At 39.5% G+C, this 72,089-nt stretch overlaps 1 protein-coding gene, 1 long non-coding RNA gene and 1 other non-coding gene across 4 annotated transcripts; all 3 read right to left on the bottom strand.

Annotated features, from left to right (window-relative positions):
- Nucleotides 1–582: 582 nt before the first annotated feature.
- LOC101092488 (histone H2B subacrosomal variant-like) lies at nt 583–1,107 on the bottom strand. Its single transcript, XM_003981056.5, has one exon. It carries the CDS (start codon nt 1,018–1,020, stop codon nt 652–654), a length of 369 nt encoding a protein of 122 aa, XP_003981105.2. The 5' UTR covers nt 1,021–1,107; the 3' UTR covers nt 583–651.
- A 34,052-nt stretch (nt 1,108–35,159) lies between these two features.
- LOC109501734 lies at nt 35,160–55,505 on the bottom strand. Of its 2 annotated transcripts, XR_006600789.1 has the most exons (4): nt 55,415–55,505; nt 40,553–40,669; nt 36,536–36,589; nt 35,160–35,630 (listed from the first exon to the last, which is right to left on the bottom strand). It is a non-coding gene; the product is annotated as an uncharacterized LOC109501734 (long non-coding RNA). The 2 variants fall into 2 exon arrangements; XR_002159996.3 differs by lacking the exon at nt 55,415–55,505 and having other exon boundaries at nt 40,553–41,097.
- A 10,921-nt stretch (nt 55,506–66,426) lies between these two features.
- On the bottom strand, nt 66,427–66,532 carry LOC111556754. Its single transcript, XR_002736487.2, has one exon. It is a non-coding gene; the product is annotated as a U6 spliceosomal RNA (small nuclear RNA).
- Nucleotides 66,533–72,089: the final 5,557 nt, after the last annotated feature.

Raw genomic sequence — 72,089 nt, 5'->3', positions numbered from 1 at the left:
GGTATTGTTCTTATTACAGCACAAATGTAGAACAGTAAATCCTAGAGAACCAAATCTGAATGTGAAGGTCAATTACACATAAAGATAAAATTTACACGGATGTGAACCGAACTTGTTGAAAGTCAAGAAGTAAGAATTAAAGCAAAGGAAATCGTTAACATGCTGTATAGAGACTTCATTAAGGAACTGAATTTGTTGTAGTTGGCTCTAGAAAATACTTTTTTGATGAAAATTTATCAATGCCGGTATACTTCTGAGTAAAATGTTTGTTTTCATAAATTGAGTCCATGTGAGCTGGGGAGGGGGGGTCAGAAGAACTAGTTTAAATCATCCCACACATAGTTAACGATACCTTAACAATACAATAAACGTTGAGTTTATATAATGAGATTTACAGAGTCACAGGAAAAATAAGAGTTCTGGGTGGGACTTGGGCAGGGAGCAGGTTTGGGGAAATCCTAAATAATCAAATTGTTCAAAGGTAAAATAGTGAGACAGTAATTCTTCTCTGGAGATAAGAGGGATGGGGGAAATAACCAGGAAATATTGCCATGTTATAAAAAAGAAGAGCGAATTCTATAGTGAAGTGATCATTTGGGGAGGAAGTTTGATTTACTTTCCCCAAGATTTAATTAAGCAGGCATGTAAAGTTTACGAGTGGACATATCTTTGGACAGCTTCACTTCCAAAAGTCACCGCATACTTAGCTAGCTTCTCGGGTAACAGCAAGTACACCGCCTTCTGGATATCTTCAAGGGTGAGGGTACAGCGATTTCGGAAACACATCACACTGCAGGCTTCCATAGAAATGCGCTCAAAGATGTCGTTGATCAGGGTGTTCATGATGTCCAAGGTGTGAGATGATATGCCCCTCTGGGGAATCACTTCCTTTAGGACCCTGTTTACGTAGAGTGAATAATTTCTATGGCCAAAGTCGGTGCTGGAATGTAATTTCTTTCTGGAGATTGGGCTTTGATGTCCTCTGGGGCACTTGTTCTTTTTGCTGGTGAATCTGGCCATTGCAGATGTTGGTCTCCTTATCAGTTACGAGTGGAGAGGAGAAGGGCCTAAGAGCTGGGGAGAGCTCTCCTATTTATATTGATATGCCACAATCACACTTTTGGGGCTGCTTTGTGATTGGAGGTTACTCTTCCTATGTCACAATCACCTAGCAACAGCCTGATTTGTTGTTAAGGGAAAATCTTGTTCTTGGCCAACCTAAAGCTTTCCTAAGAGGACAGAGCGTTGGAGAAGGATTGAGGTTGGCTTCAGGGCAGAAAAGAGTGCTCATTTTTCCTACGTTTTTTCTTGGCAGTTTACAAGCATAACACAATATTTTCAGAATTGGACAAATCTCATCACACCAGGGAGTTGGTAGCAGGGAAATAAAGGAAAAAGAACCGTGAGCCTTTTATGGGAGGATCTCTGTAAAAGTTTTCATTAAGTCATTTTATAAGCAAATGAACAATAAGCCATTAAAAACCTGGAAGTGATCATTGTATAATAAAAATATGTATAGCTAATCTGCTTTTAGAAATTAATTTAACAATGAATCCTAACTAAAATGTATCTGACTCCCAACTCCTTATGAGCCACTAAGTACAAAAGAATTAAACAAAAACGTCCCTGTTTTACGATTTAAATTATTATATGTGAAAACGTGCATTCAATTTTTATAATGATGTTAATAACATTCTTGAAAATTTCACACATTTAGGTACATGCTGTGGTCTTTACCTGATACTGTGGTTCTTCTGTCATTGTTAACCAAAAGTGTAGGGTCACTCTTGTTCATGTGTTCTGCTGATATTTGTGCTTAAAAAAAAAATCTCACCTTCTTAATCAAATTCATTCCTGGATAAAACAAAAAATAAACAGAAGCAACTATAAAAATTGCAACTCACAGGTATTTCAATAGTTCACAACTGCACAACTATTAATGCTACTATAAAAAATCCTCCACTATAAGCTTCCTCACATAAGATAGACTACGCTATGTGTAATTTCTGGAATGCTATCTGTAATTCCTCACCTTTTTCTGTCATTCAAGAAAGTAGATCTGAAATGAGGTGAGTGGGAATAACGTTATTATAGGCAAAATTAAAAAAAGAATTTAATGTTTATTTATTTTTGAGAGACAGAGACAGAGCACGAGCCGGGGAGGGGCAGAGAGAGAAGGAGACACAGAATCAGAAGCAGGCTCCAGGCTCTGAGCTGTGAGCGCAGAGCCCCACACGGGGCTCGAACTCATGGAGTGCCAGATCATGACCTGAGCTGAAGTCGGACGCTCGACCTACTGAGCCACCCAGGCATTTAGAGGGAACATTTTGAACAGGTTCTAATTTCTAAAAACAGTGTCATATCCGTACTTGATTTATTACCAGCAACACACCTCACGCTATGTGTCACACTGAGTAGGAGGCTGCTGCTTCCACGCATGCTTTGTGGTGATGGATCTCTCGTCAGCTCTTGCTCATTTTGCTTTCGGGATTTCCCTAGATATAATTACTTAGTTAGCTTAATGACAGCATAACCTACTTGCTAACATTTAGAAGAAGCTATCAGGTGGAGCGTGTTCACTCCCTATTCTTCACGAATCCGTGCTGAAGAGCTCTTACTAGCATAGTGCTCCTGGCCCCTCTGCCCCTCACTTCCTCCTCCCTGGGACAACCCTCCTTGGAATCATTGAGTGGGGGAGATGGCAGGCAAGCCTATCTCAGGCCCTTCTGGACTCTTGCTGGTTGTGACTGCGGGCAGCACTGCTCCTGGGGCCGGATCACTCGTACTAGCTGGCTGTAGCTGAAGAGGTCATTTTGCTGAATTCAGAGGTGCTATAAAAGAAAGCTTACTGTTGCCCCATTCAGAAGGGCTATCCTCCAGAAAAGTTCATCAGTAATAAAGGTGACACTTTAATCCCTAGGACCCTCACTCGGTTCTGCGCCTGCATGAAGAGAAGGAAGGGTGTATTACAGAAGCTAAAAGAAAAAGTCTTTCAAACCAAAACAGGAAGCTGTCTGCTAACATACTGGTCCATCAGAAAGTTCAGAAAATGGGGAATACTGATTCTATAAAATTTCTGGCTACTTTAGGGTTAACCCGAATTCCCTTTTAAAATTTAATGAATCATTCTAAAATATGTATGAGCTCACCACCGATGGGTGAGTTTTTCTTTTCCTTCTCCGTTCCTCCTCCTCCAGACAGTCTGGAACAAGGGACAGACACCTTTTTAGCATAATGACCTTCAGGAGATGCCTGTTGGATGATCAATTTGGACAATGGAGCAAATCTGATTATCTTGCATCTATCTCTGGGAACGAGCACTGGAAAATCCTCATTCTGTCGCCTTCTCCTCTGCCCTCACCCTCCAGGTCTGCACTCAGAACAAAGCCTGATGTCCTTTTGGCAGGAGACCTGGGAGAGTGAAAGGGGTGATGACCAACGTACTGGAGGTCCAGGGTCTGTGGTCTCTGAGCTGCTCAAGTGCAGCTGGAATCCAAAGTTAGGAACCATTTTGTGAATTTTTCCAGGCTCCTGTTTTGTGCTAGATCACAGGGTCTGTTTGGGGCATGGGCTGTATGTCTTCCATGAACGAGCCATGTGGACTTCTGGGGTTACAACTGCTTATTCTTTCACTTATGATTGATGGTCTAGTAATGACTCAAGGTCATCATCAAGACTTGCAGTGATTATTTCACAACAGCTGTGGCAGAGGTGACATTAATTCAAAACGGAAAACATGCAAGACAGGTGTGAGTGTATTCTGGAAACATTTTACATCCACTGTATTAGTTTCCTATTGCTGCTGTAACAAACCACCACAAATTTAGCAGCTTAAAATAACAACAAATTATCTTACTATTCTGGTGGTGGTATCAGTCTGAACAGGCCTCACTGGGCTACAGTCAAGGTATCAACAGGGTTGTGTTCCTTCTAAAAGCTCTAAGGGAAAAATCTGTTTTCTTGCCCTTTCCAGCTTCTGCAGACGTGTTTCTTGGCTTTTCCTCTAACTTCAAAGCCAGTAACAGATGGTCAAGTTATTCTCATGCTGTATCAGTGACACAGATAACTGAGACTCCTGACTCCCTCTTTCACTCATAAGGACCCTTGTGATTACATTGGGTCCACCTGGATAATCCAGGATATTCTCCACATCTCAAGACCCTTAATTTCATCTGCACATTCCATTCTGTTAGGTAAGGTAACATATTCAAAGGTTGGGGTTTGGGGATATGCACAGCTTTGAGAGGCATTATTAAGGCATTATTATGCCCACCATATAACCACCATAAACAGAATGAGAATGTCAAAGAAGATTTGGGTCACCAACTGCACAGAAATTGGGGATGAATGATAATGTCCTTAGTAGATCGCCAAAAATATATTTTAAAAATACTTTCCATATATGGGCTAGCTTTATGTAATTTACTTTTTTTCTAAAAATGGAAAGTTGTCTTCTATTTTTACTTTGTGTGCTTTGCCTCTACCTTATAGTCCCCAAAGTATGCTAAATAAAATCAATTTTATCCTTGGAAGCCGGAGGCTGACAGTACAGGGAGAGAGATTTTTCTTTCCACTGTCATTCTCAAATTCCCTTCTCAATCTCTTCCCTCCTGCCTGCTCTCTCACAAGGATCTCTGGATGACAACCACGTGCTAAGCACTGCATAAGTTACACTGTGGGGACACAGAGATGAAGAAGATACAGTTCCTACTCTTAAGGAATTCAGAGCTTATTGAGGTAGACAGACATGAAAGTAAGAAGTTACTATGACCAGGGACATAAAGGCTATGACAGAGCATACACAGGGCATAGTAGGAACATAGGGTGGTACCTAGATCACTAAGCCTCCCAGGGAAGCCTTCTTGGAGGAGGTGATGTTTTAGTTGAATCTTGATGGATAATAGAAGTTATTCAGGCAGATAAGGGTGGGGATAAAGGGGTGCAGAGGAGAATCCAGGTTTCAGTTAAGGCTGTTTATTCTCAAGCTTGGATGCACACTGAAGTCACCTAGGGAGATTATGACAAACATGCCAATCGTTCCAGGGCTAGACCCCAGACTGACTGAATCAGCCTCTGCAGTGGGTGAAGTTCAGGCATTTTTTTCTTTTAAGTTCTTTTAATGTGCAGCCAGGATTGAAAGTCATTGGTTGAGCTAAGATAGAGCAAAATATTTGAAGGTGTTGGGAAGTGTTTTGTAGACACTGGAATGGGAGTTATAAGGGAAAGGGTTAAGAGGGAGGGGAGAAAAAAGAAGGGGAGCTCAGTTTTCCCAATACCATTCATTGAAGAGACTATCTTTTCCCCATTGTATATTTTCATCTCCTTTCTCATAGGTTAATCGGCCATAATGGTTCATTTTTGGGCTTCCAAATCCATTTCATTGATTGGTGTACTCTTTTGTGTGCCAGTAACATACTGTTTTGATTACTACAGCTTTGGAGTATATTTTAGAATCTGGGATTGTGATACATCCAGCTTTGTTCTTCTTTCTCAAGCTCTGGCTGTTCAAGGTCTTTGTGGTTCCATACAGATTTTTTGATTTTTTTGTTCTAGTTCTGTGAAAGACACTATCAGTATTTTGATAGGGATTGCATTGAATCTGTAGATTGCTTTGGGAGTGTGGGCATTTTAACCATATTAATTCTTTCAACCCATGAACACTGGCCAGCTACAAGCAAAAGAAAGACATTGGACCACTATCTTATACCATGCACAAAAATAAAATCAAAATAGGTTAAAGATCTAAATGTAAGATCTGACAGAATAAAACTCCTAAACGAAAATAGACAGTAGTCTCTCAGAAATCAACCTTAGCAATATTTTTCTGGATAAGTGACCCAAGTCAAGGGAAACAAAAGCAACACAAAACAATTAGGACTACATCAAACTAAAAAGCTTTTGCGCAGTGAAAGGAAGTTGTCAATAAAATGAAAAGGAAACTTACTGAATGGGAGAAGATATTTGCAAGTGATGTATCTGATAGTACATCATATCCAAAATACATAAAGAACTCATACAACTCAATCTGATAATACATTCATATCCAAAATACATAAAGAACTCCTACAACTCAATACCCCAAAACACAAATCATCCCAATAAAAAAAGGGCAGAGAACCTAGAAAGACATTTTCCCAAAGAAGACATACGGAGGGCTAGCAGACACATAAAAAGGTGCTCATTATCACTGACTATCAGGGAAATGCTAATCAAAACCAAAATGAGGTACCACCTCACACCGGTCAGAATGGCTAGTATCAAAAAGACAAGAAACAACAAGTGTTGGTGAGGATGTGGAGACAAGTCAACCCTTGTGCCCTGTTGATGGGAATGTAAATTGGTACAGTCACTGTGGAAAACAATACAGAGGCTCCTCAAAAAACTAAAATAAAAGTACCATATGATCCAGCAATTCCACTTCTAAGTACTTACCTGAGGAAAACAAGAACACTAATTCAAAAATATATATGCATCCTGATTTTTATTGCAACAAGGCTTATAAGAGCCAACATATGGAAGCCACCTAAATGTCCTTTGGTAGAGGAACGGATAAAGATGAGGTGGTATGCATATACAATGGAATACTACTTAGCCATGAAAAGAAAGAGATCTTGTCATTTGAAACAACACGGTTGGACTGGAGTATATTATAAGTGAAATCAGTCAGAGAAAGACAAATATATGATTTGACTTATATGTGGAATCTAAAAAACAAAACCAAGAAATAAAAAACCAAAACAAAACAGAAACAGGCTCTTAAATACAGAGAACTGGTGGTCGCCAGAAGGGAGATGGGTGGGGGGGGGGTGGGTAAAACAGATGAAGAGGATTCAAAAGTACAAAGCTCCCATTCCATCTACAGAGATGAGTAGTACCTCATAGGGAATATAGTCAATACTACTGTAATACCATTGTATGGACACAGATGGTGACTATACTTATTGTGGTGAACATTTTGTAATGCGTAGAATTGTCAAATCACTATGTTGTATATACCTGAAACTAATACAACATCATGTAGTAACCATAAACAAGGGGGGACCAGTTTGGAGGAAGAGAGTAGAGAATACGGGTGAGTAGAGAGGTGAATGGAGGAACAGATGGGTGATGGAGAGTGTCTCTGAGGGTGACCCATGTTCTCTTGTCATGGGACTCCAGGTTCAGAGCCATGAAGACAGGCAGACTTTGAGGCAAACATGTTTCAGTGCATTTAAACTGAGGCTAACTTTGCCAAAAAGCTCTTTCAGTGCTCATAAGGAACTTATCAGGGAGAACAGAGCAGGGGAACGAGGCTGAGGCCCACTTTGTTGTGGTGTCTTACCCGTGTCACATTTCCATTCGAAGGGGAGTAAAGCAAACTTTCCATGTTCCCCTTGACTGATTTGTTGACAATTCTCTGGCCTAGGTCATTTCTCTTTGCTTTTATTCTACTTTTGCTTTTGCTGGTTTCCTGAGGCTGACACTCCTAACCTCACCGGTGCAGAGCCCTCGCCCTCCCAGAGCGGAGTCACCTGTGTCCTGCTTTGGCTAATCTGAAAGCTGGGTCATTGTTCTCAGGTGACCTGAGGAAGAGTAATTAGATTAGCTTTGTGCAGAGTAAGAGCATAAAGGAATTAGCCTTGAAAGTAAGTAGAAGAAGGTTGTCAATTCCTGATGAAGTTCCTGATGAGTCTGATGTTCTTTAGCAAAAAACAGAAAATGTATTGGGACAACAGAGATAAGAAAAACTTTAATTCTGTTTTGAGTTCTGGTTCGCACATTACAGTAAAACATCAATTAAGTAAAAAGTAATGAAACACCTCCTGAATCAATAGATTATCATTGTAAAATGGATTTTCCTCTAACGGTAGTAAGAGTGCTCTTGCCAAACACGCAGAATAGGAATAAAAGTTGCTCAAGGTCACCTGGCCAGGAACTTGGGGAGCCAGGAGAGGTCTGACAGACATCCAGGCTGGGGCTCTTAACCACCAAGCACATGGCCTCTCATTAGTTGGCCAAGGAGGGAGGCTGTTTCATGCAAGAGAAAAGGGATAAGCAACACCATGGAGGCATGGATCCAGAGCTCTATCCAAGAATGAGAGAAAACTGGTTTGCTCAGGTGGAGGGTTATGTCTAAGAGTGCTGAAAGAGGCAGAAAGGTGGGTTTCATTTGTACAATGTCTTAAATTACAGTCTAAAGTGTTAAAATTATTCTGTAAGTATTTGAGAGTCACTGAGAATTTGAAACATGGCATAATTGATTCAAAGTGACATTTGGGGAGAGGTGATCTGGTGCCAGGTGCAGGAGAGATTAGAACAAGGGAGAGGAGAGAGCCCAGCATTGTCATTGCTCAATGGCCCAAGAGTCGGACAATAGAGGTCTGAACTGGGAGTAGGGGGAATGGGAAGAAAGCTATTTTTGAGAGAGTTGGTAAGGTTTGATGATTGATTTACTACTCAGAAGAAAGGAGAAGGAAGCCTCTGCTATCATGCTGACCTTTACTGAGCAACGACTATGTATCTAGACACAGTTCAAAGTACTTCCCAGATACTAACTCAGTGAGTTCTCACAACAACCCTATGGTATGGATCCCGTCATCATCGGCATCTCCTTGGCACAGGCGAGGAAACAAAGACACAGAGCAGGGATGTAAGTTGCGTCCTATCACACAGCTGGTGAGTAGCTGGGATGGGATTCAAACCCAAGCACCTGGCTGTAGGCCCCGTGCTTCTCACTCTCAAGCATCCTGCGTCTCTCGTCCCTTATACGTATGGTGCTCTACATGCTGTGTGCTTTTGACCACTGCATTTACTTTCCACCTGCAGAAGAGTCGGGCAAGCAGGCAGGACACCAGCACCTCCTGCCTCACAGCTGTAAATTGCGCTGTTGCCAACAGATAAGTGGAAGAACCAAGGCTGGAACCCAGATGTTCTGACTCCACTTCCAGGGCTCTGGCCAAAGCCTCATCTCTAGATTACTATCAGGAAAAAAAAAAAAGTAAAGTTCATTAACCAAAATAGTACATTTGGAGCAATGGAGAAGATGTAATTTTAGAATTTAGGATGAAAAATGTGATATTAAGCACTCTCAGGAAGTTGCTTTTCTCACCTTACATTCATTAGAGGCCCTGAGGCTGTGGTGTACATAAAGAAGGAATCATTCCTTTCCTCAACAAGGGGGAGGATTCTGACAGCCGTCATAAAGCTTTACATTCTAGACAGGTCAGAATGAAAAAAACACACCTTCTCCTAGAGGGAAACAATGATTGATTCTAAATTGGGAAAAAGGGATTTTAGGAAGGGAAACTATACTCAGAGAATCCTAATAAGGTTTTAAAACCACATCTCTTCTTCACTTGTCCTGTGACGCCCTTTCAAGCTGGTTCCCAGACAAAGAAGCCAGAAAGACACATCTCAAGCAGCACAAAATTAGAGGCTGATAAACACAGCAAGAAAATTATGTTCACTGCAAAACAGCTGAAGAAGAAAGCAGGACCTGCAACGTTTCTTTGTTTAAGTACATAAAATTGTTTCCCATCCTAAATGATGCAATAAAGTCTTGCTTGGTTATACTCAGAGAAAAAAATCCCCAGTGTTCTTAAAATTAATCAAATCCCAATACTCCAGTCCACTGTCTCTCTCGAGCCCAGTGAAAGAATACAAGTCTTTCAACAACTCAGACTGAAGACATTCACACCAGCACCAGTTTCCAATGCTTTTGTCACTGAGTTTTATTTAAGGACCAGCCTTGGGTGTAATACAGTTTCTCCTTAATCTCTTTAGGCAAGGCTGTGTCACTACAGAATGGAGGAGGAATGATGGCATTAGTGAGGAATGATGGGGAATGATGGCGTTAGTGAGGCCAGCCTGCTGGAGTATGCTGGAAGCTGTCCTCTGAGGACATGATCTCTCCATTCCGTTGTGTCCTGAAATCCTAATAGGTGACTCACACCTGCAGAGCACTTTATACTTTCCAAAGTATCAGGAATTTAGGAATTCAAAGAATAATATTCTTTAGCGGGCCTGCTCAGTTTCCCTGATGAGGTATCTCTTCTCTCTTGTAGGAGAATGGATGGTTTTTCCACAAGGCGGGTTGAGAGGACATCTTGCTCATGTGGGCTTGTCTCGGAACCAGAGAATATTGTTACCACGTGTCTCTGGTCAATGGAACACACCTTAGCAGTACTACTGTTTCTCAGCTGTGCAGATGAGGAAGGTTGTGATATAACTGAGGAACCTGAAATAATAATGTCCTTCCCTGAGTGGTGCTTCCAACAGACCTGCAAATTCAGGAAACGTCTTGCCTTCATGGCATTTTATCTTCACTGTTGAGAATCTAATCATCTTGAGGAAGTTGAGGCCACCAAATGGAAAGAAGTTTTAAACGCCGTCTCCTTCCATTTCCCCAACAACCGTTGATGTAAGCAGGGTAGCCCAACTGCTTAACAGATGAAATTTCATTTGGAGACCTTATGCCCCTTGCTACAAAGGCAGATACCTAGGAGTCTGGTAAAGCCGAGTCTAGAAATTTCCACTGATTATGCTACTGCAACAAAGCACGTGGCCATGCTGCAGCCTTAGTGGATTTAGCAGGGTTCCTTGGACAGTCTCTTCCTGGAGTTGAGCAGGTCCTTGTTTCTTGTAAGAATCTGTGAAGTACCTACCCTCCTCCCCCCCCCCCCCCCCCCCCCCCCCCCCCCACTAAATACTGTTCACATGAGTCTGGCTCTGTTTTCTGCTGAACATTCTTTGTAATGACCGTGAGTCTAGGAACACAACTCAAAGAGACATGGGCAGGGGGAATCCTATGGGCCAGGGTGGGCTGTGCAGCACCCCCTACATTTATTTCCAGGTGCTGGTGGAGGCTTGTGTCAAGAAATATGGAATCATTCTTTCCCCCCTTTCTAGACCAAGACCTTCATGTGATGGACTACTGCAATCCAAGAATGGTAACCATTAACAAGCAGGGTTTAAAAACTCAGCTGCTTTTGGTACAAGTAAAAGAATATTTTTAAGGAACTTGGGATTAGGGAAGGGGTGACAATCAGGAGGAAAAGCACAAATCATAAAGGAAAAGGTTGACCTTTCTGCCTATATTAGACTTAAGGACTAAGTCTATGATAAATGAGACCGTAAACAAGATTAAATGACAAGCCACACACTTGGAGAAGATATTTGTTAAGTATGTAACTAATATAAAAATAAGTATTCAGAATATGTAAAAAAAAAAAAAGGCTTCCTGTAAATCAGGTTTTAAAACAATAGCCTGTTGGATAGATGGGCAAATGGTATGATCAGGCGATTCATAGAAGAAATTCCCAAAAGGTAATGAGCATATAAAAAGATGATGCCCATCTCTGCAATAGGGCAATGCAAAGTAAAATTACAAAATTTATTTCACACCCACTGACTCACAGAAATGAATTACCCTGATAGCACTAATGTTAGCAAGAATGTAAGGAAAGAGTTATTATTACTATTTATATTGTAAGTGGGAGTATAAATTGCTAGGGTCACCTTGGGCGGCAACTTTGGCAATACTGGGTATATTTGAAGATGTTTATGTCCTGTGATACAGCACCCACTGTGGTGTAGCTACTCTAGAGAAACACATGCACACGTGTGTCAGGAGACAAGGACATTCAGGGAGCAATGCTTGTACAGAACAAAAGTGGAAACAAGCTGTCCCTTGGTAGGGAAATGGCTGAATAAACTACAGTTTTTCATATGGTGGAATAATCTGAAGTAATTATAACAAATGAACTGGGGTCTACCTGCATAAAACTTAAATATTGTTGAGAAAAAAATCAAGGTGCAAAATGATATGCAAGGTACGATATCCCTCATGTAAAATTTGAAGCTTAAAACAATAGCACAGATTGTTTATAGATTTAGGCATATGCGGCACAAATATGAAAAATACATGGGAATGATTCCAGCTGCCCTGTAGTAGTTACCTCCTGTGGGGAGAGAGAAAGGGATGGAGAAGTTTCAGAGGGAGGCTTTAGCTGTATCGGTAATGTTTTATTTAATTATTTTTGAAAAGACAAGTCTAATGCAAATATGGCAATATGGGTGCCTGTTATGTTATTTTCTTTAACTTTGTTTTTCTTCAACATATTTAAAATTGTAAAAAAAACTCAAGTGAGATGTGTTGGCTTTATGTCTGAAGATGCCTTGTGCCAAGACAAAATTTAATTGGCTCACTAGTACTTAACCATGGGTACTTTAGAGCAGTCAGTAAAAATTCCTAGTGGGTGCACAAACACAGAAACCCAAAGCTCTGAGGGTATCTTCATGATGGGATGTTAGAAGCCAGATGTTAAGACATTTATCTAATGTTGCTTCATATTACACATGTATTGTCTTCCCTGCTAATTGTAAATGATTTGATAAAAAAGAATGTTTCTGTATTCCCTATTGCTTTTATCACAGTGCCTTTAAAAAATGTTGGTCCAAAAATGATGTATTCAACAAAATGAACTAGTAAAAGAATAAATGGATATTCTTTTGGAATACAATGACTATTTTAGACTTGGTCACAGTTTGCTTGTGTCTCAGAGCAGCTTCATTTACAATAACAATTTTGGGGTTTATCTTTCCCTATTCCATATATTACAAGTGGTGATAGCAGCTGAGGTAACTATTTTATTCCTTGTAAATCTCCAACATAAGCGCCTATTTTTCTTAATGATGTGATTGTTGATTTCTTTAGAAACCACGAGCAATGTCTGGGGCACCTGGGTGGCTCAGCCGGTTGATCGTCCAACTCTTGACTTCGGCTCACATCATGGTCTCATGGTTTGTGGGGTTTGAGCCCTCAGAATAAATAAACATTTTTTAAAAAAGAAAAAGAAACCACTAGCATGTCAGAGCCAGAATAATTCTACATGGAGACATAAGATAAAGTTCTAGAAGGAAAAGATACTATAAGGATCTCAATTTTCTCAGCTCAAATGTAAGCAGAAAATAAATCTGGATTCATGGTGCTCATGAATTAATAGAAAAATAATTTCCTGGAGACTAGCAGAAAGTGCTCTTTGCAGGGGTTGTGACCACTCGTTTTGGAGCAACTCCTGTTGGTGTGAGTAGTGGCCAGGGTTCAGACACGGTGACCATGAACAATGAGGTCATCTCAATTTTTTTTAATTGAATAAAAATCATCAAAATTGATGAATAATTCATGTAAACAAATAGGAACAAATTATTGACTATCTACTATGTGCTAAGCACAATGCTAAATGCTCATTGTTCTATTCTAGCCTCTCAACAGCTCTGTGAGGAAGATACTTGTGATTTCATGGTTATCTGTATAATTGTGTTTTATTCACTTGCATTCTAATACACTTCCTTGAATGAGAGAAAAATAGAGTGGTGCTCCAGATTTTCTGTTAGAAGTTACCCAGAAGTTCAGGCACTCATGTGGGAGTATGGTGGCCTTGTGAATAGCACCTATGGATATCTTGGTGGGAAAAAAGAATTGAGAAGGGCTAGGCTATAGTGTAAAATTTAACCCTGTTTGAATTTCCTACCACTGGGGAAAATACTGGGTAGTGCATTCACATATATTTTTATTTTTAAAATTATGTGTTTAACTTAAGGTACATTAGAAAAAACTGTGATCAGTATATAAAGCCATAATTTCTTATTACATAGGATCACTAGAAGCGAAAACCCAGAGGTGATTGACTTAAAGACAATGTAAAGACAAATGTTAAGTAATGAATATGAATATTGAGTAAGGAACAGGAACAGATATTATGAAGATAAGGCAAAATCTTATTTATTTATTTAGAGAAAGCGTGTGAGCAGGGGGAGAGGCAGAGAGAGAGAGAGAGAGAGACAGAGAGACAGAGAGACAGAGAGAGAGAATCTCAAGCAGGCTCCATACTCAGCGTGGAACCTGACATGGGGTCAGTCCCACAATCCTGGGATCATGAGCTGAGTCAAAATCAAGAGTCGGACACTCAACCAACTGAGTTACCCAGGCACCCCAAGAAAAGACAAAATCTTGAAGATGATATGCGAGCAGTTGGTGCTGGGGGGACGGGGTCCTTGCTGGGCCTGAGGTCTAGAGGTAAGGCCAGAGGTATGTGCTGGTCTGTGTCAATTATTGTTGGAGCAGTGTTCACTCACTTTCTGGGACTTTAGCAGTCTTCTTGCAACTTCAGTTATTCCAGATTGGAGTGTTCAAGAATGCAATAAAGTTGTCTGAATCAGAAAACCGAGCTCCTGATGTGTCAGTTCTCCCCTTCAGGATGGGCAGTCATAAAGACTTAGGCAGAATTACTGGGATCTCTGCCCTGCAGCCTTTTTATGGGTGAAAGTCAAGGGCTCTTTTCAGCCAACTTTCTGTGGAGGAGGCAGGAATCAATCCATTTCTCTTTGCTGTTGCTGTTGTTTCCATGACCCTTATTTTATTTTATTGTAGTGATTTTCTTTACTTCTCAGAGTCGAAAGTTGTTTGGGGCCTCTTTATCAAGTACTATCTGTGTGCCAGGCACAGTGTGGACCAGGGATACAGAGTGAAATACAGACTCTTGCCCTTGAAGATCTATGGGAAACATTTTTAAGGAGAACTTGAGAGGCTGGTCAGCGAAGCAGACTAGATTTAAAAGCTGATTCAGGACAGATAAACTCAGAAAATAGCAAAGACTTCTAAGAGACTCTCCTTATATTATACGATGATAAAGAAGGAACTGGAGTGCAGAAAACCTAACACAGAATCATGGTTGCATATGGATGGAGGTATTGGTGAGAGCTCAGGTATCCAGGTTTGCCCTTAAGCCAATACTAAAAGACAGTGGCTACCCTTATTAATTCTTAACACTTTCAGAGATGGAGTTTCCACATTTTTCTCACAATTCTTATACCCAGATATTTTCTAACGTCTATCCTAAATCCCTCCTATTGAAAGTTAAGCCCCTCCTTGTGTGGAGACCAGCTGTCTGCTGTTTCTTTCAGTTTTATGAAAGATTGGAAGCAACTTCTGAGTCTGCCCTCCCTGTCCCCAAATCTGTATTCCATTCCAAATTCTCAGCTATTCTCAGCACCTCTGACCACGATTTCTATCATCCTGGTTCTTCCTTCTTGTAATTTTTTTAAGCCCCCGAATAGCTATGCATCATCTTCAGTGTTTCCTTCTAATTATATAAACACACATCGTTTTTGGTTTACTGTTCCTTAACTCATATTTCAAATTTGTAAGTTCTTACAACCTCCCTTCTTGCATTTTTTACTTCTTCACATGTTCCTTCTTCTACAAATTCAAAATTTAAATGTTATTTAAAGTTCAAGTGTTTTTTTTTTTTCCTTTGACGTGGATTTAATTTTCGTCTCAGGGAATCAGTATTGTCCCTTTTGCATGTAGGCATCTGAGCAAGAAAAGTGAGCCCAGTGATATCAAGTCGGTTTTTCTGGGTCCTGAGGGCTGGAGTCACACTATTCAGTGTATGAGAACACAAGGGAGAAAATTATCACTCTAGTATTTTGAGTGCTTTTCTGGGCTATAATTTCCAGAATGTGGATCTTTAGGGGCACCTTAACGCTGCTGCTAGCAAGGAAGGAGAGGATGGAAAATAAATATACTCAAGGGCCTAGAGACTATTACTGATGCTAGAGGCAAGTAGTCAGGCAACAAGAAGTAAATACAACAAAACAGTAGGAAAAAGATATTTACCTTTGGTCCCTTGAGCAACACGAGTCAGGAGCTAAGGGAAGATTGTCCCAAGGCTTCTGCATGCAGCAGCCTTAACAGGTGGCTTATAGAACCTTCTAGCCATATAGTGATTGACTCTGAGCAGCTGCAGCTTGCAGACCTGAAAATAGCCTGAAAATGAGTTTTCTCTGTCCCAAGAGCTACATAAGGCAGAGCTGGTGAGAGAAACGACAGCTGGACATCAGTGATATTTGAACAGCTCTTTACAAAATGCTTTCCGTGCCCATTGTTGGAAGGGGACCTCACAACAACCCCAGGAGGGACAAAGGGCAGATATTACTAATACTCTGTTACATAGAAAGTGAGCTCAAGGGGCTTAAATAAATTGCCCAAGCCATGTACTTACTTGTAATGTTATCCCATGCTTCCCAGGGCACAAGAGCCTGAGGGGAGAACTGGATCCTAATAGTAGTCTCTAGTATTAATTTAATCTTTACTCACCAACTTTTGGGGATTCCAGGTTTCCTAAAATTTAGTAATACTAATACTACTACTAATAACAGCAATTATAATAAAAGCATAGCCAACATTATTTTAACACTTACCACATGCTTTTTATTTTATTTTTAAGAATTTTTTATTATTTTTAAGTAATCTCTACACCTAACACTGAGCTTGAATTTTCAACGCGATCAAGAATCGTGTGCCCTACTGACGTAGCCAGCCAGGCACCCCAACCACATGCTTTTTAAACCTCATAGCAATCCTAACACCTAACAGATACTATTATCCATATTTAACAAATGAAAAAATGCAGTCTGGAGATGGTTAGTAATTTGTCCAAGATAACACAGCTAATAAGTGAGAAGTGGTTGTTGTAAGATTATAACCAAAGATTTTATAATCCCAAAGTCACATATTTGCATCAGGAAAAGTTCAGGGACTAATTTAAGGAGTCCCCAGGAATGTCCTGTGATCCTCAGAAGCACAGCCCTACTGGCTACAAAAGCATTTTCTCTCCCAGATGGTGGCCCCATGGGGCTGCTCTGACTCTTGGCCCTGGCTGGTATGGGTCTCTGTCCATGGTGGTTCTGGCTGCCTCATCCCTGTCCCCATTTCTCCAGCAGCCACTCCAGGGAAGGGGGCCCAGTGTGAACTATTCCTCATGCAGCATGGCTTCATGCTCTGGTTTCTTACAGAGATTTCGGCAATAAAGCCCTTTATCTCTCTTCTCAAGAACTCTGACTATCATGCCCTTTGCTCTGGTCAGAATTGTTCTTCTCTTTGAACAGCTGCTTCTCATCTTTACACAGATCATGTCCTCCAAATCTCCCATGCTTAGCACACACTTTTGCGTTTCATGAAAATAGGGCCCTGTGGGACAGTCACACATAGCCAAGTAGGCAGATCTCTTACAATTAGTATACCTTTTAGACCCTGAAACTTGAAGCCCAATTACATCCATTATTATGACCATTCTTGTTATTTATGTATCAGATTATCTCCTATTAAGTTGTGTTTATGATTTTTTTTTGGAAGCTCATCCTTGCATTCAAACATACAGCAGAGTGCTTGATATGTAGTTTATATGTATAAATGAATGAATAGATGTGGGTAAACAAAACTAAGGGGCTCCTCCTAGTGCTGATTTTAGATTAGGTTACTACCAGAATCCTTAAATCAGCCCAACTCATTTGTACCTCAGGATATTTGCACTTGTTCCCTTTCTCCAGAATGTTCTTCTGTAGAGTTTCACATGGCATCCTCTCACTTCATTCACATCCAATGTAACCTGCTCAGAGAGGCTTTCCCTGACAACCCAAGCTAAAAATGAAGCTCTCTAACCCCTTACCCCGATTTCATTTTTCTCAGTGGAACTATTTTTTGTTGGTGTAGAGTCTGTTTTATCTACCAAGTTCCATGAAGGATGAGACCTTTGTTTTGTTCCCTACTTTATCTTCATAGCCTTGAAAAGTCGCTGACAGATAGAAGGAACTCAGTAAATATTTATTGAATAGGTGAAAGGCACCTCACAAGGAGGTGCTCGCAAGGGGTGTGCGTCCAGGTGCGGAGGCTTCCTTCGTGTTTATTAGGCACCATCTAGAGAAGACATTCAAAGCTCAACAGTCTGGTAACATCTCAAAGGTTGACTTCTCAAATAAGTTAATTGTTTATTGATCTCTTCCTGTTGCTCCTTGAAAATGTGCATCACGATCTATAAAACTCTTAGTGCAAAGTCCATTATTTCCTGGTGTTTACAGCTGGACAATTTCATGATGAATGCCGATTTATATTAAAATCTGGTTTACCTGCCATCTTGGAGGAAAAAGTAGACGTTTGTGTAATGGAAGTTTATTTTTAAATACTTTAACTTTAAAAAAAGCTATTTTGCTGATATTACGATATTTACCTATTTTTTGGACCTTTGTTTCTGGCCCAAATGGGGTAATAATGATTAGATTTACCTTCTTACCTGAAATAACTCACAAGCGGAACAAAATACATGAAAGAATGGTTATCAAGATACTAGACATTAGATAATGAAAAACAGTTATCTCTGAGAGATGATACAGAAGCAACATGAGTCCTATAATCAGCCCAACTTAGCGTCTTAAGATAGTTTCTAGGTTATGTATGGTGCAGGGAGGGGAACCCAGACCAGAGGTGAGCAGACTCCCTGAATATAAGGGGCTGAAGCCAGAAGTCCAGGAAGGCCAGATGGTTAAGAATTCAAGGGACAGAGTACCAGAAAAGCGGGAGATGCAGAAATTTAGAGGTCTGCTCAGGGTCTCCTTGAGGATTAGTGGAATACTGGCCCACTCATGCAGATGTACAAACCAAATGTAATGGAGGGAAGAACCACTCAGAACAGGTAGAGGCAGCAATCTCTCTGGATCACCCAGCATAGGGAATCGTGCCTGTTTTCACCAGTAGGGGTAGAAAACGTAATTCCTGGGGCATCAGATGAAGTACTCAGAGACGTTTTCTCTCAATAGCAGAACAAAATTAGCTCTGTTCTAAATGTTGGTTTGGTCCTGCCTAATAAAACCTTAAAGTAAGACCTGAAGTGTACAAGTAACTGGACTACATTCCAGAGCAAAGCTAAACAACATGGTAAATACTTGGCATCTGGTAACAAGAGCATCAAAGAAGGAGGGAAATACAACTCATAAGGTTAAAAAATTTATCAAGGGGGGTGGGAGGGAGGGGAGGGTGGGTGATGGGTACTGAGGAGGGCACCTTTTGGGATGAGCACTGGGTGTTGTATGGAAACCAATTTGACTATAAATTTCATATATTGAAAATAAAATAAAATAAAATACCCATAAAAAATTTATCAAAAGAAATGGACCAAAAATGGCACAAATAATGGAATTGGTAGAAAAGGACATTAAAATAGCAATAGCTATATGCTATATATTCAAAAGGCTAAATGAAAGATTTAACATATTAAGTAGAAACATGAAATATATTTAAAAAGACCCAAATTGAAATTTTAGAGGTGAAAAAACCAATAATATGAAAAATATACTAGATCATATTAATGGCAGATTAGCTACTACAGAAGTAGTGAATTTGAAGCCATAACAAGAAGAAGAAATTAAAAAAGAAACTACAAAGCATTTTGAACTGAAGAAAATGAAAATATGACATATCGAAATCTGTGGGATGCAGTTTAAGCAGGATTTAAAAGGAAATATATAGCACTAATTAACTATGTTAGAACAGAACAAAAGAAAGGTCTCATATCAATGACCTTAATGTCCACCTTAAGAATCTTGTAAAACAAGAGTAAACGAATGACAAGAAAAAAAAGAGAAAAATAATAGAGAAAAATGAATGAAGCAAAAACCTGATTGGCATCAATAAAATTGATAACCGCGCGGCCAGAGTGATCAGGATTGAGAGAGGCGACATCACTACAGATCGTAGAAACAGTAAAAGGATAAGGGAAAAGCATGAATAGGTTTTTGGCAGTAAAGTCAACAATAGATTACATGGACAAATTTCTTAAAAGACACAAATTATCAAAGTTCCCTCAAGAAAACAATAGATAGCCTAAATATCCCTATAAGCCACTAAAATCAGGTCTGTAGTATATAAATCTCAGAAAGAAAACTCCAGGCCCAGGTAACCTCACTGGTAAATTCTACCAAACATTTAAGACAAAAACAGTCCAAACCTACACAAACTCTTCCAGAACATTGAAAAGAGAGAATATTTCCACTCATTTCATGGGACCAGCATTGCTCTGACATCAAAATCTAGCAAAAATATTACAAGAAAAAAAAAATCACAAACCTAAGGTCTGGCTCCTGACCAGAATTCCAGATCTTCCAGCTCTGACCATAGGTAATTACAAAGGCTTTACCTCACAGGAATTATGGAAACAAGCTGCCACCTCCACAGGACACCGCAGTCCCTGAAGGAAGTTGCAATCAAGGACTCAGACTCCCCTCGCTGACCAAACTCTTAATCATAGATGCGTTCCTAACCCAGGTGCCTCCACTTAGGGCCTCTTTATTGGGGTCCTTTGGCCAAGGCCTTCTTCAGGTATCTCTGCCAACATCACTCTTTTTACTGGGATGGAAAGAGGAAGGGGAAGACTTAAGGACTTTTTTCTCCACTCTGACTTAGTACTCAGTACTTTTCCACTCCTGGCCCTTCCCTCCTCCCTCAACCCCACTCTCTGGGTCCATAAAATGGCAGCAGTCTTTTGTATGGGGCTCCCTCAGCAGTGAGACCATTCTCTCAGTTTGTGCTGATAAATCTGACCCTCACTGGCCATGTTCCTGGGGAAAAAAGTGGAACACTGAAGAAGCTGGCATTTTCTCCTGTTTAGCCGTTTGCTAACAGTAATTGATTACAGGCTTGACTATGACTTTCATTCTGGCTTTTCTTAGTTGACACCTGGCAGCTAAGCTCCCTCCAGCTCAGTTCAGCTCTTAAAACTAATATCCTTCATGAACATAGATGCAGATTCTTAACAGAATTTTAGCAAATCAAACCCTGCAATATAAAAAATGATTATACATCATATCAGGAATGCAAAGCAAGTTTAACATTTGAACACTAATATAATCAATATATTTTACTATAATAACAACCTTAAAATTAACCATATCAGGGGCACCCAGATGCAAACTACTCCCAGATGCAAACTAGTTATTTTTGTTGTTGTTGCTTTTATTCAGGAATGGACATTGAATTTTGTCCAAGCTTTTTCTGCATCTTTTGATAGAGGGAGATACAGAATCCAGAATCCAAAGCAGGCTCCAGGCTCTGAACTGTCAGCACAAAGCCCGATGCGGGGCTAGAAGCCACAGACTGCCAGATCATGACCTGAGTCGAAGTCGAACGCCCACCTGACTGAGCCACCCAGGTGCCCCTGCAGTAACCAGGTGAGCGTTTGACTCTCTCTGTCTCTGCCCCTACCCCACTCTTTCTTTCAAAAATAAACATTTTTTAAAAATTAAAAAAATAACCATACCAATCATTTCAAAAGATGCAGAAAAAGCTTTGACAAAGTTCAATGTCCATTCCTGATTAAAAACAGTAACAATAACAACAACAATAAAAATAGCCTGTTAGCAAACTAGGTATAGAAGAGGAACTTCCTCAACCAATTAAGGACATTTATGAACAATACAGAACTACTATCATACTTAAATACAAAAATACAAAATTCTTTCTAAGATAAGCAACAAAGTTGTTATCTTACTTCTATACAACTGGATCACACTTCTCTACAACTGGATGTTCCAGTCAGTGCAATAAGGCAAGAATAAGAAATAAAAAGCATCTAGATTAAAAAAGAAGTAAAATTGCCTTTATTCACAGATCATGTCTCATGGAAAATCCTTTGGATTGTACATTTATTCACATTTCCACGTCTTACGGAAGATCCTATGGACTGTACAAAAAAGCTGTTAAAACTAGTAAGTGAGCTTGCAAGGTTGCAGGTTACAAGATCAACATATAAATAGAACTGTATTTCTATATACCAGCAGCAAGCAATGTGAAATTGAATTTTAAAAATACCATTTACAACAGCATCAAAAGTATGGGTGAGACCCTGCATTGAAAACTACAAAATATTGATGAGAGGATTAAAGATGACCTAAACCACGGAGAGATACACTGTCTTCATGGATTGGAAGGCTCACAATTTTAAAGATTTCAATTCTTCCCAAATTGACTCATAGATTCAATGCAACCCAAATCTAGATTCCCATAGGTTTTAAATATAAATTGATAAGCTGGTTCTAAAATTCATATGAAAATGCAAAGGGACTAGAATAGCCAAACAACTTCCAAAAGAATTAAGTTGGAGGCTAATGCTACCTGATTTTAAGACTTACTATACAGCTACGGTAATCAGGTCAATAGTGGTATTGGCATAAAAATGGACAAATAAATCAATGGAACATAATAGAGTCCAGAAATTGACCCATAGATATAGAGTCAACTGACTTTTGAGAAGGTAGCAAAGACATTTCAATGGAGAAAGGAACTCCTTTTTAAAAAAAAAATTTTTATGTTTATTTATTTCTGGGAGACAGAAAGAGACAGTGTGAGCCAGGGAGGGGCAGAGAGAGAGAGACACAGAATCAGAAGCAGCCTCCAGGCTCTGAGCTGTCAGCACAGAGCCCGATGTGGGACTCGAACCCATGAACCATGAGATCATGACCTGAGCCAAGGTCTGACACTCAGCCTACTGAACCACCCATGCACCCCCAGAAAGGTACTCCTTTTAACAAATGATTTTGTCACAATAGAATATAAAAAATAAAGCTGTGACATCCTATATAAAAATTTATTCAATTAATTGGATCAAAATGGACAACAGACATTAATGTAAAACCTAAAACTAAAAAAAAACTTCTAGAAGAAAACATGGGACAAAAATCTTTCTGGCCTTAAAATAGGCAAAGACTTCTTAGAGACAACATCAAAAACATGATTCATAAGATCGCAAATGAAAATGTACTGGATTAGAATTAAGAACTTCTGCTCTTCAAAAGACAATGTTAAGAGAATGAAAAGACAAACCAATTATTGGGAGGAAATAATTGCAAATTATATATCTGACAAAGGATTTGTATGTATCAAGAATGTACAGATGCCAGACTTAGGATGGCTTGACTTTCAATGTTTCCACTTTATGATGGTATGAAGAGATATGTATTCAGCTGAAACTATACTTTGAATTTTGACTTTTGATTTTTTGCTTGCTAGTGAAGATACTCCCTCATGATGCTGGGAAGTGCAGTGAGCTACAGCTCTGTCAACCACATGATCACCAGGGTCAACAACTGATAAACTTACAACCAGTCTGTACCCAGACAACCATCCTATTTTTCACTTTCAGTACAGTATTTGATAAATTACATGAAATTCAATACTTTATTTTCAAATAGTCTTTGTGTTTAATGATTTTCTCAACTGAAGGCCAATATAAGTGTTCTGAGAATGTTTAAGGCAGCTGGGCTAAGAAAGCTTAGCAAAATCCGTTTTAAATGCATTTTCAATTTAACAGTATTTTCAACTTAGGATGGGTTTATCAGAACATAACCGCATTCTAAGTTGAGGAAGATCTATATAAAGAACTCTCTTAATAATAAGAAAAACTTAATAATAAGAAAACAAACAACCGGGTTAAAAAATGAATAAAAGACTTAGACACTCGTTTCACCAAAAAAGATATATGGATGACAAATAAGCACATGACAATGTGCTCAACACCGTTAGTCTTGGGAAAATACAAATTAAAATTACATTGAGATACCATTACATTGTTTATTAGAATGTGTACATATAAAATGACTGATTCTACCATGTGTTGGTGTGAATGTGGAACAACCAGAACTCTCATGCACAGCTGGTAGAAATGTAAAATGGTACAACCACTAAAAAAAACCCCAGAAAACCCCCAAAAAGTTTGGTGGTTACTTAAACAACACCTACTGTATGATCCAGTCATCCCAATCTTAGCTATTAACACAAGAGAAGTAAAATCTTATGTTCATACAAAGACTTATATCCAAATTGTTCTTAGAGCTTTATTTTTAATAACTCTAACTGGAAACAACTTAAATATCCAACGAAAGATGAAAAGACAAAGAAACTGTGATATATTCATATAATGGAATTCTATTTGGCAATTTTATTTTATTTTATTTTATTTTTATTTATTATTTATATTTTTTATTTAATTCAGCAATTTTAAAAGACTGAACTAATGATATACACAGTATATATGAATTTCAAAATAATCATGCTGAGTGAAAGATGACAAACAAAAAAGGGTATGTAAGGTATGATTTCATTGATATAAAATTGTAGAAAATGCAAACTAATCTACAGAAATAGAAGATAGATCTGTAGTTGTTTTAGGATTGGTCATGGGGACAGAGATACAAGAAAGGGGCGTTCTAAGGGGGCATGCGTAATTGTTCAGAATTAATGAGTATTTTCATTATCTTAGTTGTGATGGTTTCACAGATATATACTTATGTCGAAACTCCCAAGTGTATACTTTAAATATGTATATAAATTATACCTCAGTGAAGATGTTAAAAATATACAACAATTTTTTTAATGAAAACCTTTCAAAAAAGAATTTCCTTTATCTTGCATTTCTTAAAAGAGGTAAATGAATATGATTAATACCTTCTGATTGACTCTGGGGTCATCATTATGAATGTGAACTATTATTAGACAGCCTCAAAAATGAACTCAAACAGGGGTGTCTGGATGGCTCAGTCGGTTAAGTGCACAACTCTTGGTTTTGGCTCAGGTCATGATCTCACAGTTTCATGAGTTAGAGCCCCTCATCTGGCTCTGTGCTGACAGTGCAGAGCCTGCTTGGGATTCTCTCTCTTCCCCTCTCTCTGCCCCTCCCCAAATTGTGCTGTCTCTGTCTCTCTCAAAAATAAATATAAAATAAACTTATATATATATTATATTTATATATATATAAACATATAATATATATATTATATATAATTCCATATATATATATTCCATGACCTCCTGTCAACAGTGCATCCTCTTCTGAACTGAAACGTTATTGAATGCACTATTGGCCTCAGGTGTGTTGCCAAAGTCTTCTACAGAAAAGAGCTCAGAAGCCAACTCAGCAGAAGATCTCATTCTTCACTTCCCAGTACTGAGAAGCTCTTGCTCACTCAGCTTCCTTGGGTTATCCTCAGCCTTCCTTCTCCTTCATTTTAAAGGTGAATCCCAGGGCGCCTGGGTGGCTCAGTCAGGTAAGCGCCTGACTTTGGCTTAGGGCATGATCTCACGGTCCGTGAGTTCGAGCCCCATGTCGGGCTCTGTGCTGACAGCTCAGAGCCTGGAACCTGCTTCGGATTCTGTGTCTCCCTCTCTCTCTGCCCCTCCCCTGCTCATGCTCTGTCTCCCTCTGTCTCAAAAATAAATAAAACATTAAAAAAATAAATAATTAAAGGTGAATCTCAGCTGGTGGGCCATGTATTGCCTTTCAAAGACTTGGCCAGCACACATTCTCTGTTTTGTAAGTGAATGAATAAAAAAACAATTAAATAATTCTATAACCTGAGATATGCTATCTTCTTTTTTGTTGCTGTATTCAAGTTGCTGAGCTTCTGATGCTATTTTTTAGAGAGCTGCTGTGTGGGATCTCATTGCTGCTCATGGTGATGGGGACATTAAAGACCAGGGCTCTGGTGTTAGTCATTACACTGTAAGCACCCAGGTCACAGAGGTGAAAGGAACAGCCTCATGATTACTGTGGAAAATGACATGAACTTTGTTTTGTTGTCAGCTCAAGGCATATGAAAATTGGAGTAATTTTTGTTTGCCAAGCAGAGAGCTAGATATTTTCATACTACTTTTTCTTCTCTTCATTATCCTAAAAGTTTTAAGTTATTTCTGGCTCCTCTTTTATCATTTATTTTGAATGCAGTAAGGCTTTCTCTACAGGTTTGCTGACAGCTTCTCATTGAACTTTTCTGGGAGCAAGCATGTTAATAGCATATTTAATGTCAGTATAAGCCATTGATTTGGGTTTGTGATATTTGCTGGAACATTGTGTCCTGAATAAAACATAAAAACATACTAAAATGTAACCTCAGAAACAGAATACTTAAATAGTCATGAATGAGAAAGCATAATCCAATTATTTTTTCCCCTGGAGTATACAGAATGTAGAAATTTAAATCTATTGGATTAGGACTTGATTTTAAGAAGTATTATGTTTCAGAAAAATTCCTTTTAAGAACAAATAGAGAAGATAAATGAAGACATCTGAAAAGTTTCTTGCTAAAACAGCTATAAAAGGTGTAACATATATGACAGTAAAAGTCATTTACTGGCATTTGTCATTGAAACGTTGGTCTTTAGAAATGAATTGCTTTAATATAGGTAAATTGTGTATTGCTGCTCTTCTAATAAAAATACACTGAAAAAAATAAATCCTCTGAAGTTGATGGCTTATTTAATCTTTTTTTTGCATCATTGAAAATTATGATTCTGTTATTGTAGTCATTCATTTAACTGGAGGGTATGTGTTGAGAAATCTTAATTTGGTGGGAAGATGGTGGAGTAGGAGGACCCTGAGCTCTCTCTGTCCCACATGTACAACTAGGTATCATCCACATCCAAGTCAATAAACCTGAGAGCAATCTGAGGACTGGCAGAGCAAACTCCAAACTAAATATACAGGAGAAGCTGCATCTGAAAGATTAGGAAAGTCAGAAAGGTGGAGGTAAGCCACCGGCAGGAGGGAGGGGGCTGCGTCTATGGAGAGGGCAGGGAAACAGACCCTTGCATCAGGGAGCTGACATGAGAAAGACTAATCCCTATAACATTTGGCTTTGACCAGAGGGACTGAATTCTGTGAGTTTGTAAAACCAGTGGGACTTGGTGCCAGGAGCTTTAAAAGTCAGCTGACTCAGCACTGGGTGAGCCAGGATGGTGAATGATAGCTGGGTCACCACTTGCTAAGAGACAGCAGCCTATGCAGAGAGGCAATGTAAAAATGACAGTTTATACAACACCGGGGGTGGGGGTGGGGAAACGGAGACAGATCTATTCATACTGATTTAGGAGCTTGTTGGGGGACTTCTCCATGAGGGAGCTGGCAGGCATCATTTTCCTCCCCTGCCCAGCAGCATAAACACAGAGCCACCTGTGGGAGGCAGTGCAGCACAGACACTTGGTACCTAACCAGCCAGCAGTGTGCCACTCCCATGAGTTCTCTTGAGGACTTGCCCACTTCAAGCTTGCTAGCCTTGGCCCCAAGCTCAGGGCAGATTTTGGTGCCATGTGCACTGGACACAGCCTTACACCTCTAGCTACCCCAGCCTGCAGTCCCTAGCCACTGTAGAGCTTTCGGGAATATGGCATAGGACTAGTGGCCCAGCACAAATTTTCTTAACACCACTGCCCTGCTTCCAACTTCCCCATTGGGCATGCCCCTTCAGGACTGGTCTGCCTGGTTCCCACTAACAACACGGAGAGCCAGCATAGTCCACAACAGGCGGAGAGTCAGTGCAGTAATCTGCAAAGTGACTCAGGCACAGCAGCAGGGTGTAAACAACACACGTAGAATGCTCTTCTGAAGTGCCAGGCTCTGGTGAACAGGGATACTGCACTGCAGGGAACTCCAGGAAACCTTCTGCATAAAGTCACTACTTTCAAAAACAGAAGATGTAAGTGACTTTCTTAACACATAGAAATAGACACAGAGAGGTAGACAAAATGAGGAGACAGAGAAATTTATTCCAAATGAAAGAACAGGACAGAGCCATGGCCAGAGATCTAAGCAAAACAGATGCAAGTAACATGCCTTATAGAAAATTTAAAGCAATGATCATAAGGATACACACTGGACTTGAGAAAATAATGAAAGACATTAATGAGATCCTTAACACAGAGATAAGGAATAGCATAGCAGAGATAAAGGGCCTAATAAATGAAATGAGAAACATGCTTGATGAAATGAACAGCAGGATGGAAGAAACAGAGGAATGAATTAATGATCTAGAAGATAGAGTAAGGGAAAGTAATCAAACTGAACAAAAGAGAGAATAAAGAATTATGCAAAATAAGAATAGACTTAGGGAACTCAGTGACTCAATCAAATGTAATAACTTTCATATTGTAGGAGTCCCAGAAGAAGAAGAGAGAGAAATGGGGCACAGGCAACTCCCATCAAAATCAACAAAAGTTGACCTGCACAAAGACACATTGTAATTAAATTTGTAAAATATAGTGGTAAAGAAAACATTTTGAAAGCCGAAAGACAAAAGAAGTGAGTTACTTGCAAGGGAAAACCCATAAGGCTAGCAGGAGATTTTTCAACAGAAACTTTGCAAGCCAGAAAAGAGTAGAATAATCTATTCAAAGTGCTAAATGGGAAAAATCTTCAGCCAAGCATATTCTATCCAGCAAGCTTATCATTTGGAACAGAGGAGAGATAAAAAGTTTCCCAGACACACAAAAACTAAAGGAGTTCATGACCACTAAACCAACCCTACGAGAAATATTAAAGGGGATTCTTTGAATGGGAAGGAGAGACCAAAGGTGACAATATAAAGGTAAGGAAACACAAAGCAGTAAAAATAAATATTTCCTAAAAAATCAATCAAGGAACACACACATACACAAAGGATATAAAATATAATAACATATGCCTAAAATGTGGGTGGGAGAGAAAAGAATGGGTTCAAACTTAAACTACCATCAATTTAATATAGACTACTATTTGCAGGAGAGGTTATATACAAACCTAATGGTACTACATATCAAAAACCATTAATAAATATGCAAAGAATAAAGAGAAACAAATCCAAATATATTGCTCAAGAAAATCAGCAAAACATGAAAGAGAGAAAGACAAGAAGGGATCAGAGAAAATCTTCAGAAACAACCACAAAACAAGTAATAAATGGCAATAAATACATATATAAATGATTACTTTGAATGTAAATGGACTAAATGCTCCAGTCAAAAGACATGGGATGACAGAATGGATTAAAAAAAACAAACAAACAGGACCCATCTATATGATGCCTACAAAAGATTCATTTTAGACCTAAAGACACCTAGAGATTGAAAGTGAGGGGATGGAGAAACACGTGCCACGCAAATAGAAGTCAAAAGAAAGCTGGAGTAGCAATATTTACATCAGAAAAAATAGACTTTAAGAGAAAGAATGTAACAAGAGACAAAGAAGGACACTATATAATAATAAAGGAGTCGAGCCAACAAGAAGATATAATGATTGTAAATATTTATCTACTCAACGTAGAAGCACCCAAATACATAAAACAGTTAATAACAACTGTTAGATCAACTAATTGATAATATATAATAATAGTAGGGCACTTTAACACCTCACTTACATCAATGGACAGATCATCTAAACACAAAACCAAGAATGAAACAATGGCTTTGAATGACATGCTGAAGAGATGGATTTAACAGATATATTCAGATGTTGCATTCTAAAACACCAGAATACACATTCTTTTCAAGTGCACATGGAACAGTCTGCAGAATAGGTCGCATATAAGCCCATACAAAAATTTTCAACAAATTCAAGATTGAAGTCATACCATGCATCTTTTCTGACCATAATGCTATGAAAGTAGATGTTAACCACAAGAAAAAATAGAAAGACCACAAATGCATGAAGGTTAAATAACATGCTACTAAACAATGAATGGCTCGACCAGGAATTAAGAGCAGAAATAAAAAAGTACATGGAAACAAATGAACATGAAAACACAATGGTCCAAAACCTGTGAGATACAGCAAAAGTGGTTCTAAGAAGAAAGTTTATAGCAGTACAGGCCTATACCAAGAGGCAATAAAAATCTCAAATAAACAACCTAACCTTACACCTAAAGGAGACAGAAAAAAGAGCAATAAACAAAAGCTAAAACCAGCAGAAGGAAAAAAATAATAAATATTAAAGCAGAAATAAATGATATACAAACTGAAAAAACAATAGAACAGATCAATGAAATCAGGAGCTGGTTCTTTGAAAAAAATCAATAAAATTGATAAACATCTAGCTAGACTTATCAAGAGAAAAAGAGAAAGGATTCAAATAAATAAAATCACAAATGAGAGAAGAGAAATAACAACCAACACCACAGAAATACAATTATAAAAGAAAAACTACATTCCAACAAATTAGACAACCTAGAAGAAATGGATAAATTTCTGGAAACATATAAACTACCAGAACTGAGACAGGAAGAAATAGAAAATTTGAATAGACCAATACTCAGCAAAGAAATTGAATCAGAAATCAAAAACTCCCAAGAAACAGAAGTCCAGAACAAGATGGCTTCACAGGTGAATTCTATCAAACATTTAAAGAAGAGCTAATACCTATTCTTCTCAAACTATTCCAAAAAATAGAAAAGGAAGGAAAATTTCCAAATTCATTCTATGACCCAGTAGCTCCCTGATATCAAAACCAGGTAAAGACCCCACTAAAAAAGAGAACCACAGGCCAATATCCCTGATGAACATGTATGCAAAAATCCTCAATAAAATACTAGCAAATTGCATTCAACAATACACTAAAATATCATTCATCACGATCAAGTGGGATTTATTCCTGAGTTGTAAGGGTAGTTCAATATTCACAAATCAATCAGTGTGATACATCACATCAATAAGAGAAAGGGTAAGAACTATATGATCATTTCAACAGATACAGAAAAAGCATTTGGTAAAGTACAACATACATTCATACATTCATGATAAAACATACATTCATGATAAAAAACCCTCAACAAAATAGATTTAGAGGGAAAATACCTCAACATAGTAAAGGCTGTGTATCAAAAACCCACAGCTAACATCATCCTAAGTAGGGAAAAACAGCTTTTACCCTAAGGCAGGAACACGACAAGGATGTCCACTCTCATCACTTTTATTCAACATAGTATTGGAAGTCCTAGACATAGCAACCAGACAACAAAAAGAAGTAAAAGGCATCCAAATCCACAAGTAAGAAGTAAAACTTTCACTATTTGCAGATGACATGATACTATAATGAACATTTCAAAGCCTCCACCAAAACTCTACTAGAACTGATAAACGAATTTAGTAAAATCACAGGACACAAAATCAAGGTAGAGAAATCTGTGGCATTTCTATACACCAAAAATGAAGCAGCAGAAAGAGAAATTAACCAAATAATCCCAGGGGCACCTGGGGGTTTCGGTCAGTTGAGCATCCAACTCTTGATTTGACTTGAGTCATGATCTCACAGTCGTGGAATTGAGCCCCATATCAGGCTCTGTGCTGACAGCACAGAGCCTACTTGGGATTCTCTCCCTCTCTCCTTTACCCCCACCCCCAAATAAATGGGTGAACTTGAGCAATGTTTTATTTTTTTAGTGTTTATTTATTTATTTTGAGAGAGAGAGAGAGAGAGAGAGAGAGAGAGAGAGAGTACAGGAGCACAAGCAGGGTAGGAGTAGAGAGAAAAGGAGACAGAGAAACCCAAGCAGGCTCCACACTGTCAGCCCAGAGACCCATGTGGGTCTCAATTCCATGACTGTGAGATCATGACCTGAGCTGAAATCAAGAGTCGGAGACTTAACTGACTGAGCCACTCAGGCACCCCATTAAATGGGTGAACTTTAGAAAAAAAAGAAAATATTCCCATTTAAAATCGCAAAACAAATAATAAAATATCTACGAATAAACTTAACCAAAGAGGTGAAAGACCTGTACTCTGAACACTATAGAACACTGATAAAAGACAATGAGAATGATACAAAGAAATGGAGAGACATTCCATGCTCATGAGTTGGAAGAATAAATATTTTTCAAATGTTTATATTATCCAAAGGAATCTACACACTTACGCAATCCTTATCAAAATACCAAGACTATTTTTCACAGCAGTAAAACAAACAACCCTGAAATTTGTATGGAACAACAAAAGACCATGAATAGCCAAAGCAATATTGAAAAAGAAAACCAAAGCTGGAGGCATCACAATTCTGGACTTCAAGTTATATTATAAGCTCTGATAATCAAAACAGTGTGGTACTGGTGCAAAAATAGACACATAGATCAATAGAACAGAGGGGCACCTGGGTGGCTCAGTCAGTTAAGCATCCAACTCTTGATTTCTGTTCAGGTCATGATCCCACCCTGGCGAAATCAAGCCCTGCACTGGGCTCCATGCTGGGTGGGGAGACTGCTTAAGATTCTCTCTCTGTCTGTCTCTCTCTCTCTCTCTTCCTCCCATTTGTATGCTCACTTTCATAAATAGATGGATAGATAGAACAGAGTAGAAAGTCCAGAAACAAACCCACAACTATGTGGTCAATTAACCTTCAACAAAGCAGGAAAGAATATTCTATGGGAAAAGGACAGTTTTTTCAAAAAAATAGTGTCAGGAAAATTGGACAGCAATATGCAAAAGAAAGAAACTGTACCATTTTATTAAAGCATACACAAAAATAAATCCAAAATGGATTAAAGACCTAAATGTGAGACCTGAAACCATAACAATCATAGAAGAGATAACAGGTACTAGCCTCTCTAACATTGGCCATAGCAACTTTTTTCTAGATATGTCTCCTGAGGCAAGGGAAACCTAAGGAAAAATAAACCACTGGGACTACATCAAAATAGAAAGCTGCTGCAGAGTGAAAGAAACAATCAACAAAACTAAAAGGCAACCTACTGAATGGGAGAAGGTATTTGCAAATGACATATTCGATAAAGGATTAGTATCCAAAATATATAAAGGATTTACAAAACAATGCCCCAAAACCAAATAATCCAATTAAAAGTGGGTAAAAGACATGAATAAATATTTCTCCAAAGACATACAGATGGCCAACAGACACATACAAAGATGATCATCATCATTTATCATTAGGGAAATGTAAATCACAACTACAATGACATATCATCTCATGCCTGTCAGAATGGCTAAAATCAACAACACAAGAAAGAACAGGTGTGGGCAAGGATGTGGAGAAAAAGAAACACTCTTATACTGTTGGTGGGAATGCAAACTGGTGCAGCCACTCTGGAAACCAGTGTGGAGTTTCCTCAAAAAGTTAAAAATAGAATTACCCTATGACTCAGCCATCACACTACATGGTACTTACCTAAAGAATACAAAAACACTAATTCAAAAGGATACATGCAGCTCTATGTTTATAGCAGCATTATTTACAATAGCCAAGATACAGAAGCAGCTCAAGGGTCCATCAATAGAGGAATGGATAAAGAAGATGTGGCATATATATAGAATATATAGATAGCATATATACAGAGAATATATACATAGAATATATAGAATATATATATATTCTATATATAGAATATATAAAATATAGATTATATATAGAATATCTATATAGATATATAGATAGAATATATATAGAACATATTAGAATATATAGAGAATATATATAGAGAAAAATATATATATAGAATATATATTCCATATATATACAAAATATATATATATGGAATGTATGGTGTGTGTATATATATGGAATATATGGTGTGTATATATATATGGAATATATGGCATATATATATATATATATATATATATATATATATATATAATGGAGTATTATTCAGCCATAAAAAAGAATGAAATCTTGCCATTTGCAATGACACAGATGGAGCTAGAGAGTATTACGCTAAGTGAAGTAAGTTAGAGAAAGATAAGTGCCCTATGATTTCACTCATATGTGGAATTTAAGAAACAAAACAAACAAGCAAAGGGAAAGAGAGAGAGAGAGAGAGAAACCAAGAAACAGACCAGACCCTTAGTATAAAGAACAAACTGAAGGTTACCAGGGGAGGTGGGTGGGAGGATGGATGAAATAGATGATAGAGATTAAGAAGTGCACTTGTGATGCACACTGGATGATGTATGGAATTGCTGAATCACCATATAGTGTACCTGAAACTAACATAACACTGCATGTTAACTAACTGGACTTAAAATAAAAACTTAAAGGGTGCCTGGGTGGCTCAGCCGTGCTAACCTTAATCAAGCTTAAGCGTCTTGATTTCAGCCCCGGTCATGATCTCATGGTCATGAGATTGAACCCCACGTCAGGCTCTGCACGGGGTGTGGAGCCTGCTTTAGGTTCTCTGTCCCTTTCCCTCTGCCCCTCCCCTGCTCATGCATGTACTGTCAATAAATAAATGAATGAATGAATAAAATAAGAACTTAAAAACAAAGAAATCTTAACTTTGAGATAATAAAACTAGATTTAAGTTTTTTTTTTTTCTCCACTGTGGCAAATTGCAGCATAGGCCCTAATTCTTCAACTCTGTGTCCATGTCCTTTGCTGTGTGAATTTGTAGTTCTCCTTAACCCCCTTCGTGATATTGTGTTTGACCGAAGCAAACAGGGTAGAAGTGATGGTGTTTCAGTTCTGAGCCCAGGGCTCATGTGATTCCACTTTCTTGAGCCCTTGCCATTGTCATGAGAAGAATATTCATAGTCTAGTCTGCCTATAGAAGGAAGAAGATACGATAGAAGGAACAAAGCCATACAGAAGTTAATCAAGCCATGATATTATTAAATGAAATAATATGGAAAGGAAAATTTGGATTGTGACTATGTCTTATTCATCTTTTGCACAATGCAGATTACTTAGTAGGCATTCCATAGGTATGTGTTGAAAGAGTAAATGAATGAGAGAATAGAACTTCTTTTCCTTCCTCTGATTTTCTTTATTTTTTTTTCTCTCAACGACTTACCACAAAAAGGCAAACATTTAAAGATGAGTCTTCAAGGGGCACCTGGGTGGCTCATTCAGTTAAACGTCTGACTCTTGATTTTGTCTCAGGTCAAGATCTCACGGTTTGTGAGTCAGAGCCCTGCATCGGGCTCTGAGCTGCCAGTGCAGAGCCTTCTTGGGATCTTCTCTCTCCCTCTCTCTTGCCCCTCCCCTGCTCACTCACTCTGTCTCAAAGTAAATAAATAAACTTAAAAAATAATAGGATGAATCACTGGATTCTACTGAAATCATTATTGCACTATATACTCACTAACTTGGATGTAATTTTAAAAAATAAATATTAAGAGTAAAAAAAAAATAATAAAGATGAGTCTTCAGAGGTGCCTGGGTGGCTCAGTTGGTTAAATGTCTGACTCTTTATTTCGACTCAGGTCATGATCTTATGGACTGCCTGCATCGGGCTCCACATTGACAGTGTGGAGACTGCTTAGGATTCTCTCTCTTCCTATCTGCCTCTCCCCTGCTTATGCAAGCATGCACTCTCTCTAAATCAATCAATCAATCAATCAATCAATCTTAAAAAAAAAAGATGAGTCTTCAAACAACAAACAAACCAATCAGCAATGCAATAAATCATTGCTCTATGTCAGTGGTTTTGCCTCCAGAGGACATTTGCCAAAGACTGGAGACATTTTTGGTTGTCATAATTGGCGGGGGGGGGGGGGCAGGGGGGCAGGAGGGGGGTTGGTCTACCAATGACGCCTGGAGGCCAAGGGTATTGTCAAACATTGTTCAATGCACAGAATAAATCTCACTATACTTCAATAAGAAAAAAAATGTATTTGGCCCAAATAGTGTCTGTGTGTCCTTTTGTTTGTTTGTTTGTTTTCTTTTGTCTTGGAGGATCTTGAGTCTTTGAATCTTTCTCTGATGTTTCTTTTTGCTTTCTCTATGAAGTATATGAAGATTCCTTCTACTTTTCCATCCTTTCCTTCCCCAGTCTTTCCAGAACTGCTTTTTTGAATCTCAGGTCACTCTGCAGTTTCTTTCCTGTAGTCAATGCTCTTAGCTACCGGAACTCTTTTACTATTTTCACACTTACGGTGGCCTTTCTCCTTCCGGGAACTATCACAGCTTCCTTCCCTCTTTTCTCTTCCATGCAGAGTTTCTGAAGATGCACTCCGAGGTCTCTCCAAAGGCTGGTGGTGGGAGATCCGGGCGTAGTGCTGCTGTAACCTGTGTTTTTTCTGCATTAAAGAGCATTTGAAGTTTGTAGTATTTTTGGCTTTCTAGTTACAATGAAAGTGCAGGATTTGTGTATGTGCTTTTTTTCTTCTTTTTGTTGACCTGTATAGTTTTTTGGAGTATGTGTAGAGAGATTCAGATTTAGGTGGCCACCATTACCTGCACTATTTGGAAATGCCATTTATCTTTTAATTATGCTTATAGTATCCTTGTGTACACAAGTTTTGCAATATTAAACAATGAAATCTGTTTTTGTGTTTTATAGACTTTTGTCACACTTGAGAAAGGTGTCCTCTCCCCATGACTGTAAAACTAAAATCTCATATTTTCTCAGTATGATTTTTTGAAATAACACAAAATTTTAAAACCTCAATGTATTTATATTGTGGGAAATAGCGACCTAAATTTATAGAATGTAATGACTACTGGTAGTTAGAAGTGGGATGAAGGTATTGTGGATACCACATGTTTGTTATCCCCATAAGCACTTATGTTGTGATCATTATCTAGCATGGTGACAGAGCTTGGACACAGAAACTAGGCTGTTTAGGTTTTAATTCTGGATTGAGCAGGATTAGTCAGATTAATGTGTTTGGGCTGCTATAACAAAATACCACAGCCTGAGCGGGTTTTAAACAACAGAAATGTATTTCTCACAGTTCTGGAGGCTGGAAGTCCAAGATCAAGGAGCCAGCATGGTCAAGTTCTAGTGAGATCCCTCTTCCTGGTGTCTCTCAGAAACTTGGGGTCTCTTTTATAAAACATTAATCCCATTCATGAAGTCTATCCTCATGACCTAAGCACCTTCCAGGGGCCCCACCTCCTAATACCATAATTTTGGGGGGTTAAGATTGTAACATACAGATTTTGGGAAGATACAAACATTGAGACCGTAACAGCAACTTACCAGCTTTGTAACCTTGGGTAAATTTTTAGTCTCGAAGTACTTCACTCTCTTTATCTGTGAAATGGGGATAATATTAGTATTTAACATGTAGGTTGTAAAGAATACGATTTATGTGTGAAGTGCTTAGAATTGTCCCTAGTTTATTATAAGCATTAATTATTATTATTAGTAGTAATAGTAGTAGTACAGATGTTAAATAAATATCTGTGGAGTGTGTATATTTAGCTGTTTTATTACAGTGTTCTTTTTGTGCATAGGAAATTGTCCTAGGGCCAAGAATCCATTAACCATGCTTTTGGAAAACTGAGTTATGCTCAATAAGAGAATCACCTCCAAGGTGTTACTATGTTCTACTTTCTCAAATTACACAAAAATTAAATAGACTTTAGGTATTAGCCTTGCAAATCCAAATCTATAAAAAGAAAACATTTTTTTGTTTTTTTTACCAAGCTCAGAAAAGGTTAGTGGGAGGATGAATATGAGGTGTTATGAGCGCCTCAGAAGAAAGTAGTTATTAAGTACAGGGCCCTAATATGATTAAAGGTGAACTAGAATATTCTGGTGTCTTACATTTATCTCCACAGCTGAATCTGTATTAGGTTAATCAATTTCAAAGGAAATTAGTTTATATAACTGAAATCTTATTTAAGTATGTCATATTTAAACAAATGCTGCACAACAGATGCTGTAGGTAAGCAAATGAACTTGAATCCTATTCTCAGGAAGAGGTTTTAAAAATAAGGAGAGCATATTTCGATTTGTTTATGTATATTTACTGCAAAGAAAAAGCCAAGCAGTCATCAATAGAGCAGCTGGGGAAAAGTATTGAATTCAAGCTTTGCTTTAAATGAATCAGTTTGTGTTCTGTTTTGGATCACTTCCTGAAGTCAATATTCATCGACCTTAAAGGACCTCTTTGAGGCCTCAAAAGATGTTTATCCATGGTGATAACATTTAGGGCGACTACAACTGTGTTTTAAAATTCATGCCCAATATTGACTTCTCTTAAAAAAATTTTTTTAACGTTTATTTATTATTGAGAGATAGAGAGAGACAGAGCATGAGCATGGGAGGGGCAGAGAGAGAAAGGGAGACACAGAATCTGAAGCAGGCTCCATGTTCTGAGCTGTCAGCACAGAGCCTGACGCGAGGCCCAAACCCACAAACCGCGAGATCATGACCTGAGCAGAAGTTGGACACTTAACCGACTGAGACACCCAGGCGCATTTTGACTTCTCTGTAAACATATTCTTATCTTTCAGGAAACAAATTACATGAAATTATGTAACTGTGTTTATATTTCCTGTTGGAAATTTTAGACAATATTATTAACGTGATTTATGTCCAGTGTGTGACTCTCAGACTGGCAGCATCAGCATCACCTGAGAACATGCACTCTCAACATTCCACCCCGGACCTCCTGAGTCACAATCTACATTTTACCCAGATACCCAGGTGATTTGTAAATGCATTCGAGAAACATCACTCTATGAAGTGGACAATCAAATCAACTGAGATTTTGCTAAGCATCTGGGAGGTGGGGTAGTCAATTTTGACTGGTAGTCGTTTAGATCAATACAGGTTGGATAAGGTGGGAATAAAATATTGGTCAAACGGCATGTTGATTTCTATTAAAGGAAGTCACCTGAGGGTATTGAAATGAAGAAGGCAGTCTGATCATGGTCCTTCCTTGCACTGTCACTTACATAATTAGAAACGTATTGTATCTGTTGCCTTCTTTTATAGCCAGATGCACAGTGAACAGCCCATCACATCTGTTTAGTGATTCAGGAGTTGGATTTCCATGGGAGAAAGTTATCTAATTACAGGGTCACTAAACTCATGCTAATTTCACAACACCGTTTTGCAGCCCTCTATGGAGGTTGAGATTAGAAAACACCCAGAAAGGGCAAGTCAGGTCTGCTGTATGAAGTTCGCAATCATTGGCTAATTTAAAACAAAACAGCCACACAGCCCAACCCACCCACAGGCAATCATCGGGTTGCCTTCTGCAGATTCTTTCTGTTAGAGCTGATATCCAAGGACATTTATCCTCTCCTTCCTGGGTTTAGAGCGCCAGCAGATTTAAAGCTCTTTTTTGTATGGTTTGTCACGCAGTAACGTAACTGATAGATGATCTCCCTCCTCCCGGAGACAGAGCGAGCTAATGAGATTTGGCCTCTGCCTCTGGTTAAAGAAGCAGGACTGATGAATGCACTAGTGACTCTACTGACCCCAGGAACCAGATTTTTATTGACAGCCTGTTGACATAACAAACTAAGAGTTTGTGATTAAAGTTGTTTTTAAGCTCTTAAATAAATAAGGTCTTTTCTAATAGTACTTATTTGTAATTGGTCTCCATTAAACACACCGATCACCTTCCAGGACATTCTCCCATTGTTTTTTAGTTATTTACAAAATGTGCTTTTGTCTACAGGGAAATGTATATGTATATATCTATGTGTATATATGTGTATGTATATATATTTTTTTACCACCCCCTCCCACCCTCAGCAAAATTCAGCAACTTGGGTGCTTGGGTGCTGTAATTGATTTTTCAGTTTCAGTGTTGTCGAAAGATGGAAGTAAAAGGGTTACATCAGAATCCATCTGGAAACATTCTGCTCTAAATCAAACTACACTGGTGAGGAACAGTTGTTGCCTTGGTGAGCTTTATTGCCATTTGCTGATGCAGCTTGCTCTAGCCAACCTACCACAAGGGACATATAATGGGAGCCCCGTATTCAAGCCCCTCTTGGAAGAAATCCATAAAAGAGCAGAGATGTGAACCCAGCAATAAATCCTAGAGGCATTTGTGCTGGAGCCATGAAATGATACCAATAACTCCTTAGTAACACATTAAAGGGACAATAAAGGGAATTCACCATGGTTTTTTTTTTGATGTATTAGGGCTATTTTTAATTGAAACTCATCAAAGACACAACAGAGCATGTGACAGCAGCTGTTTACCAATTGCTTTTCATTTATTTCAGATTTTATGTTGAACTCTACTTTTATTCAGCCACATATAGCTCATTATTTAAAACACCCTTGAAGACTGGTTCAGCCATACTCAAGGGCCCCTGTGTGGGTTCATCAGACTACAAGAGGCTCCACATTTGTGCTCATCCTTTATTCCATCTCATTTTCCTCAGTACGTCATCTAAATAATCAGGCAGTCAATATAGGCTGACTTGCGTGCCTACTATGTGTACTGTACTACTGTGCTAAGCGTCACAAAGAAAGAAGAGGAAGGAGAATCACTGCTTCTGTTCTGATGGAGCTCAGAGCACATGTAGCGATGCCCAGAATGAAACAACGGTCTAGGTGGAGAATAAAGCAAAGTAGAATTAAGTGCAAGGTAGAGGGGAGAACTCAGAGTGGCTGTGGTAGGGAGTTTCTTGGAAGAAGAAAACTGAAGCTGAGGTCTGAATAGGAGATAGAGGGTGAGGCCCGGTGGGAGGGTCCCAATGGTGCCCAGCACACTGGGCTGTCTGCAGCAGAAGCTTTTTGTTGGACACCAGTGGAAAACGTGGATGAGGTGTGGTGGCGAAGATGGTATAGGAGGCCTTTACCCGGAGAAGCCCAAACTGGAGCCATACAGGCAAAATTGTGTGCAGCCTCAAACGTGGGAGAGGATAAGGGAGCAGGCAGAGGGGGTGGAGGAGGAGACCATGTGAAGGGTTGGGGTGGCCTCTTCCCCCGTTCTAGATTCTTTCTTGTAACTGGTCTCCATTAAACACACCGAGTTAGTTCTCTTCCTACTCACTGTTTCTCAGAATATTGTTCTGTGGACCACCTACACTGGATCTGTTAAAAAGACTGACTGCTGGGTTCCACCCTAGAATCATTGGAAATACCGATTTGTACTAAATCCTCACATAGTTTATATATGAGGAAACAGGCTCAGAAAGTCTAAATAACTTGCCTGCTTATTGCAAAGCTCAGCAAGTGATGGAGCTGGGGTTTGTACCCAGAGCCGAAGCCCTTTCTGTTCCCACACTACCAGGTACCTACCTTCTTATTCTTCACTTGGAGAGGCTAGGCTGCTAGCGTTCTGCTGCGGATTCGATGCTTTTCTTCTTTAAAAAAATCTTCTCTCTTATTTGTGTTTTTGTTTGTGGGGCAAGCATTCTAATAAAAAAGGGAATAAAAAGGAAAATCATCCACAACATTTCTTATCAAATCAACCGTTTCCATTGGAATGTTTCTAACTGGCTTGTTGACCTTCCTTTTATATGATAAGACATGCTCCTTTGTGTAACTTTCAGCATTATCCTACTTATATAGAGTTAAAAACCAATGGCAAAATATCCACAATTAATAAATCTAGCTAAAAGGCTCTTGGCTCCATTTTTTAAAAAAATCTTTCTATTTTGTTCTGTAGGTTCGAAATGTTTCAAAATGAGAAGTTGCTGGAAGAGAGGGAAGCTGTTTGCCTTCCCCTTCCTCCTCCCACCTTCCCTGATTGGGAAGTGGAAATGAGTTGAGTGACAGCCTTGCATTTAGAGATAAAAGCCACATGTTGAGGAAAAAACGTTCTTCCCTGCAGTCCTGGATCAGGTACCCCTGTACTATAACGCACAACACAGAAATCAACACGTTTTATTTAAACAAGGAATAAACAAAACAACACCCCCACCCCCCACCCCCGCCTCCAAAAAACATGTGTAGTTCTGAATGTGTTTTCTGGAGCCAGATTGCCTGGGTCCAATTCCAGCTCACTGCTTGCTGATTAGGCAAGCTATTTAAAGCTCTCTCTGTCTCGGTTTACGCATTTCAAATAGACATAATATCACCTATCTTATAGGGCGGTTGTGGGTGTTGAATGATCACAACACGTGAAGGGTCTAAAGTAGTGCCTGGCATACAGTAAGCACTTACTACATGTATTTAAATATATTACTAAGTGCCAAGAGAAGCCAAATAATGATTAAACCCAGACGTGGCTCTGAGAGACACTAGCGAGTTCGTGTGGTAGAAAAGTCTGGGGAGAAAGTGAGCTTTGTATTGGTTTGGGATCTGAGGCAGCTCTACAATAAAAAGAATGGTGGTGTCAAACTAGATATGAATCTGTATTTTGGGTAATAAACAACGTATAAAAAAGGGCATTGGAAAAGGAAGTCTATTCATTTACTTTCAGACTCCTTGTGCTAGCACATGCCAAGAAGAACCTCTGAGGCTCTCAGTCTGTGAGTGCCTGGGTTATATTGCCATCACACTGGGGTCAGCAAGGGGCAGCTGGGACAGGTTGCTGGCCTGGCAGGTGGGACCTGGGACCAGGACCAGAGATCCTGGCTATGAGATTTCTCTGGTTTCAGTTTCTCTGTCTGCAGGAGAGAGTTTGGTTTTAAAGGTCTGTTTTAGCTCCAGAATTTTCAAGTAAGCCTTGCCCTGAGGAGTTCTTTGAGTTTAAATAGAAGTCATTCATGACCACTTCAATTTTCATTTCTAGTACAGCAGGCAAATATTTATTGATATGCCAGCCCTTTGATGCCTGTTGACTTAACCCCTGCGGTCACCTTAAGAGTCTGATGCAACTGGGTCTATCTGGGTGAAGACATCTGCCTTCCTGCATGGATCCTGGTTGGCTCGCTCATTCATTCATTCATTCATTCATTCAATACATATTTATGCACCAGGCTCTACGCTAGGCACTGGGTACACAGTGATGAAGAAAACAACCATAGTCTCTGTGTCTTGGCACTTTGAGTCTCACAGGTGAGACTACCAATAAACAAGGAAACAAACAAAAGAATATATAATTATAAAGTTATATCAGGCACTATGAGTAAAGTCAATGAGGTTCACTTGAGAGACCAGCTAGGAGATTTCTGAGGAGATGCATTTAGATATTCACGTGAAGGCAAAACAGGATTGATTGTGAAGCTGGGAGAATGGTCCAAGTGGAGGGACTAGCCTGTTCAAAGCTAAAATTACCAGGAGGTCTTGTTAGTTTTACGACAGAGTGGAGTTAGTGCTTTGCATTCTTATCATGAATATTGTAACTTAAACTTTTTTTTCTAATATCTTTTTGAAAAAGAAACTAAACAATGAAAAAAATACCTATTTAAAAATTGTAGAAATAAAAATGTTCATTCATTACAAAGGAGTTGGAAAATATAGGCATGTCACAAAGGAGAGAACTCTCCTCTTATTATACCTACATATAATCCCTGTGTATTGTGAGACATTATACCTACAATCATCTCTGCATCAATTTCTCTGTGGTCTATGTATCTATATTCATGTCTGTTTTTATGTTTATGTCTATCTCTGAGGAAGCATATAGCTTGTATTGTTTTACAACTTGCTTTTTCATTTGTGAAGCAAATCCCAGGAATTACATAGTTTCCTCTGTAAATATTTCAGAATACACCCATCTTTTCCCTAAGGTTCTTCATACTCGTCTGAGGTGGTAAGGGCAGTGGCAATAATCTCAGTATCAATCACTGCATTTGGGCCACCAAGAATAATTGGGCCAACAGTTCTTGTCCTTATGGCTTGCCAATAATAGCAACAACAATCACTAACATTTATATAATGATGCCAATATTTTCACCTCCATTTTCTCATTTCATTCTCTTAGGAAGCATTTTTACTCATATTTTATAGATGAAAAAATGGAGACTCAAGAAATGACATAGACTTCCTCAAGTTGACATAACATGCAGTCAGTCCGGGTCTGAATTCTGTGCTCTGTCAGTGCACTGTGATGACTCGTGACTACTAGGACATGAGCAGTGCACCCAAGATCCAGTTAACAAGATTTTGGGATTTTAATTGGATATTAATAACTTGTATGGGAAGTATTCTCTCATTAAGACAGAACAGACAAGACCAGAGTAAATATTTGATGATGCATTTAGTAAGATTCTACTTTCATGACCTTACTATCACATACACATATAAAATAATAATTCGCTTCCAAAACTCCAAATATGCCCTTAATTTGTAGAAAACACTGCATACCAACGGAGTTGGTTGGTTTCATTTCTGCCTGTGAGTTTTTGGAATTCTTTGTAAAGTAACTAACGTGGTCCTCCCTAGCATATAAATTTGAACACAGATTTTAAGCCTCAAGCCATATTGTTAAGTAAGAACAAAGAGCTGAATATGTGATCTATGGAAAGGTAGACAACAATGGACGTGTCTCGTCTTCAGCAGGGGAAATCAAGCCCTTCTCCTTGTTATTCCTGTCTATCAGAGCAAACTGATTACTTGGATGCGTTTTGAATAGCTCATCTAAAATGGCTCGAGGCAAGCAGACACTTGAGATTTTATAATCAACCTTCGGGCTTCTATAGATCATTCTTAGGCACAGAAGGCACCTTTGACAGGCTGATGATCGGGGATAGATTTTCCTAGGGATTAAATTGGTCATTTTTGTACGCTGTTAAAAAACTTTCTATCTGGGTTGCCAGATTTCCACAGAGAGACAAACAAGTATTTTTTAACTTGAAAAATTACACGATACTACTGGTAACAATAATTAACATTTCCATAGTGCTTTGGAATTTATCAAATTCCAAGTTGTTAATAATTATCTTATTAACAACTCATTGAATTTGGCATTATTTTCACTCATTTTTTTGCTGAGGAAATAGAGACTAAGAGACAGTGACTGGAAACTACACATTTCAAGCACAGGCTCCAGTGTTTTCAGTAGCAAAACCACAGTGAACAATAGGATTTCAGCTCAAGGGATGAGCCTTTCACGGAATCAAGGGTAATGTCTCTTTGACCGTGAAGATTATCCAAGGAGGAAACCATTGAATCTGTCACCTTTTCATGCTTTTGGCTCTATGAGGGCGATGCCTCTTGGATCTAGGGTGAATTACTCACGTCAAAGGCAGTCCCCACGGATGCCCAGGGGCTACACAGGTGTCTAAACGCTGTCTGACACTCCAACCAGGAGAAGTCTTCCCAGAGGCTACAAGTAAACTGCACTTTTTGGCTCAGTTTCAAACTGGAGACAGACACTGAAAGAAAAGATCTTTCTTCCTGGTAAAGCCTTGAGAAGACATCCTCTTTTTAGTCGTTCCCAAATTGCTCTCTGAGTGGTTCTTAAGTCGAGGGTCTTTGAGTAGTCTAGAGGGGTCTGCGAGAGGATAAGGGACACCAAGCATGGCCCGCAAGTGAGGTAAAGGAAGTGTCTCCCATGTAAGTGCTACTATTTTTCAAGTAAATGAGGTTGCTATTGGTTTAATTAAAATAAGAATTAATTAAAGAGCAATACTGAATGCTTAGAAGCTTTTGTCATGATGTATGTTTGTAATCAGTTGTTGTGAAATTATCACGTGGGCAATGGCATTGTTTAATGTGAAAATCTCCTCTAACAAGGAAGGCTGGCAATGACTGCTTATCTCCAGAGGATCAGGGCATCACTATGCAGTTTATTATGTTCTCTTCATACTACTTAAAGTCACAACACCGCCCATTATTGATGTGATGCAGATTTCCTGCCTATGAGGTTTGGTCACAAGGACCCTTCGAGCTAGTCAGAACTCTCATTAAAGATGAAGAACTGGGGGCACCTGGGTGGCTCAGTTGGTTGAGCGTCCGACTTCAACTCAGGTCATGATCTCATGGTTTGTGAGTTCATGCCCCGCATCAGGCTCTGGGCTGACAGCTCAGAACCTGGAGCCTGCTTTGGATTCTGTGTCACCCTCTCTCTCTGCCCCTCCCCCACTTGTGCATGCGCGCGCTCTCTCTCTCTCTCTCTCTCTGTCAAAAATAAATAAATGTTAACAAAATTAAAAAAAGATGAAGAACTGAAGATGGAAGAGGTAAAATGACTTGCACAACTGACCACACAGGACACACAACTGAGCAGGCTGGACCTGGTCTGAAATCCTTTGACTCTGAATCCTAAGTACCCACTCTGCGCCTACGACTTAGAGTAGCCCTCAATTACAATAACCTCATTATCTGACTTAATCTTCATTGTAGTCCTGTGAGGTAGATAGTATCATGCCCTTTGTATGGATGGAGAAGCTGAGAAACTAAGCAATTAGGAACTTGTCCAAAGTCGTATCTGCTAACACAGGCTTTAATGATGGGAATTTATTTTCCTACAACTTCTTCTCTAGCATTAGCTATTCTTGTCATTGTCTTCTCAGTCTCTTTTACTTGCCACACATGTCTTGACTCTCCATTCTTTATGATGATCTTATTTCTTTATGCATAAGTAACTCTCAGTCTTATAACAGCATATAACAGCAATTAGCTATGTGACATTGAGAAACTCATTTCACATTTCTGGACCTTCTCAGCTTAACTGATAAAGATCAAGGTTTCTGGTGAGGTGTCTCTTCCTAGCTTGCAAATGGCCACCATCTTGTTATGTCCTCACATGGATCTTCCTCTCCTCACACACAGAGAGTGAGTTCAGTTCTTTTTTCTTCTTATAAGGACACTAATCCCATTGGATTAGGGTCCCACCCTTATGTCCTCATTTAATCTTAATTATCTGCTTAAAGGCTCTATCTCTAAATATAGTCAAGTTGGGGGTGAGGACTTCACATATGGATTTTTTTGTGGCGGGGGGAGAGGTGGAAACACAATTTAATTTATAACACTATGCATTCTGAAATTGTTCTCCAGAGGATACAAAGTTTATGTACCTACCATCAATGCATGAAGAGTTTTCCCCTGTACCCTTGCCAACACTGGGTATTAACATTTAAATATTTGTCAATTTGATGGGTTAAAAATTTGTCTTTTGTGATTCTAATTGTAATAATTATTTCATACATATACATATTTTCTTTTATGGATTTCCTATTTATTCCATGTGCCTATTTTTCTGGTATTCATTATTCAATACATATTTGGCCATATAAACCTTCTGTTGTTTATTACAAAAATTCCTTAAAGGTCATTTTTACTTTCAAATTTTGTTAATGAGTATCATATTTTAAATTTTTCGTGATTTATTAGATGATATTATACTTTAAAATATGATTTTTAATACCAGGATTTATCTCCCCTTCTTTATTTTGTACAGGAAATAAAAGTTTATTTTAGCAAATCTAAAAAATATAGATAAGCAAAAATCACTTAAATGTAACCTCCATAAATGTTTTTGTGCATATTCCTCCAGTCTTTCCTATGCAAATATACATGTGTAAATACCTCTATTATATAGATTTTAAATATTTTTGCAAAAATGGGATCATACTTGTATCAAACTTGGTTTATGTACCACCTGAGTCTTTTTGACCCTGGTTGCCTTGCTCCCCTGATGGAGCTGCCCTGGCAAGTGTCAGAGCCACCACTGCCCCTGCCACCTAGAAGGAAGGATGCTGTTCCTGGCGTCTGGCTGGACTGGACCCTCCAGAGGCCATTGCACTCCCAGGGCTGTCTGGAGAGGTCAAGTAATACAATTGAGAAAGGAGGTGAGGGCTAATGCCCTGTGGAGTAGACTCTGACCAGTGAAAGGAAGATAAGAAGGGATGAGCAGAAAAGTTGCCCATCCTTCCTCCACTCAACGGACTGTTCTGAGGAGCAGTGTTACATGTCACTTCTCTGGCCAGAGGTTTTGTTTAGAGCAAACAGCTATATTGCTTGATAACACACCACAGTGTATTTGCTGTCCCTCCTTCCCTGACTGACTTCCCTTTTTCCTTCATTAATGCTTTACTAAGACTGTACCTCCAACAAAGCATTAGCTCAAAAGCTTTAGCTTTGAGTTCTATTAGAGAATTTTGGCTAAGACAGTATTATTTTTGTATTTTTATCCCAGGATGGCAAATAGTTTCATTTGATCGTATGTGTTAATTCTGATCCCTTGGTTATGACTGTCTTGAGGGTAGTACTGAAAAAGATTCTGAAGCTCTAGTTTAAGCCTAGCTGGAAAGAGAGTCATGGATTATAAGCAATAGCTACATTGCACGTTTGGAATGGGCTTGGCAGAGTGGGAGGGTGTATGAAGCCAGATTGGCCGCCTGAGAGGCTAGGCAAGCTCATATGGCAGGGAGGGTGTTTTCCCATCCCCAACTTGGAATAACTTTATTTCTTTTTTAACCTTTTCTAGTTTTAATGAAAACAAATTGTATTTTATTTTATTTTTCTTTGAAAGTAAATAATTATTTGTATCATTATTGACTATTTCCTATTACAAATTATCCCAGTTTCTTTCTCTCTTTCCTCCCTCCCTCCCTTTTTCTCTTTCATTCTTTTTCTTTCTTTCTTCTTTCATCTCCTAAATATTAAATCTAATTATCATTTTTATTTCCTTTTTTTTTTTTTTTTTGAGAGAGAGGTGGGGAGAGGGGCAGAGAGAGAGAGAGAGAGAGAGAGAGAGAGAGAGAGAGAGAATCTTAGGCAGGCCTGATGCCCAGCAGAGCCTGACGCAGGGTTTGATCTCATAACTGAGATCATGACCTGAACTGAAATCAAGAGTTGGGTACTTAACCAACTAAGCCACTCAGCTGTCCCTAAATCTAATTTTTAAACAAAGTAATTTTGACATATGTCATTTATGAGTCAAATAATACTGGAACACTTTGGTGGCTCAGTTAGTTAAGCGTCCAACTTTGGCTCAGGTCATGATCCCACAGTTCATGGGTTCAAGCCCCACATCGGGCTCTGTGCTGACAGCTCAGAGCCAGGAACCTGCTTCGGATTCTGTGTCCCCATCCCTCTCCCCCTCCCCTGCTTGTGCTCTGTCTCTGTCTCTCAAAAATAAACATTAAAATAAAGTAAAATAAAATAAAATAAAAATGAAATAATACTAAGTGGCTAATAACAATGAATACCAGCCCTTTCCCAACCTTTCTGCCCTTGAGTCCTCTCCCAATAAGCAACCATTTCTGTTCCTTTTAGTTGTTATTTTTTTTTGGCAGGAGGGAGCAATTTGCCTCAATATTTCTAAATAATATGCTTATACTGCTATTTCTTGATTTTTCTATCGTAGACATTACCCATGGACTTGCTACTATGGCAGACAAGAACTTACTTTTCTTATGAAATTCCCTCCACTACACTCTCATGCGCCTCTGAAAAGTCCTCCTCCTCCCACTCTCCCAATATAGAGGTGGAATAACTGGGGTGTTAAGTCAGTGTTCAGTATATACATCGCTATGACTACGTAAACACTGTAATAGCTAAATGTCAAAGTGTATCACGATTATATTTCCTTTCTTGTTCAGCTTTTTGTTTTCCTTGGAGTTGATTGTCTCAGCTTTTGTGTTTTATCACTAATAGAGCTCCAGACTCTGTGGTAGAACTGTACAAAACATACCAGTATAAGACAAAGACTCCAGATCACTTACTAATTCCATTTTTTGATGGTCCTCTCAGAAGCCCCTGTCCTCCTGCTCTCTTTTTTGGTTGCTCTCTTAGCCTGCCACCCAACTGTCTTACCCAGGCTTTTCACCACCAACCAGTGAATTTTCTTCATTTGACTCCTATATCAGACCGCTAGCTGTCTGGAGTCTACAACTTTTTTGTTTTGATGGAATATATCCTCTACTTGCTTTTCTGGGAAAGGATTCAGAGAAGATAAAATTTTTGAAATTTACTTGCTTTCCGTGCCTTCATATTTGCTGATTTAATTGATGGTTTGTATGGGTACAGAATTCCAAGGTGCTGTGTTAGAATAGGCTGTTGTACCAAACAACCCTCAGGTGTCAGTAGATTAACACACAAAAAATTTTGCTCTATTCATTGTGAAATGCAGTTATTTAGGAGATAGTTTTCTATAGGTTTTAGAGACCCAGGTTTCTTCCATCTGGAGGCTCCAACAGGGGCTTGGTGTCCTTGCCTAGGTCTTCTGCATTCCTCCAGGTGAAAAGGGAAAAGAACGTGGAGGATCTTCTGAAAGGTTTTATAAGTCTGGCCTGGAAGTAGCTTTCACTCTCACCCACATATCAGTGGTCAAAACTTAGTCACATGGACTGTCTAAATGAAAGACTAAGAAATGTAGTATACTTGCATGTTCAGGAAGAAGAAAAACAAGAATATTATGAACAGTAAGTAGCAATCTAGCCACAGTTGGAGATCATTTCTCCTTATAGTTTTAAAAGATAGTCCTCTTTTGTGTTCTGGCTTTCCACATTGCTAATTCCTAATTCTCTGCATCTGAGATGTCTCATTTGGTGACTCACTGATAAAAGTACAGTGGAAATGCAGGTGAAAAAAGAAGAAAAATCCATAGGAAATGTAGTCCATTGTCACATTGTATGCTAAACCTGTAGAGGGTGATTTTGCCCTGCAGGGGATATTTGGCAAAGTCTGGAGACATTTATGATGGCCGCAACTGGCATGTGTGTGTGGATGCTACTAGAAATCTAGTGAGTAGAGGCCAGGGATGCTGCTAAACATCCTACCATGCACAGGACAGCGCTGACAACAAATAATTATCTGGCTCAAAATGTCAATGGCACCAGGGTTGAGAGATCCTTCACTAAAAGTTGTGGCTGGGCCTTTAGGCAAGAAAGAATGGTTACCACTGCCATAATAGAAGCATGCACAATGACTGCACACAGAGAGATGTGATGAATTTTGCCTAGAGGATAGGGAGGTCATAGATGTGATCCTTGTCTTCTGTGCAATGAGCTGGTCTTCATTACTTTCCTGTATCCAGGGTTTGGGTTATTATTCTGGTTGGTAACCAATTCGACCAATTGAAGGATAACTGACATCTTTATGATACTGAGTCTCCATATCCATGAACATGACTTTCTGTTTTATTTTGGTATTCTGTAATGACTTTCAAAGTAAAGTTTTGTAATTTCCTTTATTAAGGTTACGTTCTCCTTTTGTTAGATTTATTCCTAGGAATCTTCTTGTTTTTGTGGCCACCATCAATATTACATCTGTGTTTTGATTATTTTCTCACTATTTCTCCCTTATTTTCAAAAGTTTAAAATGAATACAAAAGTAGAATAGTAAAATGAACAAGGACAACTTTACACAATTTCCATTTTGTAAATGCTTATTATTAATATATAAAAGTGCAATTATTTTTGTATGTTGATCTTTTATACAACTTCCTTGCAAAACTCTCTTGATTCTAAAATTTGGTATAGTTTTTCCCATGTAGGATACCATAATATTGGCAAATAATGCAGTTTTGTTTTTTCCTATCCAATTCTTATACTTTATATTTCTTTATCTCGTCTTGCTACATAAATCAGGACAATATAGAAGAGAAGTAGTGAAACAGCAGATATTTTTCTTATTCTTGATAACAAAGGAATCAGGAATATTCAGGAATGTTTTATTGTCTTATTCCTGATCATTAGGAAGATGCCTCTAGAAGGGAACTGTTCACTGTGGAGTACAATGTTTGCTGTAGACTTTTTAGAGTTATCATTTATTAGAGAATTTATTTTCTATTCCAAATTTGCTTAAAAAGTTTTTTTGTGAGAATAAAAGGAATATTTTTTGTCAAATACTTTTCTATATCTGTTGTGATTCTTGTACAGTTTTTCTACTTTAATTTGTTAACATGGTAAATTTTCAAGTGTTAAAATATTTTTGCATTCCTAGGAAAAACCAATTTGGTTTGTTAATATTTTGTTGAGGATTTGTGCATATATATTTATAAATACTATTGACCTATAATTTTCCTTCCTTAAACCAGGCTTATCTAAATTTTGTATTAAGGCTATACTACCTTTTTAGAAAAACTTGATAACTGTTTCCATTCCCCCACCCCACCACACTATGAAAAATTATGCATAAAATTAGAAAGATTTGATTCTAGAATATTTGAAAATATCCTATGTGTCTAATATTTTCTTTGGGGGAAGATTTTAATTATTGCTTTGTCTTCTTTAATCAAGGTTTTCTATTTTGGCAATATATTTTTCTAGACAGTTTTTCATTTTGACTGTTTTCAAATTTTATTTATCTATGTATCTATGTATCTATGTATCTATCTATTTATTTATTTTGGGAGAGAGTGGGAAATCGCACGCATATGCAAGAGTGTGTGTGGACGGGGGAGGGGCAGAGAGAGAGGGAGAGACAGAATCCCAAGCAGGCTTCATGTTGTCAGTGCAGAGCCCATCTGGGGGTTTGAATTCACCAACTGTGAAATCATGACCTGAGCTGAAATCAAGAGCTGGACGCTTAACAGACTGAGCCACCCAGGCAACCCAACAGTGTTACTATTCTTTCTTTTAAAATTTTTCCTTATCTGAATTTATATCTGGCTTCATTCCTAATATTGCTTTTATTTTTATTTTTTGATAACTTCTTGCTTAAGGCTTTTAAGGAACAACTCTGGCTATGGTGAGCCTCTGTAATTTTATATTTACCCTTGAAATTTTAATAAAATAATCTGTGTGTTACTGGACATGCTTTTCCTCTCCCAGAAAAATACAAGAACCTTAAGATTTTGAAAACCACAATCCTTGCTTTCTGAATTCAAGCATTTTTTGATTCTGATATTTTAACTTCATCTTTTTTAGACTAAAAATTACACAGTATTATTGATAATTGTTTTAATTTGTCAAAGTTTGTTTAGGGTTGCCTATATCATGATCATAGGGTTTATTTTTACCAACATTTCTTCTTGTATCTCAGACTGCCTTCTTAAAGTTTTTCTTCTTAAAGTACATACTTTAGAAATCATTTATGGGGAATTTGAGGTTTTGTTCTTCTGAGAGTATTTTTATTTCACCTTTTTTTCTTCAATGGCAGTTTTTTGGAGTATGAACTTCTAGGTTCACTTTTACTTATTTTTTCTGAGCACACTCAAGAATTTAGTTCACCGCTGGTGTTGAAAAGTCAGCTTTGAGTCCACTTGCCTCTCCTTTGGAGATAATTTTTTTTTTGTTCCTCCTTGCTTTTATTTTATTATTTTTTTATTTTTTAACGTTCATTTATTTTTGAGACAGAGAGACAGAGCATGAACAGGGGAGGGTCAGAGAGAGGGAGACACAGAATCCGAAACAGGCTCCAGGCTCTGAGCAGTCAGCACAGAGCCCGACGCGGGGCTCGAACTCACGGACCGTGAGATCACAACCTGAGCCGAAGTTGGACGCTTAACCGACCAAGCCACCCAGGCACCCCCCTCCTTGCTTTTAAAATAGCCTCTCTATCCTAGGTTCCTCCCTGCCACCCCCCCTGTATTTTACTATGATGTGTTTAGGTGTGTCTTCACATTTATTTATCCTTTTTGGAATTCACAGTGCTTCTTGATTTGAGAATGCACAGAATATTCTCTTCAAATGTTGCCCCTCCTTTATTCTTTCTATAATCTCCTCTGTTCCTGTGGAACTCCAAGTAAACATATGTTGGTCTTTCCTATCTGTAAATCTGAATTTTATCTCTACATGTGAAGTGTGTGTGTGTATGTGTGTGTGTGTGTGTGTGTGTGTGTATTTTTGGTCTCTTTATGTTACATTGTATGTGATTGCTTAATTCTCTCTTCATCTATGTTTAATCTGCTGTTTAATTCATCCACTCAGTTTTTTTCATAATTTCTCTTTAAAAAAAAATTAGTGTTGGGGGGTGCCTGGGTGGCTCAGTTGGTTAAGTGTCTGACTTTGGTTCAGGTCATGATCTCACGGTTTGTGAGTTCAAGCCCCACATCGGGCTCCACGCCGATGGTGCAGAGCCTGCTCGGGATTCTCTCTTTCCCTCTCCCTCTGGCCCTTTCCATGCTCTCTCTCTATCTCTCAAAAATAAGTAAATAAATAAACATTTTTTTAAAATTAGTGGACTTGATTCTTTTAGAGAAATTTTAGGTTCACAGCAAAATTGAGTGGGAAGTATGCCAAGTTTCCATCTACCCCTCTCACCACTCACCCAGAGGCTCCCCCACCATAAACGCCCCACAGACTACAGACCAGTGGCTTCCAAGCTCACTTACCTTCCTAGACTCTTGTTCCAGACCTCAGCAGACTATGCTCTTAGCTTTTGGCGGCCTCGGACACTCAGTTAAAAGTATCTATCTCTCCATCATCTATCTATAATTAAGCTATATTTTATTGAGCATTAGATGTTATGAAGCAGGGATTTCAGGACCTCCACTCTGCCACACTCAGTCAGCTTTTATATTCCATTGTATGTGCTACCTTAGATGTCGAAGTCTTCTATCTCCTAAACTTTTCTTTTCTCCCATTCTTCTGAAGAAACCCATCCCAAGGACTTCATATGGTGAGCAGAGCATGGAGTAGTTCAAAGAAATGAGATTATACATTAAAAATCATCAGTTGTCATCCTGGCTGTGCCTATAGAGTCTTGTCAGCCTCCCTGCACCTCAGTTTTTCTCATCTGTAAGGGACAGAGTTGCTCTAGGAGATCTTGCAACCTCTTTCTAGTCTGGACATTTGATACAGAGCGTGGATTCCTTCATGAGCCTGGCACCTGTGCCTGTCAGCTCTTGATTTATGGTTCAGCACACTATTTGTCCTTCTGAGTATTTTTAAACATAGAAATTTATTTTAGCTTGAGAAGACAGGACTATTGTGTAGTCACTCCATTCTGGTGCCTTGTCTAGTCTTGGAGATGTCACTGGGCTTATGACATATTGAAGAAAGACTGCATTGAGCCCTGGAGTTGAAATCCTCAGAGTGGACAGCGAGGCACACATGCGGGGAGGGCTTAGTTATAGCATTTCTATTCTAACACTATTCCTTCCACCCGCTCTCTTTTGCCCCTTTCCCTTCACCTATGTCCTCCTCTGTTCCCTTCTTTCCATAAATATCTGAGTGTATATAATGTGGTGTGGAATACAGTGGTGAACAAGACCGATTTGGTCCTAGCCCTTAAGAACTTTACAATCTAGTGAGGGAGATAGATATTAAACCAATGTAGGAAAGATATGAGAGAAATGACAAATAGATTGAAGTTTGGTCCTAACAGTTGAGCATGAGAAATGCCACATCACTTTAAAAAAAATCAAATTAATTTTAGCTTGGACTCATAATCTTTTGGGTCAAGGAATATAAATGTAATTTCTGAGTAGTCTGTCTCCCTTCCCTGGGGCTTGCAAAATCCAGAGGATAATGAAATTGGGGGATTTGAGAAATCAAGGAAACCTGGGGAAAGGCCTCTGGTCCTCAGTCCATTGATGATCGCTGTCCAAACCTGTGGTGTCAAGTTAAAGGTAGGAGATGCTGCTGCTCTTGGCACCCACTCTCTTGAAGCCACAATGTTCTGTTGGATTTATGCTACTTTACTTGGAAATATTTAAGTTTGAGGAGGTGTGAGTAAGTTAATCTGAGTCAACATCTTGAAATTGGTATGGTATCCAAAGAAATATCAGAAATAATTTTCAATGAGCAATATTAGTTGTATTTAAGATATCTTATTGGTTAGGAATGATATGACAAGAGCCATAGTGCCGGTATGAGTAAGATAAAAGAATTCAAGGTTGATATCCCAAGCCAGTGGACCTACCTTTCCCACTTTGCAGAGGCTTTCACATTGGAAGTCTCCAATAGTCACTAAAAATTCCCTGACAGCCATGGTCTGGCCCAGCTGGCTCAAGCTTGGCCTGTAGTGTCTTAATTGAGGACCACAAGACCAGGATGTATGGTGTTCAGTATGTGGCTCCATACAGGCTTTTCATTGGAGATCTCACCATCTTGGAAAGGCTGTGTGGAAGAGGCATCCATGCCTAACCCTCCCAGACTGACTACCTCTCTACCCTTCCTCACCTGCTCCTTTCATCCCTCCCTGCCTCAGGTGATCTAGTGCTACATCTTTTGAGATGTAGAATTTAATGCATGGTACACTAAATCCAAAGGATCTGTACTGTGCCCTGGAGAGAGGGAAGTCCTTACTGTCTTTAGAAGGGAGGGCCTAACTCCATTCACTTTCTTCTCAAGCCTATTCCTAAGCAATGATGGCCCAGCATAATTTCTCAGTCAAGTTATTCCACCACATAAGTAATTATACAAATAAGGATCTTACTTTCAATTTTGATCCTTCTGAATTGTCCATCCAAGTTGAGTTAGCTAATTTTTAGGATCTGATGAAATCTTTATACCAGTTAGGACTTGTCCTGAAAGATATGAGAGAAATGACAAGTAAAGCCCTAGAGATGAACATTTTGTTCGGGCACACATGCCCTGAAGTATCCAGGGTAAGCATATTTTACTTTATTTTATTTTTAATATAATTTATTGTCAAATTGGCTTATATACAACACCCAGTACTCATCCCAACAAGGGCCCTCCTCCGTGCCCATCACCCATTTTCCCTCTCCCCCACGCCCCCATCCACTTTCAGTTTGTTCTCAGCATTTAAGAGCCTCTTGTGGTTTGCCTCCCTCCTTCTCTGTTTGTCTCTATTTTTCCCCCCTTCCTTCCCCCATGGTCCTCTGTTAAGTTTCTCAAGATCCACATATGACTGAAACATATGATATCTGTCCTTCTCTGACTGACTTACTTCACTCAGCATAATCCCTTCCAGTTCCATCCACATTGCTGTAAATGGCAGGATTTCATTCTTTCTCATAGCCAGGTAGCATTCCGTTGTATATATAAACCACATCTTCTTTAACCATTCATCAGACGATGGACAGTTAGGCTTTTTCCATGATTTGGCTATTGTTGAAAGCCTAGGGTAAGCGTATTTTAAAGAAATCACCAATGTCCTTGGGATCATAATGATTGTTCTACCAAGAAAAGTATAGAAAGTTGAATTTTATGTGCATTTGTGTTATTCTCTAAGCAAATGGTCTAGTTTGGTCCTGGTGGGGTGTTTTGCTTTTTGAAACCAGGCTCATCATACACACATACATATTGCAAAACATAAGATCCTTTAAAAGAAAAGAAAGCCAACTCTTCTGGGTTTTACACCCCAGTGTGTCTTTAGTACATAGAGATACTTGTTTTCTTTTGGCTACGCAAACAAAAGGGGTCTAGAGCTTTGATAAAAATACACGATTCCTGCTCTGCCTAAAGCATATGCGTCTTTCCTGCAGGTGTTTACTCAACTGGCCCTGTGAAAACATTAAGCCAGGAAAGGAAACATCAAAGTATGCTCCCATTTTAAGTCCTGAAAAATGGTGATTGGCACGAATGCAGCACTCATGAAGAAACATAACCAAATGTATAATAAACGGGACTGAACTTACCCTATTGGTATGTAAAACATTATTATATTCTTCCTGATTTGCAACATTTACATATCTCATTATGAGTAGGGTGCTCAAATGCTATAGAAGATTTCATTTCACTCCTTTTGTGTAATACCTGCTACCAAGAAATATTAATGAGACAACCTCGTAAATCTCTATTTACTGCATCTAGTGTCTCCCCTAAATTTGCATTTGCAAACTATGATTGCATTATGTTCCTGGAAGATCAGGATATGAATTTACTCTTGCATATGCAGGCAGCTGCCTTAAAACCTCTTTATTAAGGAATGTTGGCGAAGGAGACATAGCCATTGATAAACACATATTTGAAATTCATCTGAACATATTCCTTTGCATGTGTTTAACAGAACTTAAACCTATAAAAAGTTACATTTGCGCTTTTTTTCCCATTTCAAGAAAAGTAAGCATTTTGAATTTATACACTTGGGAATATTATATATGTTTTGTTAACTCTAAAGCCCTTCCTAAAAGGTTGAACTTTTAAAGTAAAGAAATAAAGAGTAATAATAGTAAAGAAATAATAGTAATTCTGATACCTTCTGGAGAGGTTGCATTAACTTTTAATTTGCAGTGTATTTTCATTTTATATTGACAATCATATATGTACATGACATGGAGATCACACTGTTCAGAACCCTCACCTGCCAATGAACTATGCCCTGGTTTAGAAGGTGGACAAGAGGTTAATCTTGACTTTGGAATACAGAGGTTTCGTTGAAAACTTTCTTTCTCCTGGAGGAAGAGTGGGCATCACAAGGAATTGCCAAGGGAATGAACGTGATCTCTGCTCTCTAGAAGCTCACAGAGTAAAAGGCTGTTTTCCTAAGGATGATGCTGTGATCTCTGGCAGTTCTGTAAAGACTTTAGGAGCACACAGGCAGTTTAAAAAATGTCAACAATTATATATTTTTTGTAATGTGTATTTGCAAAAAAAAAATACCTAACCTGGATACTATTTCTCAGGACAAGTCTAAAGGAGTGTGCAATATTACATGCGTTGATACAAAGAAAAATATTAAATAATAATAATATAGGTGATATTCAGATGTGGCAAGTTTTCTCTACCTTCTGTCCTGAGTATCTTCAAAAGACTTCCAGATGATCTCTGCTGAACTTTTTCCCCATTTCACTTATACTGATACTCTACTCTTCCCTTTCTCAATCCCTAGAAACCTTACCCCCCCTCCACAGGCTTGGGTAGCACGTGGGCCACAAGAAAGCCACACTAAGGGGTCAAATTAAATATAATTCAGAGTCCTTAGGTAATCTTCAGCACAGCTGTTGCCAAAATAGGTGTAGGAATGGCCCACGTCAGAGTCACATGGGCTACTCATTAGACATACAGTTTCCATTCTGGGGTGGGACCAAGGAAGATAGATTTTTTTTTTTAAATGTTTGTTTATTTTTGAAAGAGAGATGGACAGAGTGCGAGAGGGGAGGGGCAGACAGAGAGGGAGACACAGAAACTGAAGCAGGTTGCAGGCTCTGAGCTGTCAGCACAGAGCCCAATGCGGGGCTCCAACTCACCAACCATGAGATCATGACATGAACCGAAGTCAGATGCTTAACTGACTGAGCCATTCAGGCATTCCAGAAGATAGATTAAAAAAAAAAAAAAAAAGTAATGCTTATTTATTTTTGAGAAAGAAAGAGATTGAAAGAGACAGAGTGTGACCAGGGGAGGGCAGAGAGAGGGAGACACAGAATCTGAAGCAGGCTCCAGGCTCTGAATTGTCAGCACAGAGACCAACGTGGAGCTTGATTTCACAAACCGTGAGATCATGACCTGAGCCAAAGTTGGGCGCTTAACCAACTGACCACCCAGGCACCTCAAAGATATATTTTTAATAAACACCCCAGGTAAATAAAGATCCTGAATAAAGTTGAAAAGTAAGGCATTAGTAATGGAGATAACTGAAGACGGTTCCAAATGCTTACTCAGCGTAAGCAAAGGTCCCCAGGAGATGCGTCCTGGTAACAACTTCTTGTCCGATGGAATATTCTCATCATCTAACTTGAAAATGATATGTGGAAGAATAGATCTTTTTGTATTTTTGAGATCAAGAGTGCTATTTTCAGCTTGTTGTACTGCTGTTTCCTATGGCTTGACTCTACCTTTCTGAATGCCGACTTTGTTTGCATGGAGGCTGCTGATGGCCAAGCCAGAGCTCAGAAGGAAAATAGTTGTTGCTGGGCGTGGCCCACCGACACTGTGTTTAATCATTTGTAAGAGAAAGTGCTACAGTAACAGGGCTCTTATATTCCACCATATAACTTCTCCTTCCAAATTAAAGAGGTTTCAGTTTCATAAGGTAATTGTGGTTACCTGAAAATCCAGGTAGAGCATTTACTTCCATACAAAATTTATAAAATATACAAAAATTAACTCAAAATAAATTAAAGACCTATAAGTATGAGCTAAAACTATAAAACAGGTTAGAAGAAAAGAGTTGTAAATCTTCATGGTCTTGGATTATGCATTTTTTTTAAGACATGATACTATGAGTACAAGCAATAACAAGGAAAATAGATAATATGGGCTTCATCAAAATTAAAAGATTTTTGGGGGGCAATGCCTGGGTGGCTCAGTGGGTCAAGTGTCCAACTCTTGGTTTTGGCTCAAGTTATAATCTCACGGTGTGTGAGTTCAAGCCCCATGTTGGTCTCTGCAGAGACATTGCAGAACCTGCTTGGGATTCTCTCTCTTCCCTCTCTCTGCCTCTCCCCTATTTGTGCTCGTTCTCTCTCTCTCTCTCTCTCAAAATAAATAAACTCGAAAAATCTTTTAAGTTTTTTTTTGTTCATTTGTTTGTTTTTTTGCTTCAGATTCAAATGACATATCATCAAGAAAGTGAAAAGACAACCCATAGAAAGGGAGAAATATTTGCAAGTCATATATGTGATAAGGGATACAGTTCTAGAACATAGAAAGAACTTCTATGACTCAATAATAAAAGATAAATAACCTGATTAAAAATGGGCAAAATAGAGGCACCTGGGTGGTTCAGTTGGTTAAGCATCTGACTCGTGATTTCAGCACAGGTTATGACCTCAAGGTTGTGAGATGGAACCCCACATGGGGCTCTGCACTGAGTCCAGAGCCTCCTTGGGATTCTGTCTCTCTCTCCCTCTCTCTCTACCCCTCCCCTAGTCGCACATATGTGTGCTCTCTCTCTCTCTCTCTCTCAAACAAATGGGCAAAATATCTTAATAGATGTCCACAAAGAAGATATAAAAAAGATGGATGAGTAGATGCAAAGAGGTTCAACATTAAGAGCCATCAGGAAAATGTAGATCAAAATCACAATGCAATACCACTTCACATCCATTAAGATAGCTACAATCAAAACCAAATAGTAACAAGTGTTGGTGGGAATGTGGAGAAATTAGAACCCTCAGACATTGCTAGTGGGACTAGGAAACAATGCAGTTGCTTGGAAGAACACTCTAGCAGTTCCTCAAAAGGTTAAACACAATCTTAGCATATGACACAGCAATTCTACTCCTAGATATTCCCAAGATAAATGAAAACGTACATCTACACAAAAACTTGTACAAGAATACTCACAGCAGCATTGTTCATAAGAGCCCAAAAGTGGAAACAACCCAAATGCTCATCAACTGATGAGGAGGTAAATAAAATGTGGTATATCCATACAATGGAATAATATTCCTCGATAAAAAGGAATGAAGTACTCATGCGTGCAACAGCACAGCACAGCTGGACTCTGAAAACAATATGCTGAGTGAAAGGAGCCAGTCACAGAAGATCACATATTGTATGATCCATTCGTGCAAATGTCCAGAACAGGCAAGTGCATAAAAACAGAAAGTAGATGAGTGATTGCCAAGGGCTGCAGTGGGACTAGAAGGGGGGATGGCTGGGGGAGAAATGGGAGTGGCATCACCTCTGAGGTGATGCAAGACTCTGAATATACTAAAACCTACTGAATTATACCTTTAATGGGAGTGTGAATTATATCTCAACAAAACTGTTATAAAACAATGAGAAGACCAAGAGGAAACTCCTTAAATGGGAGGAATGGGGATTTGACAGTAAGTCCTCAGAAAGTCATTGTGTGAATACATTTATTTTCCAATCTAGTGAAGCAGCGCTTCTGAGTTCTCAGGGAACTGAGAGCTCACTTCTCTTGAGAAGTGTTTACCAACTTGACGTGGGTGTGGACAGTCACAAAGATGGATGCGTATGGGACTGGGGCCAGGGTGATTCAGGATCAATGTGTTTCAATAAGGATGAAATTATAAGTATGTAATAGGGAGGAGAGGAGAAGAGAAAGAGAGAGAGAGAGAAAGAAAGAGGGAGAGAGATTGGTAGGTAGGTAATATTAAATTGCACTATGGATGGTAAATGGGAAACCACTTAGGTTGATCAAGCTGGAGACTAATATTATCCTGCCTCTTCTACTCTGGACTTAGATCTTTCTTTCTTTCTTTTTTTAATATGAAATTTATTGTCAAATTGGCTTCCATATAACACCCAGTGCTCATCCCAACAGGTGCCCTCCTCAATGCCCATCACCCACCCTCCCTTCCCTCCCACCCTCCCATTAACCCTCAGTTTATTCTCAGTTTTTAAGAGTCTCTTATGGTTTGGCTCTCTCCCTTTCTAACTTTATTTTTCCCTTCCCCTCCCCCATGGTCTTCTGTTAAGTTTCTCAGGATCCACATAAGAGTGAAAACATATGGTATCTGTCTTTCTCCGTATGACTTACTTCACTTAGCATAACACTCTCCAGTTCCATTCACGTTGCTACAAAAGGCCATATTTCATTCTTTCTCATTGCCAAGTAGTATTCCATTGTGTATATAAACCACAATTTCTTCATCCATTCATCAGTTGATGGACATTTAGGCTCTTTCCATAATTTGGCTATCGTTGAAAATGACTTTTATCTTTCAAAGATCAGCCTCTGCTGAGAGTTCATCTAGGAACATCATGGGCAACTGTCGTCATGCACGCTCTTCATTCCCAATTTTGACTTCTGCTCTATGATTTTGCAAACTTGGGCTAAATGTGTGGGAGTCTCTCTGCCACTCAGCCCCGGGACTGAGCTCCTTGTAACACTCTTACTGCTTGAGGGCATCCCAGTTCCTAAAGAAGTTCATTATCAGTTCTCCATTCCAAAGTGAAGCAGTTAAGAGAAGGAACTTAATTTGGGCCCCCTTTTCACAGCCAATAAATCTTGATACTGTAATATGGAAGCCCTTCAGTGTTCTTCAGTGCCCATGTATGAGGTTAGAGTAAAGGGTCCTAAAAATGAGAGAAAAGAAAAGAATTACAAACTCTTGGCTTTTGTATCAAAGTAATACTAATTACATTCATTTACATGATTTTGATTTGCTTATGCCGAGTTACCAGGTAGCACAATGATTGTTTGTACTGGAAAATTTGAGTCAGAATAATTTTATCATGCATTTTGATTACTAAATTCTTTCCTTGAATGCTCTATTTTCAGAGCTTATTATTTGTAACATGGTCATGACTTCCCATAGCTGGAAAAAATTAAAGGGAATAACTGTGTGAAATGTTTTTGAGTAAACCTTATAATTACCTTTTTTCTCCAGCAATATTTTAGGACAAAAATCTCAATATGGCCACATTTATACATGCTCTTTTGTCCTACTGCAGGGCTGGAATCAAAAACAGACTCCATTTTACAAAGTCTATAGTATCTATCTGTGCCGTAGGATGGAACAAAGGCATATCCTATTTAGAAAATGCACTCCTGAGGACAGAATCTGTATGTGAAATCAGTGATTGTTGGTCTTCCTGGTACATCTGCAGTGAGGATGCATTCTCAGAGGCAAACATAGGCTATTGTTTACTTTCTTCAATTCTTTTTGCAACTTTTGACCAATCTGCCCTAAGCACAGGGGTGTTTTTTTTTTTTTTAAGTTTATTTATTTTGAGAGAGAGAGAGAGAGAACACGAGCAAGGAAGGGGAAAAGAGAGGGAGAGAGATAATCTCAAGCAGGCTCCCCACTGTCAGCTCTGAGCCCAATGTGGGCTCGAACCCATGAGCCATGAGATTATGACCTGAGTCAGACACTTAACTGACTGAGCTACCCAGTCGCCCCAGAACAGTGGTGTTTTAATTCTCTTTTTACATCAGAGAATTTCAACCAGTCCCTTATTTCCTGTTGATCTGTACCTTTGATTTCCTAACCACATTCATGAAGGAGACTTGAGCTGCCGCGATTCTTGCCTTTTAATGGTCAGTGGGATTATCTCCTAATTTACTTTCAGCAGATGGGGCATGGTCACTTGTATACCCTCTTTTTTTTTCACTATTAAACAAAATTATCTACAAGAAAGAAAATAATGACAGGATAAGAGATCTCAGCTGAATGAATAAAATGGACAGGGCCCTCTCAGATTGAGAAAAGTAAACTATACCATGTTAGAACCACTGACTAATCATCACAAACTATGAAGTGTCTAAAATGTTACTCTCCTGGGGGCACCCGGGTAGTTCAGTAGGTTAGGCATCTGATTTTGGCTTAGGTCATGATCTCATGGTCCATGAGTTTGAGCCCTGCGTCCGGCTCTGTGCTCACAACTCAGAGCCTGGACCCTGCTTCAGACTCTGTTTCTCCTTCTCTCTCTCTGCCCCTCTCCCACTCATGCTCTGTCTCTCCGTCTCTCTAAAATGAATAAATGTTAAAAAAATAAAAAAACCAAAATGTTACTCTTCTGAGTTAGACTGCCAGTTTCATAGAAGATATGAGACTCTTGGGTTAGAGACAAAGAATAGCTTATTATTCACAGCAATAGCAGTAGCTAAAGTGCCAACAATAATGAGCATTTTCCCTGAGCCCTACTTTTCATAGTGTAAAAACACTAGGACAAGGTGAAACCTGCAGAGGCAGTGGGTTGCATTACATAGAAGAATCCTGAGCTTAAGGAATGCAGATATTTTACAATGGCCAGTAAGCAAGCCTGCCCTTTGCTCCGGAGGGGGAAACTAGTTCTATAATCGAAGGCTTTTTATTATACAAACATTCTTGGAAAGATGGTGACTATGGAGGCTGAAGGGTCAAACGGTGATGTGAATAGGGCATGTTGTCAGTCAGCCTGGGCTTAATTCCTGACCCTATCACTCATGCCTTGAGTGATTTATTTAATCTTTTCAGTCTCAAGAGTTTTCATATCCACCTCATGCTATACCCACCCCGGGCCATTCCTAATTCATGCCATAGCTGCCTCATTGTGTCTCTCTGAAGATTAATGGACGAGGTAGCAACATGTCTGGCACATAATAAGCACTCAAAAAACATGAACTGTTATTGTTATTTTTTCTCCCCAAATACTATCATAACTTACGTATTATTTTGTAATCTGGTTTTTAAATTTAGAAGTATATCATGAACATTGCTTCTGATCCTGGGGTTCTTTCTTCAGAGGAATGGATCTTGCTCAGTAGTGGATGTAAATCAGGTTGACCCCCCCCCCCCAGGAAACAACTAGCTGGTCTCTAATGAAGTGCCCAGGCAATTCTGGGGTACATTTTTCTTGGGACTGATTCGGGAAGTGGCCAGTGAGGAGAAGGCACAAGGTCTCAGGAGAAATAAACAGAAGCGTGATACTTTTGAGGCCTGCAGTTCGAACCCTTCAAATTCAGCCTGGGCAGGTGACACCTGTTCTTTCATCTCCTTTGCAGACGTGAAGAAAACCTTTGGTTTGAAGAGATAAAAGAGAGTAGTTTCATTCAGGTCACGAAGGAGGGCAACACAGTGTATTTACAGGTAATCTGGTGTCCGACACTTTTACGTCAGAGATGACACACTTTCTTGCTCCAGCTCCCGGTTAGAACCTGGGAATTGTCTCCATTGAGCAGCGCTTTGGGCCTCTGGCTCCCTGTGTACAGGGCCCAGAAGGCAGCTTTGCTACAAGAAAGGAAAACCAACACTCACATTCTGCAATAGGCTAGAACCCCAGAACCCCACAACACTTCACAGCTTTATAACACCCCTAAAAATACCCTACAGGCATGCTCCCACAGTTTTCCCTGGACCTCCCATGTTCAAATCCCAGCTCTGCCATTTTCCAGCTGTGTGATCTGGAATAAGTAGTTAACTTCTCTGTGCCTTACTTTCCACATCTGTAAAATAGAGATGATAATAAAACTTACCTCATAGGGTTGTCACAAATATTAAATCCATATGTCAAGCAGTTAGATTAGTGCCTGGCATGTGGCAACACATGATGATGATTGTTTTTAATCACCATCGACATTACACATGAGCCCCAGTGTTCTCAGCTGGGTCAGGGCGGTTACTACTGCTTTTCCACCAGATTCTCTAGCTCTGGTACAGACTAGCTTAGGGTCCTTCGTGGCCTTAGTACCTTTGAAGGTGGTTTATTTGTTTGTGGAGAGGTAACGCTCCCCTCTGCTTTGGGGCTCACTTCCCCCTTTTTTGTTGTGGGAGAAACAGTGGAGTTCATTCTGTTTTCTAAAGAACCCACTTCTCACCCCAGCCCAGTCCCCTCTTGATGGTTGGACGAAGCGGCCCCTCTTTGAGACCATTCCACTGACCCGAAGCCTCAGTTATACTTGCAGTCAATACAGGCTGGTAAAGGAGTAGGAATTCTCTCTGAAAGCTTTTCTGTGCCTTGCAGGCCTGCAAGGCCTGTGACTCTCCAGGGGGAGGTCGGAGCTCCCAGAACTTGCTGCTGCCAGGAGAGCTCTGTGGGTACAAAGGCAGCACGGACTCTCAGGTATCCACCCCCTTGAATGATTTTTAAACAAGCTGCTTCTGGAATATGTCTGTACTAATAATGCCTTTCATTTATGCAGTGATAATAACCCAAGCGTGCAGCTCCGTGACAGGGCCGGGCCCGACAAGGCCTCCCCCCTGCCACCGTTGTGTGTAGGTAGATAATGTGTTTTCAGCCTTTCTCTGGAGCAGGATGCAAACACCAACAATTGAGGGATAGGCTGGGGTGGGTGTGGAAAGCTGCTTCGCAAAATAGCACCGTGCTGTGGCATTTATTCTTAAAGAAAAACTATTATGGTAGGATTGAAAGTTCTGTGCTGCACTGTGAAACTCTCAGGGTGGCTTTTGGTTCGTCGCCTTGCAAAACAATGGCGGCCACCAGCAGCTCTGGGGCTGCGAGCTGAGCACAGCCCAGGGCTCAAGACTAGTGTCCTATACTGCTTGGCACACACACAAGAAACAAGAAGACAGGAATGGCTAAATGTCCAGGGCACTTAGTGGCTCTCATCTGGCCCTCACCTAGCCTCTCCATGGGTAATAGCCAGAGCTCCTAACTACCACCCAGTTCTGCCCTCTCATGGGATTAGATTTCTGTTTTTGTATCCCAGCTCCACCTCCTATATAACTTTGGGTAAGGGGCTTGACCTCTCTCAGCCAGGCTGATCCTCTGTACATGGAGATGACAGCACCATGCTCCTGGTAGTAAGGGTTAAACGAGACATTTTGTGTAGAGGCTGAGTAAAGGCCTGGCCCATGATCACTGCTCAATGAATGTCAGTGAAGGTAACATCATTATTATTCCTTCAGGGGTTTGAGCCTTTGCCTTGTCCTGCCTCCCAGGCTACCGGTTTCTTTTTTTTAAGTTGACATTTTCTCATCTCAGAGATCTATAGAAACGACATGTTTGCACATCAATTTCAGGTGTAACTCAGCTTCATTCACCTGTCATAGACTGCTTTACAGAAATATTTTTCTAGGGAAATGTCACAATTTCATTATTCAGTGCCTCATGTTGTGCTTTGACTCACACCGTTTCCTCCGAGTTAATCCGTCAAGGGTGGTGGTTTGCTGGGGAACTGCACAAAGTACGGAACGTTTCGTGAATGTGCATGTCATCCTTATACAGGGGCCATGCTAATCTTCACTGTTTCGTCCCAGTTTACTATATGTGCTGCTGAAGCGAGCACCAGGCTACTGGCCATCTCCCCTCTGGGAGGCAGTGCAAAGAAGAAGGGAACAAACAGCCTGGAATCGCTCTGCCAGGCTCACACGGTGCCCCTGCTACCTTCTTGCTGTTTAAATTTGGGCACATTCTGTAATCTCCCTGTGCTTCAGATCCCTCTCTGCAAGTGGAGGAACAATAGGATCTGCCTCTTAAGGGTGCTGGGAGGATTAATGCATTCATCCCCAAGAAGCCCTTCACTTGGTGCTGGCTGAGTGCCTGCCTCTCACATCCAGGCAGGACATGACACAGTGCCTGTCATCAGCTCAGCACTCAACAAATCACTCTTTGCTGGGTTGAATACAATGTAAAAGACTAGCTACCTTTCGTTCCTCCCTGTTTTCCCCTTCCCCAGGTTCCACTGAAAGTCTTTAAACATATGGCCCATGAAGAACAACAGAGATAAGATGGGTGAATCCTTGTTTTCCAGGATCTGAGCAATTTCTTGGGATGCAGGATTTTCACTCTTAAAGTGGGATGGGCCTGGGCAAACCACAGTGGTTGGTCACCCTACTACTACTTGCATCTTCCATTTTTGGGGCCAAGACTGAGGTGTTTGCTCCTAGAGGCTACTGGCATGGAAAGGTGGCAATGTCGTTGCTACTCCCCACCCCCAATTGTTGTTAATGCCTCGTCTCTCCCAAGAGCTACTGAAATATGCAGTCTGTGACTCTACACTGCACCTCCCGTCACAAATGCTGGCGTGTGCTCCCCAGGAGTGGAACGCGTTGGCCGGGGGTGGTGGAAAGACGTACCTCGAACAGAGCGACATTCATCTTAGTCCTGCTTCCAGGCAATCACACTGATTTCTTGAGAAGTTGGTGCTGATGGAAACTTGGGGTCCTATTTTGCACCAGACTAGGAGTTGGTACACCTCGTTCTAATCTCCTCTTTCCTCTCTGAGCTCGTGTAACCTCGGATAAGAAGCCTAACTTCTGTGGGGAATCCAATGTCCTCATCTGCAAAACAGGAAGAAAATGAGATAATCCATCTAAATCATTGTGCCCATGGAGCAGGGGCAGTGGCCATCAGGCCAGGGCCTGTATGGTGGACAGGTGATGTGGCTGACGGGATCAGGAGAGCACGATGCCTCCCAGCTTCCCTGCTTGTGCAGACACTGCTCTGCTCCTCCCTGGTGAATAATGGGTCATTTCCACTTTGATGGAAGGCCTGGTGACTTCATCTGCTGTTACATGAGGCCATGCCCTGAAAATGTCTCACCTTGGGCATGTTACTTAAGCTCTCATAGCCTCAGTTTCCTCATCTATAAAATGAGGATAATTATAATACTGTCTTGTTGAGTTGTTGTGAAAATGGTTCATTAAAGGTCAAGTCTGAATTCAGGAGATGGATTTGTATGGAAGCATATAAAATCAGTCTTGTTATTTTATATCCATACCTCATTCTCCAGTTCAATCATCAAACTCCCATTTATTGAGCACTTGCTGTGTGGTAGGTACTGAGCTAGACCTTGGGGACACAGTGATGAATGGGGCACAGTTCTTGGCCTCAAAGAACTCAAAGGAGGCCAAAGGGATTAGTTAGCAGGTTATTTATTATCCTTCTCCTTTTGTATTTTTAAAACAATTTGTTAAGGGCTCACTGTGGCAAAGATGGCTAGATCTCTAAGCAGTATAATCTTTCCCTTTCTTTTTACTAACAGAATCCATATATTGCTGTGTGTGGCAAGGTGCCCACTAAAACACCCAGCCTTCTTTTTAGAGATATGTACGTGGTAGAGGGTTGGCAATGAAATATAACCGAAGTCAATGAATGGAGCTTACAGGGAAAGCTCTTTAAAGGGGGATGACTCAGCCAGAAGGCCTCACTTGTCTTTTCCCTGCATCTTCCTTCTCTTTACCTGGAGCACTGAAGTGATGGCTGGAACTCCAGTATTCACCTTACGAGTATGAGGACAGAGATCATACCCTAGAAGCTGGAAGGAGCCTAGGTCCTTCAGGACATTTTGGAGTCACCATATCTGCTTCAGACTATTTAACTCCACACTTTAATTTTTTTTTAATGTTTATTTACTTTTGGAAAGAGACAGAGTGTGATGGGGGAGGGGCAGAGAGAGAGAGGGAGACACAGAATCTGAAGGAGGCTCCAGGATCTGAATTATCAGCTCAGAGCCCAATGTGGGGCTTGAATCCATGAACTGTGAGATCATGACCTGAGCCAAAGTCAGATGCTTAATCAACTGAGCCACTCAGGTGCCCCTTAATTCCACACTTCTTACTGTATAAGGGGGAAAATACCTCTGCTTGATTTAAAACAATATTTTAAGTCACAGTTACTAGTAGCTGAACACAATTTCTAGTTGATCTACCTAATAGATGTAGAGCAGAGCGCAGAAAATGATCTAATTTTTCCCCCAAATGTCAAGTAGTGAAGGTCACAGAAATCTAACAAATGAGAACTTAATGTTGAAACCCAAGACACCCATTAATCTTTCCCAGGGTAGACCAAGAGAAGCTGACTAAACCTGCCTGTTCTTTGTATGGCCTCCATAGGAAAGCTGAGTTTGAAATACCCTTAAATTCTAGTCTCTCTAAGGTTTGACACTGGGGAATTAAAATAACAGTATTAAATTTTTTATTTCAGCTTTGTTGGCACTGGATGATGAGCCTGAATAATCTTTTTTCTTTTTTAAAAAAAATATTTATTTATTTTTGAGAGAGAGAGAGAGAGACAGACAGAGACAGACAGACAGAATGCAAGCAGGGGAGGGGCAGAGAGAGAAGGAGACACAGAATCCAAAGCAAGCTCAAGGCTCTGAGCAGTCAGCACAGAGCCCAACACAGGGCTCGAATTCATGAACCACGAGATCATGGCCTGAGCCAAAGTCGGATGCTTAACCAACTGAGCCACTCACGTGCCCTTGAATAATTTTTCTTAGTAGAAGGCTCACAAAACATTCTGAAAACATTTATCAGAAACCCAGATTGCTTGGGGCACCTGGGTGGCTCAGTTGGTTAAGCGTCTGGCTCTTGATTTCGGCTCAGGTCATGATCTCAAGGTTCATTAGATTGAGCCCTGTATTGGGTTCTGTGCTGACACTGTGGAGCCTGCTTGGGATTCTCTCTCCCTCTCTCTCTGCCCCTGCTGTGCACATGGGTGTGCTCTCTCGAAGTAAATAAATAAACTTAAAAAAGAAACCCAGATTGTTTTATCCATCTGCATATTCCTGTTATAGTTGTATTTTTAACAATGTTAAAGGAATTTAGAATTTTTAAATTCACATAGCACACATTTTTTCTCATTCCAAGCAATAATAATAATAGTTTTCACTTACTGAGCACTTACGCTTTGCCAGTCATTAATAAATACTTAACAAATATAGTCTCAATTACTTCAACGTCTGTATTGAGAGACATGATATTACTATTGCCATTTTGCAGATGGGGAAACTGAGGCAAAGGTGAGGAGGAAGCATAATGCAGGCTGAGGGCAAAGTGCAAGCTAGCACACCCCGCACCCTCCCCCTGACCCCAGGTGGGATATGTGTGATATTCCTTGGACATTCCCAGCTACCCAGAAACAGGAAAGGACTAAACAAAACAAAACAAAACAAAAACCCCAAAACAAGTGGTTAAACTGATAAGAGTCTCCACCAGTTTACAAGAAAAAATGCAATCTCATCAATAGCCTAAAGTCCAGGAACTCCCTACTGTCTTAATGTTAATGCTTTCTAGAGGAAAAACAACCTTAGCTTGACAATAGCTAGGCCTCCAGTAATCTGTGAGTCTTTAGCATGTGAAAATCTCTTTCAAAACTTCCCTTTTGACTTTACCTCCCTCAGCCCCACAGTATATAAAAATTCACTCTTCACAACCCCAGTGCAGCTCTTCCTGCCCATGGGTCCTGTCCCCGTGCTTTAATAAAATCACCTTTTTGCACCGGAGACCTCTTTAAGAATTCTTTCTTGGCCATCAGCTCCAAAACCCTCATCATCCCAAAACCTCATCAAAGAGACTTTAAGTAGCCTGTTCCAGGTCACACAGCTAAGAAGTGATGATGGGATATGAAGTCAGGTAGGCTTAAAAGTAACTTATCCTGTCCTGGAATAGGTGAGTGGCTTTGAACAAAAAGCTGTTTCTTTACATATGAAAAAGGAGATATGTTTTCTAGAAACTACTTAAACCTGCCCAAGCACATGCTGAATTCACCCAAGATCTTGGACAGTCTGTGGAAAGCCTCTGGTCTTAGGGGATGGTAAAGAGGATGCTCCCTTACTTGAAGGCAACCAACATGTATAATATTTGTGCATTTGCATCCCCATTTAGAACATCTGAATTCCATGACCATTCACTTAAGCAGGGAGAAAGGAAGACAGAAGAGACATTCAGTATTCAATGCCTGGTAAGTAACCAGGTGCTTGTCAGAATGATAGCCTGCTTGATAACATATGGTTTGTTGGCATCCTTCTCTTACCTGTCTCCCTTATCAACACTTCCTGGGATAACCTCCCAAATAAATGACTCAAATCCTTATCTCAGGATCTGCTTCTGAGGAACTCAAATTAACACTCATGTTATCTACAACGTCCATCCATCCATCCATCCATCCATCCATCCATCCATCCATCCACTTAACCTTACCAGCCTACCAAATGCCAGGAAACATATGGGATACTCAGGATAAGATATAAATAAACCACTGCCCTTGAACTACAGTTGTTCAGTTGAATGACTTTATATTTTCCTTATACCCAGGCAGAGATATTTGATACACTGGCTTCCAAAGAAGCATTGGGAAGACTGGAGAATCCCCTGTTCAGACTCTTGAAGAGGACTTTCCTAGCAGAGCCACCCCTGCAGGAGCAAACAGAGCCCGGCATACAGGAGGTATTCAAAAAATACTAAATGAGTATACAAATGGGCAGAATGAACAGATGGATTAATTATAAAGTAGATTACATTTTCTCTGGGATACATCTCCCTTGTTTTAGTTCACAATTAAAACACTATCTCAGAAAAATCAAGAAACTCATTCAGGTGAGGTGAGTGTGGATCCCTTTTGGCAAAGATTTTACATTTAAAAGAAGAGGAAACAGGGTGACAGATGAACCCTAAAAAGAACCTCTGTGCAGGTGTGGAGAGATTTGGGGGTGGCAGTCTTTTTTGGCATGCCTCAAATCAAAGAATACAATAAGGTTAATCCCAGATACAAGAATGAGCAAGGCCATGTTTTGAGTTCCTGCCCTATTAGTTATTATGTGTAGTCCAAGAGCTACTGCTTATGATTACTTATATTTGGGAGTTCTAAGAAGGACAGTTCTTAACCCTGTGCACCCTGCCATATGGAGGGACCTGATGAGGCCTGAGCCCCAAAGAGTTGCCAACAAGATGAAGGGTGCAGATAATTGGTGTGATAGAAGAGCTCATGGTGGGCTTTTGTTTCATGGTGGGCTCCTGGAATACTTTATGGAGTCTTTGGAAAGGGCTGGAGCTGGTACTCGGATCATGGGTAGGACATGGCTGGGCAAAGAGAATAGTGTTAATCCTCATTTATCAACTACT

The sequence above is a fragment of the Felis catus genome, chromosome A1 (assembly GCF_018350175.1).
Source record: "Felis catus isolate Fca126 chromosome A1, F.catus_Fca126_mat1.0, whole genome shotgun sequence".
Classification (NCBI taxonomy): domain Eukaryota; kingdom Metazoa; phylum Chordata; class Mammalia; order Carnivora; family Felidae; genus Felis; species Felis catus.
Note: the sequence above shows the minus strand (reverse complement) of the source record. Positions and strands in the feature narration are given on the sequence as shown.

Bases quoted from the DNA above. Each gene is read 5' to 3' on its own strand.
- LOC101092488 (XM_003981056.5), bottom strand. From the start codon at position 1,020: ATGGCCAGATTCACCAGCAAAAAGAACAAGTGCCCCAGAGGACATCAA.